Source organism: Lemur catta, chromosome 1 (assembly GCF_020740605.2).
Source record: "Lemur catta isolate mLemCat1 chromosome 1, mLemCat1.pri, whole genome shotgun sequence".
NCBI lineage: Eukaryota > Metazoa > Chordata > Mammalia > Primates > Lemuridae > Lemur > Lemur catta.
The window spans coordinates 261,555,600-261,627,688 of NC_059128.1; positions in this window are offsets into that span (position 1 = coordinate 261,555,600).

The following is a 72,089-nucleotide window of genomic DNA, read 5'->3' on the forward strand; positions in this document are numbered from 1 at the left end:
CTTTTGCAACAATTTGGATGGAAATTCACTTATTCTAAGTTAAGTATCTAAAGAATTGAAAAACAAACACCACATATACTCACTATTAAATTGGAACCAACCAATAAGCACATATGTGCATAGAGGGAAGTAAAACTCAACATAAATCAAGCACAGGGGAGGGACAAACAGGGGATGGGTTATAACCTACTTAATGGGTACAATGAAGACCATCAGGGTGACATACACACTTTAACCAGGACTTAAGTATTATAAAAGTCATCCATGTAACCAAAAATATTTGTACCCCTGGAATTCTTTGAAATTAAAAAAGAACTAAAAGTAGACCTACCATTGTTAGGCACAGATCAAATCTGCAGGCAGCAGATACAGGCCAGGAGAGCAGTTCCTAGGGCCAGAGAAGCTGGGGAAGCGACTGTAGAAAAATGCAGCTAACAACCCCAAAGAGCAGGAACTTGAGGTTTTGAGGCATACACACCTGTGGAGCTGCAACTTTAACGTAGGAACACCTGTTAATCATGTATGTCAATCATTTGATAATGTCCCACACTTCCCATAATCCCTCCCCACTACCAAGCCAATAAGAGGAAACCACCTGGGAGTCCTTAACACCTCTCTCCACTTGTGGAGACTGACCCATTCCTTTCTGGAAAGTACTCTAGTTTTGTATAGCTCCCTTATTTTCTACAATAAAAGCTATTTCGTGTGGAGTTGCTTCCTGTCTGTGGTCACTCCATCACACCAGCCCTGCTTGTAAATTTTCCAAGCAGGCAGCCAAACAACTGGGAGAACAGTCTGCCAAGAGGCTGGACTTGACACCATTTGATCCAGTAATCCCACTACTGGGTACTAACTCAAAGTAAAAGAAGTCATTTTATCAAAAAGACACCTGCACTTGAATGTTTCTTGCAGCACAATTCACAATTGCAAAGATGTGGAATCAACCCAAGTGCCCATCAATTCATGAGTGGATTAACAAAATATGGTATATGTATACCATGGAGTACTACTTAGCCATGAAGAAGTATGACTTAATGCCTTTTGCAACAATTTGGATGGAACTGGAGATGATTATCCAAGTGAAGTATCTAAAGAATGGAAAAACAAATACCACATGTACTCACTATTAAATTGGAACTAACTGAGGAGCACACATGTGCATAGAGGGAAGTAAAACTCACTGGAAATCAAGTTGGGGGAGAGGAGAGGAGGGGATGGGTGAAAACCTACCTAATGTGTACAATGAACAATATCTCTGGGTGACAGGCACACTTTAGCCCTGACTCAAGCATTATAAAAGTGATCTACATAACCAAAAACATTTGTACACTCATAATACTTTGAAATAAAAAATAAAATAAAAAGTAAAGTCAAAGTAAAGATCTTTTTCAGACATACAAAAGTCATAAGAATTTGTCACCAACATACCCACAAAAAATTAAATTGAAAAAATCCAATTGGATCAAGATGGCTGACCTACACAGATAGTATGTGCATCCTGTGCAGAGAGGAACCAGAATAGAAAGCAGATTTTCACATTTTGAACAGATCACCTAGAAGATAACATGAGGATTCACCAGCAAGGAAATGGGAAGCGCCAAAAAGTAAGGAGAGGGTTCAAGGAAACTTGTCCTGCCAAGAACTGGTTAACAGCTGGGAGAAGCTCCTAAATGTGGGAAAACAGTAAGAGAGAAACCTCCAGGGCTCCACCCTCCAAGACAAGCTTTTATGATCTTGGCTGCAAGAGAATACCCCAACCCATGCAGGTCTCAAGCTTAACATGGGGAGCTTCTTGGAGATTTTATAGAGATGTTGCTCCAGAAAGGAAACCTACATGGAATACCACAGGCATCTGAGCCTAGAGCAGCTTGAGTTGGGTCCCATTCTGAAAGCCTAGATACCAAGGAGGCACAGGTGCACTTGTACCCACTGCACAGCTCTGGGGAAGGATAGAGGAGCCGAGGCACCCCCATTCACCCCTAGGAAGGTCTCCACCACCCTGCTGTGGGCTGCTGTTAAGACTGAGACATGAGCAGTGTTTTCCAAAGGTTCTTACCAATGCTGCCTATCTGGGTGGGGCTCCAGCCTTTCTGGTCATAAGACAAAGGCATCATTTTCAGAGATTAAAGCAGTGGTCCCCAACCTTTTAGGCACCAGGGACTCTTCATTGGAGACAATTTTTCCACAGATCGGGAGTGGGGGTGGTGAGGAAGCCGAGCTGAAGTGGTGATGTGTGGCCCAGTTCCTAACAGGCCACAGACTGATATCAGGCTATAGCTTGGGGCTTGGGGATTGCAATTATAAAGGACATTGGAAACTAAGAAGGCAGGAGAATGTGAGGAGGGTGAAAGATACAAACATACCTATCAGATGCATTGTACACTACTCTGGTGATGGGCACACTAAAAGCCCTGACCTCAGCATTACACAATTAATCCACATAACAAAAACATTTATTTATACCCCCTTAGTATTTTGGAATTAAAAAAAAACAGTATTTATGGGGAAATTTAAAGCAATTAATATTTATACTGGAAAATAATAATGATTGCAAGTCAATGACACCAGTTTCCAAAGCAGGAAGAAGAAAGGGGAAAAAATAACAAAGCAGAAATCAATTATCCAGAAATCAGAACACAATGAAACAAATCAATGAAACCCAAAACTGATTCTTTGAGAATATAATAAAATTGATGCACTTCTAGCCAAACTGATCCAAAAAAAAGAGAGAGAAAACATAAGTTAACAATATAAAGAATGAGAGAAGTAAAATCACAGTACATTCTGTCATTATTTAAAGGGTAATAAGAGAATATCAGAAACATATTTATAGCAATAAAATTAGTAATTCAGATGAAATGGACAAATTTCTTAAAAGATGCAAACTATTAAATCCCACTCAGGAAGAAATGGAAATTTTATCTTTGAAAAATGTTTAATTATAGTTAACTGTACCACAAAGAAAAGGCTAGGGCCAAATAGCTCTACAGATCATTTTCTTGAAACATTTAAACAATATATAATGGCAATTCTACACATAGCTTCCAAAAAATAAAAGAGGAAAAATCCTTCCCAAATCTTTCTATGATGCCAGAATTATCCTGACACCAAAACCAAAGAGACATTGTAAGAAATAAAACTGACCAATATCCTCATTAATATATAGAAAAAAAATTTAATCAAATTTTAGGATAAAGAAATCTATCAACATATAAAAAGGATAATACACCATAACCAAGTAGAGTTCATCCAGGAAAGGAAAGGTCAGTTTAACATTTAAAAATCAATCATCTGGAACCAAAGAAAACCCCAAAGTAACCTTAAGCAAAAAGAACAAATTAGGAGGTATCAATTTACCAGACTTCAATCTATACTACAAGGCTATAGTAACTAAAACAGCATGGTCCTGGCACAAGAACAGAGACATGACCAATGGATCAGAACAGAGAACCCAGGTAGAAAACCATCCTCATATTACCATATGATCTTTGACAAAGCAGACAAAAACATACACTGGGGAAAAACATCCTTATTCAGTAAATGGTGCTGGGAAAATTGGATAGTCACATGTAGAAGACTGAAACAGTATGCCCACCTCTCACCACTCACAAAAATCAACTCACGATGGATAATAGACTTAAACCTAAAGCAGGAAAGCATAATTCTAGAAGAGAGTGTTGGAAAAATTCTTGAAGAGATCAGCTTAGGCAAAAAATTTATGAAGACCCCCAAAGCAATCACAGCAACAACAAAAATAAATAATGGGACATGATCAAATTAAAAAGCTTCTGCACAGCCAAGGAAACAATCGTTAGAGCAAATAGACAACCTACAGAATGGGAAAAAATATTTGCATACTATACATCCAATAAAGAGCTGATAACTACAATCTATAAAAAACACAAGCAAATCAGCAAGACAAAACCAAACAAACCCATTATAATGTGTGCAAAAGACATGAAAAGACACTTATCAAAGAAGATAGACTAATGGCCAAAAAACATATAAAAAAATTCTCAACATCTCTAATCATAAGGAAAATGTAAATCAAAACCACAGTGCAATATCACTTAACTCCAGTGAGAATGGCTTTTATCAAAACGTCCCAAAACAACAAATGTTGGTGTGGATGCAGAGAGATGGAAACACTCATACACTGTTGATGGGACTGCAAACTTGTACAACCTCTACGGAAAGTAGTATGGAGATACATCAAAGAACTAAAAGTAGAACTGCCATTTGATCCAGCAATCCCACTGCCAGGTATTTACCCAAAGGAAAAAAAAAAAGATATTCTATAATAAAGACATCTGCACTCAAATATTTATAGCAGCACAATTCACAATTGCAAAGATGTAGAAACAACCCAAGTACCCATCAATACATGAGTGGATTAATAAAATATGGTATATGGAATACTACTCAGCCATAAAAAATGGTGAACTAATACTTCTTGTATTAAACTGGATGGAATTGGAAACTATTATTCTAAGTGAAGTATCACAAGAATGGAAAAACAAGCACCACATGTACTCACCATCAAATTGGTATTAACTGATCAACACTTAGTGCACATATGGTAGTAACATTCATTGGGTGTCTGGCAGGTGGAGGGGGAGGAGGGGATAGATATATTCACAACTAATGGATGCAGTGTGCACTGTCTGAGCAGTGGACACACTTGAAGCTCTGACTCAGGTGGGGCAAAGACAATATGTGTAACCTAAATATTGGTATCCCCACAATATTCTGAAATAAATAAATAAATACATATATATCCTTGAAATAAAAGACCAAAGTAGGATGATTAACACTACACATGGTATGACTTATTATAAAGCTACATTAATCAAGATGATGTTATATTGGCATCAAGATAGAAATATACATCAATAAAACAAATTAAAAGAGTCCAGGAATAAGACCCCATATATATGGATAATGAGTTTCAACAAAGATGCAACAGCAAAATTAGTGGAGAAAGGGAAGTCTTTTCAAAAATGGTACTAGAAAAATTAAATATCCATGTAAAAAAAATGAACTTCGATCCATATCTTACACTTCATACAAAAATTAACTTAAAATGGATTATTATAGACTTAAATGTAAAATCTATCACTGTAAAAACTTCTAGAATAAAGCACAAAAGAAAATTTAGGCAACTTTGAGTTAAGCTAACTTTTCTTATATACAATATAAAAAGCACAGTTCATAAAAGAGCAAATTCATAACTTTTACTTCATCAAAATTAAAACTTCTTCATTTCAAAAGACAAAGAAAGAAAATACTATTAAAAGAATGAAAAGACAATCCACATAATGAAAGAACATATTTACAAATCATGCATCTGATACAGGAATTGTACTCAGAATATATAGATAACTCTAAAAGCTCAATAATAAGAAAAAATATTAAAGAGACATAGACAAAAGATTTGAGTAGACACTTAATGAAAGAAGATAAATGGATGTCAAATAAGAACATTAAAAAGATGCTAATAACATTAGTCATTAGGGTAACGCAACTTAAAGCCACAATGATATACAAATGCACATCTATTAGAATGGCCAAAATTTAAAAGACTGACTGGACTAGATGCTGGAAAAGACATAAAGGAGGTGGAACTCTCATTTGCTGCTAGTGAGAATATAAAGTGGTAGGATAACCCTGGAAAGCATCTTTGGCAGTTTCTTAGATAGTTAAAAGTATATCCATCATATGATCCAGCAATTCTACTCCTAGATACTTACTGAAGAGAAAAAAATACATCTATACAAAGACTTATACATAAATGTTCATAGCAGCTTTATGTATAATAGCCAAAATCAAGAAAGAACCAAAAATGTTCACTGTCAGTTATATGGATAAACGAACTCTGGCATACCCAAATAACAGAATACTAAGCAATAAAAAGGAATAATCTATTGATACATACTACATGAATAAATCTCAAAATATGCTGAGTAAAATCATCCAGATTTTTTAAAATACATACTACATGATTTTGTTAATATAAATTCTAGGAAATGCAAAGTCATGTATAGTAACAGAAAGAAGATCAGTAGTTGCTTGGGCAGGGTAGTCAGTTATACCTCAACAAAGCTGTTAAGATGATTGAGACACAAATTGAGGATAATTTAAGTACCACAATAAATACTGATAGTAATGTATTATACTTTTTGAAATACATGATTTCACCTATGAAAGAGAAAGAGACGAAAATAAGAAAAGGGGGAAGGTTCTCCTTCAGAGATAATAAATTCAAAATAAATGTGATAATTATAAAAATATTATTTTGCAAACTTCAGTATAATGAATTGAATCAGGGAAATAAGTAATCAGTGTGAAACATGATTTACACACTTCCATATATTTTATGTATTTCATACTTTTTAAGTTACTGGTCTTCTTAGTCTAATAATTTTATGTGTGTTGATATTTCTTACTCATGCATAGCTTGCTCACAATTTCTTTGCATAAACTCAACCTGGTACATTTCTCTTGTAATGGGTGGCAGTTCTGATAAAAGTATGTTAAACTGTAAAAACAGGGCAGCATTTTCTAAGGAAGACTTTCTTTGATATAAGTGAATAATTCTGGCATCAGTAAACAAGTTATTTATAAGTCCTTTCCTGATCTGGAAAACACATCAGATCTCTGTTTCAAACCATTTTTACAAATAGAGACACATATTCACAAGCGTCAATAAAGAAAAATGCTTTTATACTATGTTTTCTGAGATTTTCATGACAATAACAAGGATAAGTATATGATGTTCTTTAATTTCTATACATTTTCTAAGATGAGATTGAAGCAAAGAGATTGGTTATGTTTATCTTCTATTCTTTTTGCTATCTGTGATAGTTGGAATTTCTCTTTTCTAAAGAAATAAAAGTAAAATAGAAAAAAAATCTCAAATGTCACTGTTATGTTTTCAGTAGCTAAGTATGCAAGTTAAATATTTCACCTCTAGCAATTTCAGTGTTATTTTATTTCAATTATCTAGGGAACTACTGTTTTATATAGCTCCAGCTATATAAAGGAGTAAAATTCCTCCAGTGATTGAAGCTGTTGCCAGTATTCTGCTAGGAATTTTGAATATACATCTCTTCCTCTCTCCTTTCAGCAGCAAAATAACTGGGGAAATTATGCCAATTATGAATTGTTTTGTTATACTTAAAATGTATTTTTAGTTTTAAAAATGTTAAAGCTTTACACTACTAGAAAGTTCTATTAGTCATTATTAAAAGACAAAACCACAAAAAAATGAGATCATGATATGAATTAAAATAGTGTTATAACTCTTAAAGAAATAAGGTAAACTTTAATGATATTTTTATTTTAAAAAGAAATTATAAGAAGAGAAGAATTTAGATTTCTCTTTCTCTTTCCTTTATTTTTTCTGTCTTTACTAGGAATATATTTCTCAGTGCTGCTTCCTATGTCTGCCCAACAAAGGCAGCAGAAAATTCCTGACACTTTAGTCTATGGAAATGACTTATTTACACAGTGGTAGGCTCCTCTGTTTCTACCCCAAATTGTTTAACACCAATTGGGTATAACGCAAGTCAGTTATGACACTAAGTTAACATCAGACTCCATAGGCTTAAGGGCTTAATCTTCCACAAGACACTCTCACTTCAGATGCCAGCTGCAAGTTTTGTGGGTTCCCCAAGCTACCTGCACTTCTGACCAACCGACTACTAATTCAGGAGTCCCCCACAAACTCCCTTAGGTTCAATACTGCACTAGAACAAATTATAGAATTCAGGAAAATGCTATACTCATGATTACAATTTTATTATAAAGGATACACATAAGAGGACCAAACAAATAGATTCAACTGGTGAGTTCTGGAAGGAGATCCAGAGTTTCTGTGCTGTCTTTCATGGAGTCAGCCCACATCACCCTCACAGCACATCTATGTAATCAACAACCAGAAAGCACCATTGAGTTTCAGTGTCTGGAAGTGCTTCACTTACATAGGCAAGGTTGATTAAATCATTGGCCACATGATTAAGCCTGATTGCCAATCCCCCTGTCTTCTCTAGAGGTCAGGCTGGCTTCTCTGGTGGCCAACCCCCATTCTGAAGCTATCTAGGGGCTTATCATGAGTCACCACTCACTTTATTTTATTTAAAAATAAAAAAATCATTAAAGTCTACCTTATTTCTGTAAGAGTTATCGCACTATTTTTAATTAGCATAAAAAAGACAGTCCTATCACTCAAGAAATTTCAAGGGTTTTAGGAGCTCCATGACAGGTACTCAGGACAAAAACTAGATAAATTCTTTATTATGCCACATATGCTAGCTGGTCCTGGTGCCTTTGATTTTCTATTCAAGCTACTTCCACTACTGTCTGATTTCTAGTATCTAATTAATAGGATCAAGAGCATTACTTTAAGTATTGCAGGAAATTCTTGCCTAGTAAGATAAAGTGGCAAGAATCTTGAAAATCCATTTATCCAAATAATGAACTATTCCACTAGCTCCCTCTCAAAACAATAGGCTGCTCATCAGAGTAAACAACTTCTCCTGTGTACAATACATACGTTGAAAGGGCAAATTACTTGCTTATCAAATGACTGTTTAATTAGACTTACTTCAAAACTCCCACCTTGCTTTGTACACCTATCCCAAACTATTATATCATGCATATTGTCCAATCCCAACTAACCACCTATCATTAAAAGACTCACCTAAAATTAGATTCCAAAGTCATATAACTATATGTTCTTGACCTTCGTTTTTCCAAGACACAACTAAAATTTTTTCAAAATAGTGGTCTCCCTTCTTGCAGAATAAAACTTTGCTTTGCTTAACCAATTTATTATTTCAGTGGTCTTTTCAAGAAGTTGACCATCATTAACAGCCACTGAAATTTTTCTTCCTGTAAAATTCTGACAAGGGTAGCCCTTCCCATCTCAACTAGTTTTACCTAGATTTACAGAAATTATTCTGATCTGTGATACTGCTGATACTCTAACCACTATTATTTCTGAGAGCAATAAACTGGTTTTTGTCTCTGACTCAGCAGTCTTCTGACAGCATCCACAAAACTGTAACAGACTAAGTTCTTAGCTTTCAAGTAGGGTAAAATCTTAGACCCTTCACAGTTCTTGACAACCTGTTATATTAGAAAATAGAAGTAAATGATTTCTGGATAATAACATATGAATAATACTCTTAGGTGGCTCTTTTATGTGAAAGGACAAAATAGAAAACAGATCTGATGAAAATCCATTAGCTGTAACTTCTAGTAAAGTCAGACATTTTATCTTTTTGTATGATTCCATTTATATGAGATATTCAGAATAGACAAATCCATAGGGACAAATGTGGCCAGAGGTGGCAAGTAATGAGGAAGAGACTGGTGTTGAGTAAGGGGTTTCTTTTGTGGGTGATGAAAATATTATTTTATGTTTAAGCTGGTACATGGAATGACTGAGTTTTCTAAAACAACAACTAGAGCATAACTGAACAACACAATTTACACTTTTGTAACCATCATTTTAAGTCCTCTCTTTGAAACCAACATTTTGTGCATATCACTAACCTGGTTCTTTGGTTTTTGATCTTTGCTTATGGGCTGCAGCAGCTTCACTGGTTCATTCCTTTCTTCATTGACATTGTCAGAGGACATGTAGGAATCAGGTTTTCAGGTTGAGCACTGGACTTAGTGTTATGCTGCAGCTTCTCCTCCTTCATTTGAGAATTATTGCATTTACCTTCTAGTGCATTAGAGCCATCTAAGTGTCTTGGTTGATTCTCCTTTAACTAAACCATCTAGTTCATTGAATCCTTCCTTATCTTGGAAGAGAAGGATCATGAAGAAGAAAGAGACAAACTAGAAGACAACCCTAACAGTAACATATTATAGCAAGGAATTCGCAAGACTTAGTCAAATTTTGGCAGAAGCTATAGAGATTATAGAATTTGTGTTTGAAACATGAATAACGAAAAGTGAAGAAAGTCAGATAATGGGCATAAAGTAGACCTTTTAATCAGAATTTGTAAGAGTAAAAGGAAATTTTTTTAAAATAACTAAAGGCAATTCTATGGTCTGAGTATGTCTCCAGAAATTCATATGATGAAACTTAATTATGAATTAAGAGGTGGGGACTTTAGGAAGTGATTAAGTCATAGAAGCAGAACCTTCATGGATGGGATCAGGACAATTATAAAACAGTTTGAGGGAATAGGTTCTCTCTTTCCTTTCTCCCACCATGTGAGGATACTGTATTCAAGGAATCATCTTGGAAACACAAACTGGAGCCCTTACCAGACACCAAATCTGCAGACACCTTGATCTTGGATGCAGGGAGTTAGCTACGCTCCCCACAAAGAGGTTTTTTTCTTCCGATCAGGTCTCTTAGGCAGGGGTCATCGCAAAGGATGAAAAAATAGTAGGAAACAGAAATAAAAGAATAATAACAACAATACACAGAGCCAAAGATATAGTTTATAAAGTAAAGGTTTATGAAGATAGATATAAGGAGGGTGTCCGGATGGATATATTTCTTCCTGCCAAAAATATATCAAAGACTGAAACTCCACACAGGTACTATATAGGGTAGATACAAGTTCCCGTTGCCAAGGGCAATGGGATTTACATACTAACAGGCAGTTTGGTTTAGGGTCAAAGTCTCCTAAAAGGGTACTACAGATCCTTTAATTAACTCTATCTAGGGGAACAATGAGTTACAATATCTTCTTGGGGCAAACTTCTAAGTTTTCTGATAAGGCTATTACTTTAGCAAAAAACAGAGACATCTTGGCTCTGGTGATTGTGTTCTTGGAGACAGAGATGATCTCAAAGTCAACATGAGCTGTGCTTTGTGTTAACTACTTTAACCTTATGGTTCCATCTGGGCCCGGCTTGGGCATTAGCATATCTATTTGATCAGCTCTCATCTCCAGGGTGTCTTTGTCAGCTCCGGCAACCCATGGCTCTAAGTGAGGCCTGTCTTGTCTTTCAAAACAGGTGAGAACCATAGGCCCAGTTTACAACTGTCTCTTTGAAGTGCAGCGGTTACTGACCAATGAGACGCCCTCCTGAGGTGAGGCAGCTTTTGAACTAACACATTTATTTTTTTCTTTAAGGCAAAGCCTTATTTGACTTCTGAAATCAAATCTTGTCTCCAAAAATACAGGGGGCATTTCTATAACTCAGTATTCTTAGGCTCAACACTTGGAGTTCCCAGTTTTCAGAACCATGAGGGAATAAATTTTGTTCTTTGTAAATGACTCAGTCTCAGATATTTTGTTATAGCAGCACAAATGAGCTAAGACAGGCAATAATTTTGCATCAATATCTTTAAGAAAATAAGGAACACTGTGTAGATGATTGTTTTAAGGTGTTTAAAACATTCAAATCCATTAAAACACTGTTGCTTATTAGAATGTATTTTATATTAATTTTTTTATTTTTTCTAAGAATATGATCTCCACTTTGCATAGCCTAGAACCTCAATTTGCCACAAGGAGTGTGGGGATTGGTAGAATATGAAAGTAGATTTGACATGCTGTAGAAGGAATGGCAATATAAAAACAGAGGTGATACTTAGCTCTAACAACTAAATTAAGATTATGCAGTAAAATCATGGCTTTAAAATCCTTGGTTTCTATGCAGTCAAGAAAGAATCTCAAATCAGATGACAGTCTAGCTGGAGAGACTGTCACAGAGGGTGCCCATAGCCACCAAAGAGGCTCTGAAGTGGGGAGCTTTTGAGTACAGAGTCACATTCAGGGCTCAGAGCTCATCTGTTTATTTCCTTAATTTATTCAATGAGTATACATGCTCTTCCTACTTGTGTTCACTCAGGCAAACTTTTACAGTCTTCAAAATTTGGCAAATTTCACCTCATATGAATGCTTCCACCACACTGATTTAGATGACTCCTGTTTATGGTTTCATGTGTAGCAGTATGTGAAAAAAAAAAATCTAATATATTCCATATTACACCATGTTCTAACTCTTGTTTTAAGCTGTGCAACTTCCCTAATGACTGTAAATTTTTAAGAGAACACACCATTTCTATGTCGGATGTTCATTAAATGTTTGTTGAGTGAATAAATTTAGAATATAGTTCTGGCAAAGTATACTAATGTTTTTAAGACTTCAAATTTCAAGGTTTCAACAATATGGCTGTCATTTTACACTTATGCTGATTTGATTGAGTTTTTATATACTTCAAGTGCTTAAAGTCTCATCATCTCTAGCCAAAAGGAAATGCTTTTTCATGGAATCCTAGCTTTTTTCATGCAAATTCAACCAAATACTTTTAATTTTACACATAAAAAATATTTTGTTTTTCTAAAATGTATCTTCAATATTATGGGGATGATTTTTTTTCTTTTATTGATTTTCTGGTTGGGAAATATGGGCACTGTCTTTTGTCTTGAACTTACTGCCCTTTAATTGGTAGACTTAGCCTAAATTTAGAGTAAATGAATAAAAGAGACATAGGCAATCCATCTGAGAATAAAACAGAAAAGTAATCAATGAACATTCTTTCTCTTGTTCTGTGAATGATATAGCTGAGCAGAAATCAAGACAGTAACAAGCAGAGTGATTTAATGAATCAAAGTAGTTTTCTTATTTTGGCTTAGAATCATAGTGTGTTGAATCCAATGAACCATTACTTTTCAATACAGTTGTAAACTCTCCATTTATGTAAAATTATGTATAACGTGAAAATTCAGAAATAAAATTCCAAAGCTCTACTAAGTTCAGCTTGGCTAGAGTTGCACTAGATTTAAACTATTAAAAAATTCACAAAACTTCTCCCCATTTTGTATATGACACCCAAATTTTGCACTTGTCAAATTTTACCTTAAAATTGGGAGGGCAGGAGGCTTTCTTACAACTTGAAACTACAGGTAGACAACTTGATCCAGTTCATAGGATATTCCCATTATTTTAACAGTGAGAAGTAAGTCAGAATAAATCTGAGTGCTCCTTCAAGATGGAGGAGTAAGCAAAGGCCTCAAAGAAGCCGACTCACTGTAGCAGGGCCAAGACTGGTGGATGACCAAGTGACAGTGAAGCAGGCATTGAAGAGTATCACATTCCTTGTCCCTTTCCTATCCTACTAATGTATCCATTCATGTGTCAGTCCCAGTAGCAGAAAATCCAGCAGTGCACAGAGAAATATAGTGCCAATGATTCAAAGTCAGGTGAGCAGCAGTCATTGTCAGACATATCCAAGTTAAGCAGGACCAGTTAGCTTCCTAGGAGAGGTGGGAAGAATTGGCCCTGAGGCAGAGATCTGAAAAATCTAAGTAGGTTTCCAGCCAATAGAGCCAACAGCAATTCAGTTAGAGCCCCTATTGTAAATCAGACCAAGGGAATTACTGAATTCTCTCTAATAGGACGTTTATATTAGAGATTCTGAAAAAGAGCCAAGGCTGATTTATGTCAAGAAAGTCTACCGACTGGATTCTAGTGGAGAATGTTTTATGCTGCCCCGATCTGACTATCAGCATTGAAACACTTATTCTCCCAGCTTTTGGAGTGTTGATTGTTGACAGTTTGCAGATGAATCCCTCTCCAAGAATTGCCCTTTGCCAAAGGAAGCCATTTAATCCAATGTCAAGTCCACACCTCAGGGGCACCCTACAATCAATGAATAATAATGCGGTGGAATAAAGACCCAGCCCCTTTGACTCAATTAGAAATTCTCTGATGGATCACAATTCCCGACTTCCCGATTCAATAGCTGAGATCTCTGTTGCAACTACATCACAGTTCAACTTCTCCCTCTCCCAATTCCCAACTTCTCCATTTTGTGTTGAGATAAACTTTGGCCTCTTAAGATTTCATATTCAATAGGTGCTCTATAGTAAATTTTAGCAAATAAAAACTGGATTATTTCAGCAAATCAACTATTACTTATAGATAGATTGATAATTTAGAGTAGATTAAATTAGATGGATAAATGTAACATATTCATGAGAAAAAAAATTGGTAGATTCAGATAGTAAAAGCTACTGAGTAGACAAATTCAGACTTGCAGATAAAAACTCAATCCTTTATAAAATAATATAATACAGCCATTTGTGGTAATAAAATTTAGATGCTAATAGCACAAAGGAAGGTTTATAAATGAAATAGGCAGAGTTAAAATTATTCTGACACCTTTGACCACAACTCTTGTTATTGTAAAAAACAACACAATTGAACACGATGTTGAACGAGAAATTTCGTAGCTTGACATTCATCTTCCAAAATAAATTGATTAATGGCCATTTACATGGTGATGTGAAAGAAGAAAGAAATCTATTATCAGTGCAGTTATAATTCATGTTTATTATAAAGGCTGTCTATATAGGCAAAACAATGTGTACTGTTGAGTAATTGTCTGATGGATTGTATCAATATAGGGAAAGTATTGAGTTTTTTAAGATTTCACTTAAACCTTATGAAATTCATTAGTGGTAATTTAACTAAAATTACCTCTATAATTAGTTTTTCAATTATTAAATTAAAACCAATACAATATAGTGCCAAAATAACAATTTAGTTCAACTAGTAGGATAGAAAAAGCTGTCAACTAGGTGTGTTTGGAGATATGATCAATCATTTTCAGTGATTTGGCCAATATGGCTACATAGCTAGAACATTTCTGACTCTTTTTGATCACTCCAAGAATTTTTTGTTAATAGTTGTCAGTATTTGATCCAAGCACATAGGGAAAGTGATATTTTGTCCTGAAGATAATCAGCAAAATATGTAACAAATTATAGAGACAAATGTAAATCTATACATGTGGTAATACATCCAGAATATACCAAAATAGGGCACATATTTGCCTTTTTATAACTTCTTTAAAAGAGAGAAAACTTAATGTGGTTTACAGCACACAACTGAAGTAAAAAGGTGTGAGTTTTATCTTTAAGCACAGCAAAGTAATGAGAGATTTAGACCAGTGTTTGGATCCCTACTGGGTGAATTATTTGCTGTATGTTATTAAGCAAGCTGTTAAGCTCCTTGAAAATCCATTATTTCCTTTGTGCAATAAGAAAGTTAACATTTACCTCGAAGAGTTGTGAAAATTTGAAAGAATGTATAGAGAATGACTAGGACAATATCAGGCACATAGAATGTGTTCTCTATACCAATTTCCTTCCCTCCTCTACTCCCAGTCCTATCATTAGGGCACTGAGATTTCAAGCAAGTCACTCTTTGGGTTTTAGTTTTACCCTCTGTAAAGGGGCAAAGCCAAGCAAGTTCAACAATTCATAACACCAATGTCATGACACATCAACACTCCATAAGCAAGTAGGCAATGTATCACAAGTAGTCCAATCTAAAAGTAGTTAAGTGACCAAGATTTACAAGTAATTTTCTTTTACAAATGTACAATTATTCTAAGGTTACCCCCATTAAAACATGAAAATCAGCCAGCGGTACTTCCACGTGCTTTTGGAAGTGGAAGCAGAGTTTCAGTCAACAAAGATGGAATTGCTCATAATGCACAGGCTACTTTATCTCATGTGGTAGCCTTGATGTAGCCTTAATAGTTTGATGATTATGAATTATTATAGGTCTCAAAAATTATTCTTTTCTTAACTGAACATTATGCAAATGTCTCTAAAAGGACAAAATAAAGCTAGTTGGAGTAAAAGGAAAAAAAAAAATCTGTAGACTATATACTTTACTTCCCTGCAAAACTCCTTGACATTTCTCCTATCAGCATTCTCAGAAGAAAAGATCCTCAGAGGTGATGTAATTCAGTGGTTCTCAACATTTTCTCCACTGGGACAAACACCAAGAATGATCATGGTCATACTTCAGACAGTCTTTCAGGCCCACCCTAAATCCAGAATGATCTCATCCTCAGGTCCTTAATTATATCTGCAAAGACCCCATTTCTAAATAAGGTCATATTCACAGGTGTTAGGGGTTAGAACTTGGAAAAATTTTTTTGAAGAAACACTATACAACCACTGCAGGCTGGTTTCTAGCCCCCCAAAATTAACATCTATCCCACTTGAAAAATACATTCACTCCATCCCAGCATCACTCAGAGTCACATCCCAGCATTTATTTTCCTTTTATGGCATCATTAACCCAAAATCTCATCTAAACATCATCATCTCAAAAGGCCCCAAATCTCACCTTCTAAATTGTCTAAATGATTGGATGGTGGGAGTTTCCATTTTGGGGGAAAATTCCTCTCCATCTGTGGACCTGTGAAACTAGAAAATAAGTTATCTGCTTCTAAAATACAGTGGTGGGACAGGCATAGGATAAACATTCCTATGCAAAAGGGAGAAAATGGAAGGAATAAAAGGGTTACTAGTCTCCAGCAAGTTTTAACCCCAACAGGAAAAATTTTGTTAGATTTCAAGACATGAGAATATTGTCTATTGCTCAAAGCTCTGACCTCTGGGCTCATGAATTTTCTCCTTCTGGACCCACAGAAGACCCATCTTGTGCACCCACAGAGGCTCTGTTGGCCTCTGCCTCTTCATTCACAGGACTTCCCTCAGAATCATTCTTTTTTTCCTTGAAAAGTGGCACTTACCTGCAGCCAAATTAATCTATCAGTTTTTTTCCTGCTTGTAGAATTTTGGGAGTCCAACAATATTTTTTCATTTTATCCAGTTCCTTTCAGTCAAAGCATGCAGTGTATCTACTAGTATAACATCCTCAAAAAACCTTACCAGTCTCCTGTGTAATTCATATGGGTCCACACAATTAAACAAAAGCATTCTCAACAGATCCTTCCTTCATAACTCTATCTTTATTCCTGGCTCCTACTAAGATGGTTGATTGGTTCAGTAAGTCACACACATAATCTCTTCAGCAAAATGTTGTCCAGCCACACTTTTGGTCCTGTCTCCAGAAAATGTTTTCTTAACAGTGAATTTCCTACTTTATCATCCTTTGTAATGTGGATAGACCAAGAACCATCCAAATCATCAAGTGATGGTTGCTTTTATGTATGAATTCTTTCCTCAATTTATCTCTTTACTCTGCAATCATACTACAAACTGCACTTTCACCACTTTGCTTGGAAATCTCTTCCCCTAAATATCCAAGTTTATTGTTTACAAATTCTACTTTCCCCCAATAGTATCTCACAATTCAGCCAAGTTTTCTGTCATTTTATAACAAGGATAACCTTTCTTCCAGTTTCCAATAAAATGTTTCTCATTTCTTTCTGAGACCTCACCAGAAATGCCTCTAATATTCATATTTCTATTAACAGTCTTCAAGGAAATCCAGGCTTCTTGTACTATGTACCTCAAAATTCTTCCAATCTCTACCCTCTACCTAATTCCAAAGCCACTTCCACATTTTTAGGTATTTGTTATAACAGATTCCACTCTCAGTATCAAAATCTGTATCAGTCAGGGTTCTACCAGAAAAATGAAACAGTGGGATATATGTATGTACACACTGAGAGATTTATTTCAAGTAATTGGCTTCTGTGATTGTGGAGTCTGGCTGGGCAAGTCCAAAATCTGTAGGGCATGCCCATTGGCTGGAAACCCAGGCAGAAATTGAGGCTGCAGTCCACAGGTAGAATTTCTTTTTCCTTAGGGAAACTTTAGTTTTGCTCTTAAAGCCTTTCAGTTGACTAGATGAAGCCCATCCACATTATCAAATATAATCTCTTTTACTTAAAGTCCATCAGTTATAGCTATTAACCTCATCTACAGATACATTCACAGAAACACCTAAATTAGTGTTTGCTTGAATAACTGGGTACTATAGCCTAGACAAGTTGGCACACATAACTAACCATTGCATGCATCCTATATTATAAAATCATAGTAAAATACTTAAAGTATTAGATTTATTTTCCAGGTTTTAAGACAGAAAAGCATAACACAAAAAAATAGAAAAAACTCACGAGGGTGTTCTTGGGGAAATATGGTTTCCCAAGGCATTAAAGATATTGCTTTTTTTTTGCTGGAATGTAAAAAGCAATACAAATATATCTCAGGAATATTTTTTTTTCCACATAAAAAGTTTCTCAGGGCAGAAATCTCAAATGAAAATGAGTTTCCAGGTAGTATTTCTTCCAAAGCAAAGGATAGGAAGAAAATTTAAAAAAGGAAGAAAGAGAGGAAGGAAAGGAGAAATAAAATAAGGAAGGAGGAGTTGTCCTACATCTCATAATTTAGATGATTAGCTATGAAAAGGTATTCTTGGGCATAGAGACCTAATCCAAGGTCAAAGGATAGCAAACATAATAGATTTATTCTTCACTTGCAGAAAAAAATATACAGAAAATGGTATATATTAAGAATTTATGAAAACAACAAATGCTGGCGAGGATGTGGAGAGACGGGAACACTCTTACACTGCTGGTGGGACTGCAAATTAGTGCAACCTCTGTGGAAAAGAATTTGGAGATACCTCCAAGAGCTAAAAATAGAAATACCATTTGATCCAGCAATAGTACTATTAGGCATCTACCCAAAAAAGCAAAAGACATTCTATAATAAAGACATCTGCACCCAAATGTTTATGGCAGCACAATTCACTATTGCAAGGATGTGGAAACAACCCAACTGCCCGTCAATTCACGAGTGGATTATTAAAATTTGGTATATGTATACAATGGAACATTACTCAATTATAAGAAATGGCAGTGATCTAGCACCTCTTATATTTTCCTGGATAGAGCTTGAGCCCATTATCCAAAGTGAGGTATCACAAGATGGGAAAAATAGACTCCACATGTACTCGCCATCAAATTGGCACTGACTGATCAACACTATGGTGCTCACACAGTAATACTATTCTCCAGGGATTAGGGGATTGGGGGGGGGTAACCAAAATGTTTGTACCTTCATAATATTCTGAAATAAAAATTTAAAAAAAGATTTTATGGACTCATAGAGGCAGAGAGTAGAATGGTGGTTACCATAAGCTGGGGTTGGGGGAGAGAAATTGAGATGATGTTGGTCAAAGGATACAAAATTTCAGTTAGACTGGAGAAATAAGTTCCACAGAACTATTTTACAACATGGTGACTATAGCTAATAACAATGTATTGTATACTTGAAAATTGGTAAAAGAGTAGGCTTTAAGTGTTTTTACCATAAGTGAGTGATAAATATGTGAGGCAATGCACATATTTATCAGCTTGATTTACCCATTCCACAATGTATGAATATTTCAAAACATCATGTTATACACCATAAATACATATAATTTTTGTCAATTAAGTGATTAAATAAACAATTTTCTTAAATAGCCATGGAAAGATGGGCCATAAAAAAAGAGTTTACTATACACTGGACACTACCCTAAGTTCTAGATATTTTAAAAATGGCATATTGTACGAGACTAATATAACAAATGAAATTTAAAATAGTTAAAAAGAAGAGGATGATCTAATAGATATGTTGGGTAGATAGCAAGGGACCTCCGAGACTCTCCTAAGGACAAAAAGTGGGTGCCTTGCCTTGGTGCTGCCTCAAGCAATTGCCCCCCCACCTGGGAATAAGGAAAAGGGTAGCCCCATCTTGGTGCTGCCCTGTCTTAATCCCACCCCGAGCAATTGCTACATATGGGGGAGGATGGAATGCCCTACAATTCTGCCAATCAGAACTTAGCACACCAACTGCAAAAGAATGCAGAAGTACAATAAGGTCTGGAAGGTGACCTAGGACAACCTAAGGCTAATTATCATGTCATTAACTTAAATTTACATTGCAGTTCACCCCCCATGGGTTTTCACAGAGACTCATGGAAGATCTGCCTGCGCAGTGAGACTCAGGTCATATAACTCCCAACTGTCCACCAAAGTGGTTCATGGTGATGTCTGAACCACAAGGAGGGCCCCAGCCGGCCACTATGAAATGAGACCCAGACCATAACCAAGGCCTTTTTTGGTATAAGAGACCCATTCGTCTTTCTGTGGCAAATGTATCTTGCTCTGTAAACCTATATCTTGCTCTTGCTCTATGATCCTATCTTTCTCTCCTCAATAAACCTTCTTTCATGCTTATCTTGCTTTTGGTGTGTCTGGTCATTCTTCTGCCAAGAGCATACCAAGCACCAACATTTCGGACTGCTGACCCAACAGATAGACACTATAACAACAGTCACTGTGCTAGATACTTCCCTCATAGTAATCCAGAAGGCAAGAATTATTCCCATTTTACAGATGAGGAAGCCACGGTTCAGCTATATTAACTTACTCACTGCTAATAAGAGTCAGTATTTAAACATGTCCTACTTGAAATCTACTTGATTCCAAAGTCCACACATTCTCTACTGCTCCCGGTGGTCTCTTTTAGAAATGTTCACAGCGTTTACAGCAATGGACATCCAGTATATACAGAAGGCAATCTTTTCCTGATACTGAGTTCAACAACAACATCAAATTGACTTTGTCATGGCCTAGTTTTACAAAATAAAAACTCCATAGAACATGTTAGGTAAATAGCAAGGGATTCCGGGTCTCCTTAGTGATGACAGTGGATGCTATAGCCCCCATCTTGGTCCTGCCCCACCCTAATCTCCTGAGTGACTGCCATACCTAGGGAGGAGGGAATACCCTATAAATCTGCCAATCGTCACTTAGAGTGGCAGCTGCAAAAGAATGCAGAGGACTCTCTAGCTCACAGGCCAAGCTGTGTAGGTACCATAGAGTCTGGAAATTGATCTGGAACAACCCTTATGCCTAGTAATGCAACTCTCAACTGTCCAATCACAGTGGTTCCATGGTAAAGTCTAAGCCACTAGTGAGGTCCCAATCCAGGCATCATAAAACAAGACACAGGCCATAACTGCGTCCCTTCCCCAAAGGAAGGAAGTGTCCTTCCTTTGGTTCTTCTTTTGCTAGGACAATGAGTCTGGTCATCATCTGTGGTGTATCATGCTGTGTAAACCTATATCTTGCTCTTGCCCTATAATCCTATTTTTCTCCCTTCAATAAACCTCATTTTTGTGCTTGCCTTACTTTGGTGTGTGTGGGCATTCTTCAACCATGAGCGTGTCAAGAACTGACATTTCAGACTAAAACCCGACACACACACTCACACACACACACACATACCATATAAAAAGGTTTTACACTGAAAAGTAGGTTTATTTCCAAGCCAGACATCAAGTCTCACTCTTCTTGGGTAAGGGTCAACATTAAATATCTTTTCAAAAATTTCCCAGGCCTGTAAATTCTTCTATATCTTTTTAAAGACAAAAATGAGTAACATGTTTGACACTTTGCTCAGTTCCTTGCTTTCTTTTCTTCTTTTTTTTTTTTTTTTTTACCTAATAAATAGGATATTTTTCCTCAGCATATAGAAGTCTACCTCATTTATTTTAATGAGTAGAGTATTTTATGTCTACACATTTATACATTTAACCAGTTCCTTCTCAATGGGCTTTTAGGGGTTTTTTTTTTTTTCAGTTTTTGATATTCCAACAAAGATGAATACAACTTTTTCACACATGTGAGTTTTGGTTTCTTTTGCTCAGCTTCTTCTCCAGCTGAGCTACTCATCTTTCAGTGTCACAGAGAGCTGGGTGTTTGCTGTCTACCATTCTTGTGTGGATCTGCAACTTCTTTGCCAAAAAAAAGAAAGAAAGAAAGAGAGAGAGAGAGGAAGGAAGGAAGGAAGGAAGGAAGGAAGGAAGGAAGGAAGGAAGGAAGGAAGGAAGGAAGGAAGGAAGGAAGGAAGGAAGGAAGGAAGGAAGGAGAAAGAAAGAAAGAAAGAAAGAAAGAAAGAAAGAAAGAAAGAAAGAAAGAAAGAAAGAAAGAAAGAAAGAAAGAAAAGAAAAGAAAAGAAAAGAAAAGAAAAGAAAAGAAAAGAAAAGAAAAGAAAAGAAAAGAAAAGAAAAGAAAAGAAAAGAAAAGAAAAGGAAAGAAAGAAATCTCTAGGGAGATTCTTGCATTTGTTCTCTAAAAAGCTTTAAGAGTAAGCAAGTCTCTTGTAATTTAGATGTTGCTCTTATTGAAAACAGACCTTAATAATTTAACTCCGAGCCCCAATCACTTTATACAATGTTGTAACAAGCAACATGGCAAAGAAACTAAAAAGTGCTTGCCAAAGTTAAAAGAAACCAACCACTTTTTACTATTCTTCCTAAAAATTCATTTAGCACTATTTGAAAGCCCCTACCAGTCCAAAGATTCACACACTATTTTCTTAGTGATTCACTTGCCCTTATGCACATTTTCATTTGGCAGGCAGAGACCTAATTTTCATTTTATTGAATGGATACTCAAAAATACTCAATAATACCTATCTTTTTTATTTGTATTTTTTGAATACTGATCATCTGATAACTTGCTTTCTAATAGCAGTGGAGCACAATTAATCATTATTGTAACAATATTGTGTGATCTTAGCAAAAACCTTTCATTTGGTTTTATTTGTAACAGACAGGACTGTTATTTCAAAAACAAATATTCAACTCAACTTCTTCAATAAAAAGTCAATTCAGTGGTAGAATGAACTGGTAGAATGTTCAATAAGATTTGCTAATAGCAGCAGCAGAAGAAAGAATTTACAAAGGGCTATTGTTTGAGCCAGGATAGCCCAAATATCCCCTGGATGACCACAACTTTTCACTTTTCAGTACACAGATCAGCACCTTATAAACTGTTGTTCCACAAAACACTGTTTCACAAATGGTAATAGTTATAATAGCAAAAGTGAGGGGAAAGGGGTCATTTAATATGTAAATGTGCATTATGAAACTAAAACTATATGCAGAATGAGTCACTTCACTTTTGTTCCCCCTTGGCCCACTAGTTAGCATTTGCTGGTATTCTAGAAATAACCAGAAAGACTGGTATTCAATCTTAATTACAGCTATGAAATAATGATTCTCCTTATTTCTCATAATGGTGTGGATAGAATGAACTATCGCCAGCATTATGAGAAATACTTTTTTTTAACTTTACCAACTTTAATGGATATAACAAAGTAGAAAAATGTTTCTACACACATAAATCTCTTGCTAAAATTCTCTTTTAAAAAATAAATATATTTTCAGCCTACCTTTCTCTTTTTTTTTTTTTTTTTTTTTTTGAGACAGAGTCTCACTTTGTTACCCGGGCTAGAGTGAGTGCCGTGGCATCAGCCTAGCTCACAGCAACCTCAAACTCCTGGGCTTAAGCGATCCTACTGCCTCAGCCTCCCGAGTAGCTGGGACTACAGGCATGAGCCACCATGCCCGGCTAATAGCCTACCTTTCTCAACATTCTATTTTTTAGTTTTCACTCAGCAAAGCCATAATTTTTCTTTTTTCTTTTCTTTTTTTTTTTTTTTTTGAGATCTAAGCAAGAAGGTAAGCACTGAATCCTCAGGTGTCACCCACCCTCTCTTTCGTGTTCCCAGGCTCTCTGGAAACCTGCCACTTCATTGCATTTACCATTTATTACTATAATTGGATATCTATTTTTCTGTCTGTTTTACTAAACCCAAAGAACTTGGGGATCAGAGACAAATTCTGAGTATTAGTATTAGTGTTAGTACTTATATAAGTATTTAGAGGCACAGCACCTAGAATATGTCATGCATTCAATAAATGTGTGTTAAATAAATAAATAAGCAAATATGTCAATAGAACTTCCATGCTAATGATGCTTTTGTCAGTGATTTAAGTTGGGGAAAGAATCAGGCCTGTAGACAATGTTTAAATTGTTTTTGCCAAAGATGCATTTTAATTTTCAAGTTAAATTTTAACACCTTTAGATGAAGCATGCACTCCTCTTTCTACAGTCCTGATAACATTCTATTTTCTCATATTTGGCAGCTTCATACATACTATTACCTGGACCCTCACAGGAATTGAATTTGCTACTTCTGATCTAGATATTACATGAGAAATGATATTCATTAAGTTTATGGGTATAAAATAAGTTGTAGGCTGGGCACAGTGGCTCACGTCTGTAATCCTAGCACTCTGGGAGGCCGAGGCAAGTGGATCGTTTGATCTCAGGAGTTCAAGACCAGCCTGAGCAAGAGCGAGACCCCGTCTCTACTAAAAATAGAAAGAAATTATCTGGCCAACTAAAAATATATATAGAAAAAATTAGCCAGGCATGGTGGCACATGCCTGTAGTCCCATCTACTCGGGAGGCTGAGGCAGGAGGATTGCTTGAGCCCAGGAATTTGAGGTTGCTGTGAGCTAGGCTGACACCACGGCACTCTAGCTTGGGCAACAGAGCGAAACTCTGTCTCATAAAAAAAAAAAAATTAAAATAAGTTGTAGATACAGATTGGAATAAGGTATATTTTAATACAAATAGAAAAAAACCTGTACACTTAAGTAGGGAAAGAAGCAAGAAAATGTGTAAGCAATAACATAACATGCTCAATTTTTAAAGCAAGTTCTATAATATAATAGCTACATGGTAGGCATTAGAGTGTGTGCTTATGTCACATCTTTTGTGCCCATCTAGGCAACAATCAGAGGCTGACATAGAAAATAGGGAGAGGTTTCCCAGGATGGCCACCAAGATGATTGGAGGTTAAAAGAGAAAGCCTGATCGTGGAGAGTCTGTCCAAGGAAGACTAGAGAATCACATCATGCAGCTGTGTCTAAGGATGGAATAGGATGAGCAGAAGCAGTATCTCCATTCATTTAAGCAATATCTCCATTCATTTCAGACAATCAGCTGAAGCTCTGGACACAGCGGGGGAGGGAATTTTTAAAAGGAAAAAACCACAAAGTTTTAAGAGAAGAGCTGTTAATAGACAAATTCCACTAAAGAAAGAACAAAGAACAAACACCACATGTACTCACTAATAATTGGGAGCTAAACAATGGGCACACACGGGCATAGAGAGATGTAAGGGGCAATGCAAACCAAGAAGAAGGGGAAGGAGAGGGATGAGGGGTAAGAACTATTGGGTACAATAAACACTATTATGGTGACAAGCACACCCTGACTTAAATATTATACAAGTTATACATATAACAAAAATATTTGTACCCCTTTAATATTTTGAAATAAGAAAGAACAACGAAGAGGCAAGTTTTAGGCAGCATACTGAAGACTTTCTTCTTTTCCAGTTAAATAAGTAATCAGATTCTTTTAGCAAGTATAAACACTGCAGAGAGGAGAATAGCCATAGCCATAGCCATTAGCCATTAGCCCAATTTGGAGCTCATATTCAACTAAGTAAACTGTGCAAACATATCCTGAGTTTGAGTTTGTTTCCCCAGTACAAAAATAGAACCAAGTAACAAATAAATACTAATGAAATATGTCCTCTGCCCTAGGTACCACAATTAGTGCTGAGGGAAAAGAATTACAAAGGGCAAGCTAGAGACTCTTTTAAGTCACGTGATCCTGTGTAATGGTGTCACGTGATCCTGTGAATGGTCTCAGCCTTTTCTTCTTACAGCATACAAGTGCGTATAAGACCACCGTTTCAACGGTAATAAGTCTCTTTTCAGTCGGTGATTTCTGAGAGTCTTCCCCTACTCCCCAAGGGTGCATATCAGAATCTTTGAGAAATCATGGTATTGGGGTATTTTCAAAGCCTCCACTTGAGATTCTGATATGTACCCCTTCCCCAGGGATATGCTATCCCCAGTTAAGAATCACAGGATTAGCGGGGCTTGGAAACTAGAGAACGAAGTGGAAACCGACACAGCAACTTGTATCCCAGATTTAATTGTAAAGTCATAACATAAGGCAAAAAATTATGTATAAAAAAGTCACCCATAAAAATCCCTTAAATTCACTGTGAAATATACAGTATAAATGGTTTTATATGCACAACTTTATTCTGTAACATGTATATGTAAATGTGCTATGTATTCAATAATATAAAGTATCTATTTCCTTAGAGAGATCATAGAAATTATAGCACCTTTTAACAACTTCAAAATGCTTTAGCAAATTTATGAATATATCAACTCACTAGCTCTTCCTATTTCTTATAATCATTCTCATTTTATGGAGAAAATTTTTATCTTTTTCTATAACTCTTCTAATCAATATTTTGTATATTTATCAGTACAATATTTATTCCTAGACTACTTTCAGAAAGCCATCATCATCTACCTGTCTAGCAGCATAAATGCTACATTTCTCATCTTTGCCAAAGATAGAAAAAAGAAAATCCTCAATATAATTCATAACTCTCTTTCTCTAGGTATGCATAGACTATTTTAGACTTCAGTGCATCCACAGCCTGAACAATTTTGCCCCATCTTTTAAATTATTCTTCTCATTGGCAAGTAGCTATAATTGAATTTATGTAACTTAAATGCCTATCTGATGCTGCTTCACTATAATAACAAGACAAATTAGTGGTGTCTACAGCAAAAGCATGTAGAACATGCTACCAATGCCCAGAGGACAAATCCACTAGATCTTTCAAGGAGAGATTGGGAAAAGCACCGCCAATGAGTTAATATTTGGAATGTTGAAGAAACTAATAATTAAAGATGAAAGTGGAGGTAGGTCAGACATTCTGACAAAAATATAAATGAATAAAAGAGGCATAAAAGAATACAGTATGTCTTGGAAATGATGATAAGTCTGAATCATTAAAGAAAAGTATGTTGATGAGCACATACATAGAGAGAAGTGTCAACAACAACAACAAAAAACCCCAAATTCTGTAAAATAATTCAAAGAGGTTTATTCTGAGCTGAATGTGTGCAACACAGCCTGGGGAATATGGTCTCAAGAGATCTTGAGAAAAGGTGCCCAAGGCAGCCAGGTTACAGTTTGGTTTTACACATTCATAGAGATAGGAATTACAGGTAAAATCATAAGTCAATATATGGCAGGTATATATTGGTTTGGCCCAAAAAGGAAGGACATCTTGAAGCTGGAGCTTACAAGTCTTAGCTGGGTTTTAGGGATTCTTTAGTTGGCAATTAGTTGAAAGAGTTAAGTTTTGTCTAATGACCTGGAGTCAGTGGAAAGGAGTGCTTGAGTTAAGATAAGTGGATCTTCTATCTGGCATGTGATGCTATATTGGAATCAAGTTAGAAAGTAAGCCATATTATACCGGATTGATGAAAACCTGTTTAGTGAGATTTCATTGTCTGTAGGCGTTACATACCAGAAATGTGAGCAAGAGAAAAAAGGTCAGAGGTCAGTCCTCAGAAGATTCAGCAAAAAAAAAAAAAAGAAGAACTAATAAAGTACACATGGAACCAATAAAATTAACTGCTCCTAGATCATGGCAAGTTTCACATGCCTTGAGAAAGCACATAGACTTTATCCTATTATCAAAGGGTAACTAACAAGAAGAGTTAAGCAAAGAGAAGTATAAGGAGCTATGGATTAGAGATAGAAAAAGAGTAGAAATCTGTACAATCATTAGGAAGGCTTTGCTTAAGCCCAGAAGGGAATGAAGAGAGGGTGACAAAGCCAACATTTGAACTTGGCAGTTTGGTTGATTGCAATACACTGTGGAGGCTAATAATGTAGGCTTTAAACTAGACTTCCAGGGTCTGCATCTAGTTCCACCATTATAAAACTGTGAGGAGAGTAGTTCCTCTAATTCTCAGTTGCCTATCAGTTAAATAGTAATTCCTGGACAAAATTATACCCAAAGGAAAAGAAGTCATTCTATAAAAAAAAAAAAAAAAGGGAAAACACCTGCACTCAAATGTTTATTGCAGCACAATTCACAATTGCAAAGATGTAAAATCAACCAGATAAAGAGAATGTGGTGTGTATACACACACACACACACACACACACACACATGCACACACACACACACCATAGAATGCTACTCAGCCACAAAAAGGAATGAAAAAATGTCTTTTGCAGCAACTTGAGTGGAATGGGAGACCATTATGCTAAGTGAAGTTTCTCAGGAATGGAAAACCAGACACCGTATGTTCTCAGTAACAAGTGAGAGCTAGACAATGAATACACATGGGCACAAAGAGACACAAAGGACATTAGAAACCAAGAAGTGGGGAGGGTGGGATGGGGGGCAAGGGATAAAAACTTACCTGTTGAGCACAATGAACACCATTGTGGTGACAGGCACACCAAATGCCCTGACTTAAGCAGTGTACGAGGTATCCTGTAACAAAAACATTTGTACCCCCTTAATATTTCGAAATTTTAAAAAGGATTATACTTGACATAATGCATGTAAAAGTACGCAGCACCATCTCTGGCACATAGTAAGAATTCACTACTGTTAAGTATTGTTGCTACCTATGGTGATGAAATAAAAAGAGGGAGAAATCAGGGACGATTCTCAGGTTTCCTACCTGTATAATGAAGTATCTAGATACTATTGAGAGAAAAAAAAGGTTTGGAAAAAATGTAGTAATTTTTTCCTCTCTCTCAGAATTATTATCTGCTTCCTTTCTCAGCCCTCATGTGTTTAACACTAGTCCAGAAATCTGAGTTTGCTGGGCATCTTCCACTTGCCCCTTCAAATCCATTTTCTACCCACTCCAAAAGCCAGGAAACTGACTGGATTGCATCAACAGATGGCATGCATTAGGGGCTCCCTTTCCTCTCATTTCATATTAGATTCAGCCCATGAGGAGCACCTAGAAAAGATAAGAAAGGTGAGAGGTATCAGGGTATTTACTTTGACTCTCTTTGTAGATTGCCATTGGCTGGAGGCATCCACCAAGCAAAGACCCCAATTTCTACCAAGCAATCCTACTGTTTCTACACTGAGTCCTATGCTGCTTTTGTGGTTTCCTCACCCCTTAGTAAAGACTCTCTCCATCAAACTCTCCTGAAACTATCCAACTAAAATGCGCCATCTCTGGTTCTGCCAAAACCCTTACTGACATGGAAACTGACATCCTGAAATCAAGATTCCTGGAAGGACTGGGAGTGACAGAAACATGCCTTGAAGCTGGGCCTACCCTAGGGAGATTTCAGCAAATTAAAGAAACCCGAGAAAGAGGGGAGTGGAGCATCAATCATGGCAAAGTTGCTAAGAAGTAGCAATTACTGGGGAAGCTCCTAGACAGGAGGGCCTGAGGGCAGCCATACAAGTTAAGTATGGCTCTGCCAGACAGGTGCAGAAGGGATGGTTTATAAAGAGGCCAGGAATTTTGCAAGTCCAGCCACGTAATTAGAGGCAGTGGTGAGGAAAGAAACCGTCAAGAGTAGGTGCAGCAGAACACACCCCAAGAATCTGATGAGACAACTCACATCTCAATGGAGATCAGCTCAGGATACTGACAGACCACGTGGGTCAGGCTACCCTGCAGAAGACAGAGACTGGTGCTAAAGACCAGCTGAGATGGCTGGAGGCCAGTGAGTGTGACTAGAGAAGAGCCATGGCCCCAGGTGCCCCTCCCCCAGTGTCATAAGGACATAAAAGCTTCCTTCTGCACCCAAATTCTACATTGGGAAGAAGTGGGAGAAGAGAACCCTTGAGAGTGGGAGGAAAATTTGAGAGACTGTGCAATTACCAGAAAAAGTAAAACTAATATTCAGAACAGACTGATACATATTTAAATGGCAATATCATATGATATCTACCCTCAATAGGACTGGGTGCCTAAGAACAAAATGAGATGTTATAGGATACAAACATCTCGTTTATATTTCATTTACATTACATTTCTGCTTCCCTAGTTGTGATTACTCAAACTGAACTTCACCATATATAGTCATGCAATTTGCAGTGAAATGTGAGAAGCCTATATAACATCCATGTGAAGCTGGCCCGCTATGTCTAAAGAGATAGATTTGGAAGTCATTGGTATATACGTCGTGTCGGAGTCATGGAAGTGGATGAAGCAGCAGTGAAGAAAGTAGAAAAAGAAAAAAAGGCACTTTTGGGTAGCATCAATATTTAAAGGATAGAGAGAGAGAAATTATTAGAAGGAATAAACAGAAATTGGAAGGCAATCCAGACACCATGGGTGCAGAAAACCCATGAGGAGAAAAAATAATTCTAAAGATGGAAGAATAAATACTTCCAAATCCTTCAGAGAAAAAAAAGATAGGATAAAAACAGAAAAGAGGCCAGTAGAGTACGTTCCCTGAAGCCAGAGAGTGGAGAGGGAGAGAGAGAAGGAAAAAAACTCCATGTCTGAGTCTTTTGTGCCGTCAATGACTTGAGATCTTTTCTGATACCGGCTAGCAGAGATATTGTGTCTAGGGAAACACTTTAGAAAGTTAATACAGAGGTTACTTCTCCTTATGCATATTTGAATAACATCAAATACATTCTCATATCTATTAAAAACTGAGACATCTAGGCCGGGAGTGGTGGCTCACGCCTGTAATCCTAGCACCCTGGGAGGCCGAGGCGGGTGGATTGCTCGAGGTCAGGAGTTCAAGACCAGCCTCAGCAAGAGCGAGACCCTGTCTCTACTAAAAATAGAAAGAAATTATCTGGCCAACTAAAATATATATATAGAAAAAATTAGCTGGGCATGGTGGCGCATGCCTGTAAGTCCCAGCTACTCGGGAGGCTGAGGCAGTAGGATCGCTTAAGCCCAGGAGTTTGAAGTTACTGTGAGCTAGGCTGACGCTACGGCACTCACTCTAGCCCGGGCAACACAGTGAGACTCTGTCTCAAAAAAAAAAAAAAAAACTGAGACATCTATATAGTAAATTAACATTAGCATTTTATGAGTAGAAATATCACCAACCAGATTTCATTTCTTCACTTTCATCAAAAAGTTACAAGTAGGACAGTGTCCATTTGTGTTACAGTTCATTGTACTCTTGTCCATATTCTCTACTAGTTACTTGCGCTCAATAAATGAGGCAAGAAGAAAGGACAGAAGAAACTAAGGAGAAAACAAAGATCACTTTGGTACTAAGATTTTATGTCAAATAATTACTTGTAATGCTCAAATTTTTCACTGTCAGCAAAACTTCATCAGAAAATTTGGAATGTGATGATTGACATGGCTGAGTGCCCAAAAGAAACTGTGCTTCAGTTATTTAAATGACTAAAGAGTGTGCCAAGATTTTTTGATCTATTGGCCCATGATCTAATTTTTCTTTGAATTTAAGCAGTCAAAAGATACTAGTCCAGAGAGATATTATGTTTACAGGGTAGTCAACTGGGCATTCTATGTATCTATTTTTCTAAAGACACTATGCTGTGCCTTGATTAAGTCATTTATATGCAACTATTATACTGAATGGGCTGCCTGGTTCTGAAGACTTCTTTCTGTGTCCTTCCCCCCAACCCCACGGATTTTGCACACATATTTAAATACTTAGTCTCCACTGAGATAGTTTCACCATCAATTGACAGAAATATATCAATGATTGCCCACTTGCTCAGCCTGAACTATGCCAGCCTTTAAATAGTTTAACGGGATAGGGCCTTCAGGTCATGAAAGTGCAAATTTGCAGAAACATAATTGCCCCTGTGATTTGAAGAGAATTTGAGTAATCTTTAGGGAATTTCACCCTCAACATCCAGGTTGAGGGACACAGTCCAGGGACAAAAAGTCTAGGATTCAACTTTCCAGATGTCACCTCCTGAATGAGTTTTCTGCCCCCTGCCTTGAGAAAAAAGACTATTTTCCTGTGCATTCTAATGTTATACATATAAATGTTTTATGTAAAAGCTGATCATTCTATACCCGGAATCTAATGGAGTGGATACGGGGTATACTACCCACAAGTATCCTTCTGGACAAAGGCACCAACTTCTAGGAGCACTGGAGGCTAATAGCTTGCCGCTGAGTTCCTCTCCTAGCATCTGGGAGCCACCTAACTCAAGGTTATGCCCCTCCCCTGGGGCAGTTCACAATTAATGGCTGGTTAACTAGCAGGGTTGGGGGTATGGGAAAGAGGACCAGTCCCCCATGTCTTAATTAGAGACAATTCTGAAGAACCATATAAACTCTAGAGCTTCTTTGTTATAACTACGAGGCAATTTTCAATCTCTCCTTCTGCCTAATCTGATTCTTTCAATCCCTTCAAGTATAATTTTAGAAAACATTCACCAATAAAATTCCCTCGTGCAAATCTCATCTCAGAGTCTGTTTCCAGGAATACTGACCTAAGCCAGTTGAAGTCAGGAGTGATCTTAAAAAGCAGATTTTAAAATGAGACTTTGGAGCTGAGTCCTCTGATGATGGTTAGCAGTGAGGGCCCCATCACTGTTGATAGGTGGAGTGTTACTAGTCTCTGGCATATCAGAACAGAGCAATTGTTAAGGCTTTCACCGTGCTGAATGGGATGGGAAGGAAAAACACTGTTAGTGGGCAGCAACACAAGCATTTGAGAGATTTGGAGAAAATCGTAATTATACAGACTATGGAAGAAATGGCTGCTGCTGAGGGCTGTCAATTTGTTGGAGAAATACCATGAAAAACTGGAGATAATTAATCACCAATTTATGGTACAGTATAAAATCCAGAGGGATAGTTAGGTAGCATATGATATAAAGAATCTCTGCTCTACTGTAGCTGAAGAGCATAGAAAGCTGAATGGAATTACAAAGCTAGCAAAATTTAGAGAAAGTTAAAGTCTAAAATAGGCAAGTCTGCAACACCAAGACCAAAAACTGGATGACTAAACCTGGAATAAAAATGCCCGGGTCTTTGCACTCAAGGGTCTTTAATATTCAGATTCTGGGCCCACTAGAAATGGTTCATTTCTCCTTGTTCAAGACTAGCAGTGCTCCTCTTATACTTGAAGTTGATGCAGAGACTTCTGCCTTTCAAGACAACACACGTCCCTCTTAAGATCTAGCCCAATCTTTGCTAGGAGCCTCTAGAGACTGAAGAAGAGGTCAACAATCCATGAGTAATCACCATGCAATGCCAGGCAGCATTACACAGTGATGATTCAACCAGTCCAGCTCTTCACAGGAACTGATGATCATTTACTCAGATAAAGAAAATGCCCAGAAATTTTAAGCTCACATTGACCATCCAGGAACTCAAAGCCATTCAGGAGTCCATGTCAGAGCTGAGATACACGGTAATAAATAGATTCTCTAGGTCCAGTTTGTAGTGGGTGCAGAGGGGCATGGAATACCCCAGTAACCATTTCCTCTGTCCTTCAAGTTATATTGGAATAGACATACTTGGTAGTCAGCAGACACTTCCCCCTATCCCAGATTGGTTGTTTGGCCTTTGGAGGTAAAAGGTATCAGTGGGAAATACCAAGTGGATACCTCTGTCCAGACATGACAGTAAGTAGTTAGGCTGCTACATAGTCTGAGAAAGACATAATAACCAGCAGCTCATATCCTTCAGGGGTGAGGGTGAGGATCACCCACTGGACAAGCCACTTAGGCTTGCAAAGATGCTAACCAAGGTCGAGAATGTGAAGAAGAGAAGTAAGACAGTAAGTGTCTATCAGCTGTAGCCTCCAGACCAGCTGCAGCAGCAGGGCTGTTTTCAGTTACATACTTAAATGATAGTGCTCTGGATATAGTGCATTAAAGAAAATATATTATTAAATCAATTTTAACTTTTTTAATGTGGCTACTTGAAACTTTAAAATTACATATGTGGCTCATATTTGTGGCCTGCATTATATTACTATTGGTCAGGTTTGCTCTATAATATTTACATGCAACTGAAATTTCACCTAAGCCCTCTAACCAATAAAAAGCCATCAGCTGCTAAATACATGTGATGTAGCTGATAGATTAAGAGCTATTCAGTAAGAGCCGTGGTCTGCAGGGGAATAGAATGCATAATGCAAGCTAACGAGAATCTGAAAAAGGAAAACATCCTTCCAGCTGATTTCTTTCTTCCTCTTTAAAGGTATGGCATAAGTACTACCATGAAATAGGACAGGAGGCTGCAGAGATATGATTATATCATAATTTTTTAAAGATCCTGGGAATCTTTTCTAAATGCTTTATCTGAACTCAAAACCTACATCCATATCACCACATCAAACAACTATCTCTGCAGCAGTTGGACCTGTTCGGATTGTAGAGGTTCTTACAGAGCTCTCACACATGGAGAAATATGCACCTTGAAAGTGAAAGCTCAAAATAAGACAAAGTCATTGCATTTTAGAAACAAAGTTTAAAATAATGCCGTGACCACAATAGTCAGTCATGCACCATAAAATTATCTGTTGTAATCTCCACTTTGGGATAGGGATAGCTAAATATCAATATATAAACAAACAACATCAAAGTGCCTTTCTGGCTGACTGCCACCCTGCCACTTCTGAACTGAAGCCAATTATAATGACATCACTCTAGCTTTATGTCCTTTGCTGACCTTCCTACTTATGTTGCCAAAATGTATTAAATTTCTCCTCTACAATTTGTCTTTTTCCCTTTGTCTTTGTTTCTTTAAATAATGACTTGACATCACTTGACCTCAGCCTACAATTTTGGCTGATAATATCACTAAGCAATTCACTTACACAAATGGCTTTGCATAATCATCCGTTGTGTGACAGGAAAAAGTTGTGCAAGCAAAAGTTGAATTTGTATGACATGGAACTGAAGAAAATTATTTTAAATATACTAAAAATCATATTAATATCTCCATTTGGCAGGTAACATGTGATGTTCTAGCAAGCTAGAGAAATACAGTTTCTACGATACTATAATTATAAAAATTTATGGTTAGTAAACCCAATTGCATGTACTGTTTACTTTAGTATTCTTTAACTAAACGTCTCTCTGTCCATTAAATTGAAAATAAAAGTGGTGTCTCATTAGCTGACGTCTTCAAACACCATTGAAGTCTAAGGAATATCCACAAATACTAAGGAAGAAAAATTAAATAATTATCAATTTGATAAAAATTAATCTCTTTGCAATGTTAAAACACAAAGTTACTTTTCTTTAAAAATATGGGCCAGTTAATATAGAATATTTACAGATAGAACAATTAATAAAATATGTGCTAATCTATATTAGGATGTTGACTCATTATCTATGAATTCACATGTACTAATAAAGTAAAAAATCATTTCAGTTGTTCAAGCATGAGGTTTTTTATTGTTTAAAGACAAAAAATTCTTCACCTGTGCAGTTCTTTCCTTATTGTACCCTCAGTGTTTAGCATGTGCTTGGTATATATTTTTCATTAATACATGTGCTCCGAATGGTTTAATAGTGTCAACTTTACACAGTACTAACACAGCAGAGTGGTTGAAAGCAGGAACTATAGAATCGAATAACTTGGATTCAAGTCCTGGGTCTGTGATTTACTGGATATGTGACCTTACAAGTTATGTAATCTCTCCTCCATTTTCTCATCTGAAAAAGGGGTATAGTAATAGCCCTAACCTCATATGAATGTTATGAGGAATAATGAACTGATACATGTGAACCTTTTAGAACAATATCTGTAACACAGAGCTCAAGCAACTAGAGCTGTTATCAAGTAGTATCACTTCTTTGGACTTCACAGTTTACAAATTATTTTCACACATAACATTCAGACTCTCATAAAATCTTGTGACCTAGGTAGAAAAAGTGCCTTTATTAGCCTAATTTAGAGTTAAAGAAACAAAGGCTCAAGGTTACACTATCAGAAAAAAATCAAAGCCAGAACCTTAATTCAAGGTTTCTGAATCTGAATTCCAAATTTTTTCCACTATATACAGCTGGAAAAGATTCTTTGGATTCTTTCCCTAATAGTTTCTGAAATGTGACTGAATAATCACATATGGAATAATCACGGTAGTACTGTTGAGATTTGCTACTTTCAGCGATCAAATCATGGCAGAAAAAATAAACTAGAATGATCACTTTCTTTTTTTCAGTGATTTGCTCATGTGGTCATAGATGATTCTTAAGCATCAGTCTTGCTGAGCAACGTAACACAGGTTGACAAGTACTGCCTGCCCTCAGAGCTTATAATCTAAAAAAAGGAACAATATACACGCATGCATATATAACATGGAGAGGCACCATAGGGAGATGTCAGACAAAAGAGTATGCAGAAATGAAGAGAAGAGAAATGCTGAGAAAACATTGTTGTATGTAACAAATTACCAGACCTTGCCAGATGCATGATGTCCCTTCCTAGGAAAAGAATTTATCTGTCATCTTAGACTAATACATATAAGATCAATGAGCCTTGTTTTCATCCTTTATAAAACTGAAGTGTGGGTTTCTAAAACAATTTCCAGTTTTACATTATTCTTAAATACTCTCATATACCATTGAAGAGTATAAATTACTAAAACCTGTTACAACTTGCGAAATTGAAAAACCACATACACAGCGACCTAGCAACTTCACAGTGTCCACTTCTCTTTTCTTATTTTTTTTTTTCTTTTTAGATAGGATTTCACTCTGTTGTCTGTCCAGGCTAGAGTGCAGTGGCATCATCATAGCTCACAGCAGCCTTGAACTCCTGGGCTCAAGCAATCCTCCTGCCTCAGCCTCTCAAGTAGCTGGAACTACAGGTGCACACCACCACGCCTGGCTCATTTCCACTTATGTCAATCTATACTTTCATAATTGGTCAAAGCCACCATCATGTCTTATCTGGACAACTATAATAGCCTTCTTACTTATCCCCCTGCTTCCACTCCAGCCCTCCTACAATCCAATCTTCAAACTGCAATGGGGGCAATCATCCTAAAAGGCAAATCACATTGTATCACTGCCCTCCTTAAAAGCTCCTAATCACTTCTCATAATACTTGAAAGAAAATACAGATTTCTCCCATGACTTACAAAGCCCTAGAAATCTGTCTTTGTTTCCAATCTCAAGCACACCATTCTCTTGCATATACCACACATTGAGCATTCTAGCCTTTTTTCTGTTTTTGCATTAGGGCTTTGCACAAGCTGTTCCACCTGCCTTAAATACTCTCTCTGCTCATCCATTCAAATTTCAACTTAAATGTCACCTGCTCAAACAGGCTGTATCTGATAACCCAATTTAAAGTCACTACCTAAGCAATCTCCAACACATCACTGTTACTTTAATACTCTGCACAGCTCTATCACAATGTGATGCTTTCTTTACTTACTCAATTTTTTATACATCTATTTTTGAACATATGCATGCATGTTGGTACATATTTAATATTTACTTTTTTTTTTTTTATTTTTCCCCTTTCTCCACCCACTCCTGAGAACTTTGTTTATAAAAACAGTGAGCTTGACTGTTCTGTTCCCCAGTGCATCCCCACCTCCAATAACAATGCCTGGAGCATAACAAGCACTTAATCAATGAATGTTTAATTCTGGTAATGTAACCCCTGAGCATTTTTCCATGCACTATGGTTCTAAGTAGGAACCTAGAGTAAATTTTCAGAAAACTTATGCATTAAGTTCCTTCTACTTCTACTGTTTGAAGAACTGGGAACAAAATGGGTACGGGATGAATATCAGATGAGCTAGAAGAAAATTCAAGTTCACATATGAAAGCTTGAATGGAAAAAAAAGACAAAGAAAAATCTTTTAGGGGGTGGTGGGAAAAAGAAGAAAAATCATTTAATATGAAAAAAATTTAAATGTTGTATAGGATCAATTTTGGACATCCAACATCCAGGTAACTAGGATAATAGAAGAGAGAACAGAGAAAATAAAATGAAAGAAAAACATCAAAGAAACAAATTAGTAGAAAAACACTTTTGAAAGCTGAAGAAAGTCAAGAGTCTCCAAACCAAAAAGGGCCTACTGAGTCCTAAGCAAGAAGAATTAAAGAAGAAAGAAAGAAAAGAAGATTATACATATCTTAATTAAGATTCAGATAAATAGAAGGTCATAAACCTAACTTCTTACACACTCTTCCTGAAAATGACATGAGGATCCACTCTAGCAAGATAAATAAGAAAATATCAAAAAGAAAAAGACATATGGTCCAAAAAATGATGGAACCACATAGGAGCTCAGTATGAAACAAACTCAAAAGCAATGGACACAAATTAGAGAGAAAGTAGGAGAACTCTGCGAAAAATGTCTTTAGGGTAAAGACTGAAATGGGAATCATAATAGATTATATGATTAATAATCTAAAAGATCTTAATTATGTGGTAACGAAGACAATATAGAAGTCAATTTGAAATTCCAAAAAAGCTGTAGAAGTACCTCATGGTTCAAATATGAAATAAACTAAAATTAAGAATCATTTTGAGCAAATGATGGAAAGATAATATAATTAATATTGACATTTGAAATATTATGCCTAGAGGAGAACACTGTTAGTGACATAGGACCATATTTATTGACCATATTAAGCCAATTACACTACCTGATTTTATAGTAAGTAACATTTGCATTTTCAAAGTATTATAAAACTCTTTGCTTCCAGCATTGAGAATCAGTATATAGACAAAGTACATGAAATAATTATATTTGCATAATATAATGCAAAGTTTATGCTTTGACAATAAAGATGTAGTTGACAGGAGGTTAGAAAGTAAAGGCTGGTGGAGAATGGTGCTGGAAAGTATTAATTTCTTCTTTCTACATGGAAAATAACCAGAAATTTATATTTAGTATATACAGTTATAAATAGAGAAAACAAACAATACATCATTGACAAACTAGAGTCTGAACCAGCTAGAATCAAACAAGAATGATTTCATTTTTCTCTAAAAGCTGGCTTCAATCATGCTCCGTGAGATTTCCCTTCCCTTCCATTACCAATATCTGAGCAGATCCCCAGCTCTCTGGTCAATTTCCCTTATAGAAACAAACCTAATTTTTATAATAATGTACTTTCAAGTTGAAAAGGTACAGTTTAGTCTGAATCAAAACTTCAACTCACATCCAGTTCAAAATCTCTCTTCATCTCAAGGTCTTTCCCTGGCAAGCGCTGAGCCTTGGGTCAAACGAGAAGCTTCCATTCAACACCCTGTTACAAACATAATCAACAAAACTTGGGAGGGAGACAAGTAAGAAGTATAAGTGAGATAAATTTCTCATCTCTTATACCATGAAATCAACTGTTACTGTTTAAAGTTAATATATCGATAAATATAGGTATGAGATGATAAGCATACTATTGAAAATTACAATAGAACTACTAGGAGACCTAAAAACAGAAATAAAGTTACTCTAGAGAGTGAGACTGTGAACAAGTGACTTTTCCTGTCCATTTAATACCATTGTAGAGCTTATGACCTTATTCACCCTGTGTGTATATTACATTCATACTAATAACCAAATGATGAAAATAATAATAAAGCACAATATTAGAAGGAGAAAGGAGTGGTTAAGAATGTCAAACTGTCAAATACTGCTGAGAAGTCAAAGCAAAATAAGAATTGAAAAATAATCACTGGATTTAGCACTATGAAGGTCATTGTTCGTATTAACTAAAACAGTTTTACTGGAGTAATGCGAGCAGGTGCTAAATTGAAGCAGGATGAGGAGTAGGTAGTGAGAAATACAAGGCAGTAAATACCAACCCTCTTTCTCAAGATAGTTGGCATCAAGGAGAAGGAGAGAAATAGGGCTATAGTTAGAATGTGGAGTCAATACTATTTTTAGTCCTTGCCATTTCTAGTTTAAGATAAGAGCCACTTAAACACATTTAAATGTAGATGGGAAGGACCAAGTAGAGGAGGCAGGGGAAAGAGAAGGTATGCTAATAAATTTCCTGAGGAGGGTAGAAGGAATATAATTGTAAGCAAGAGGTAGAAGACCGGGCCTTAGCTAGCAAGAACGATAGTTCATTCTTTGTACGGGAGAACTGAAGAGAAAATGAATGCAAATGCATCCATTTATGAGTAAGCACATAGATTTGGTGAAGAAAAGTTGAGAAAATTCACCTATTGGTTTCTACATACTCTGTGAAGAATGTAACAAAGTTGCATCCAGAAGTTTGAGAAGAGTAGAAAATTTTGAAACGTTTTCTACACGGAATATGAGAGAGTTGACCAGTAAAGTGCAGTAGGCTCACAGTGGTAAGGATCCAAGTAAGGAACTCACGAATTTATGTTAAAAAGCAATTTGCTGAGTTCATGATGTTCTTTAGCAGTGTTTGTTTGCTCACGCACATCCTTAGAGAACGTAGATATTTAGGTTGATGCAGGGTTGGTGTTTTGCCAGAGAGATGGAATGAAAGACAGAAAGCAAGGCAATTTCGCCTATTTTTAGAGAGGTATTGAAATTGATATAGATGGGTAATTTGTGGAAAACAATGTAACATTCTATTTTTCTCTGACTGAACTTGATTTCACTTTCAATCATCATTTAGCCCAGAGGCAGAAAATTCTTATTCCTAAAAAAAAAAAAAATTATTAAGACATGTAATCGATGCTGGATAGGAAGGAAAAGGAAGACTGGAGAGGGATAATTATTAGGGAGATGACCCAGAGCGACTGAGCCTGATTCCCACGTATGGACGATTGTGGGGCTCTGAATGTTCTGCCAGCCTGATTCATAATCAGCTCCATAACTGGACAATCAAACTCCAGCACCTTCAGGTCCGGATGATAAATCCAGATGATCTATACAAGGGAAGACAGGGGCTGAAAATAAGCTACTGCCAGATGTAAAAGTGGACCAGAATAATAAGAAGTGCATGTCTTGGCAATTGCAATGCCCAAGGGCCTTTCCAGCCATTTTCGCCATTTCCAGTTTTGTCATGTGATTTTCATTTAGGTAGAGAATGAAGATATTTGGTCATTGTACTAGTTTTATTGGATGCTTTAAAACTAATGCCATTTTCAATTCTTGTTTCCAAGGCAAGTGAAATTATTTCCAACTCCAGAAGCAAGGTGGTATTTAGTAGTCTAAATCTCTCTCCTATATTTAAAATTGGTCTCTGTCTCTAACATTAGTTATACAACCGTCTGCCCTTTGCATTTTAAGTAAATCACAGCCACAAAAGCTTCCTCAGCTGAGTCGTTTCTTAATCCTATCAACTCAAGTCAGAGTCATCTTTTTCCACCCACATACACTTAGCTTTCAAGTCTAAAATCCAAAGAAACATTTAAATTATTAAAGTCAATCTTCTGAGACAGGATTTGTCACACTGTAGGGCAAATAATTTAAAGAAATTCCACTGTAAAGTTGAACTTACATTGGCTAGCCAAGGCTGTTTTCCAAATCAAATCAGTAAAATAGTATTTGTTATGTTTTGATGCTTTAATGACCAAGTTTGAGCATTGTTTGTATGTTTTATTATTTTTATTACTCCCATAACATAGAGTTCATAATAATAAAATAATTAAGTTAACAAATAGCATTTAGTATCTGTTATGCTTAAGACACTATGCTATGTGCCCCAGGCTTAAAAAATAGAAAGTCACAATTTTTACCTTATAAATTCTAAGTCCTCCGATATGGATAAATCAAGTACACAAGTAGACCTCACAATACACTTGAATTAAGTGGCAAAGGAGTATTGAAGTGTGAACTAAAGTAGTGATAGTCAGAATTAAAAAGAAGGGAAGGAAGAAGGAGATATCTAATTAGACAAAGATGAAGAACTCCAACAAAACTCCATATTTTTCAGGCTGAGTCAATGGGAGAAAAGTGTTATATTTGGCAGAAATTGGATATTTAGGAATAATGAGTTGTTTTGTGGAGGAAGGTGATAAATCTGTTTTGAGAAATTTTTAGTTTAAAGAAACTGTGCAACATGCAAATAATGATGTCTAGCAGGCAGTTGGAAATGTGTAGCCAGAGCTTTAAAGCAGAGCTGTAGAACTGGGAGTCATTTGCATGAAGCAATAAAAGCTGCTACAATCTGAAATGGTGAGAATTGGATAAAAACAAATTGTGCATGGGGGGAGTGGTATGAGGATAGAAATCTCGGATATCGTGGGAAGAAGAAAAAGACGCAGCAAAAGGAGACAGAAAAGGACATAAATACAAAATGAGTAGCTGTAGATAGCCAAAGAGCCAAGATATCAAAGAAATCAGAAGAGAAAAAATTTTCATTAAGAGCAATGTGATCAACTCTGTCAAATGCCACAGAGATTTTGGAAATAAATCATTTCCTAAAGCACTCAGTATTGTTAATCTTGGGGATATAGAGTATGTTACTCCTAATAGGAGCTACCAGCATTAATTAGTTTTCAAACTAATAATTATATTTTAGTTCTCTCTTCAAGTTTAAAAAAGGAACATACATATAAAAATAATCACTCTCTGAACGTGTCTGAGTTGAATTTCTCCTCTACTAGAGAAGGATTCACAGATGTCCCAGAGGTGACACCTCCTTTTGTCATCATAATTACACGCCTTTTCTTACCTTTGTCTCCAAGCAGATGTAGTGGTCTCAGAGGAGGCTCCTTCTCCTAATCCAGTGTCAGCTCAAAGTCTTGTCTGTTTATCAGCTTTCCTTACTCGATGCCCCAAAAAAGTTAGAAAAAGGGTTGAGAGCCAGGGGTCATAGCTGCTATGGATCATAGCTGCTAAGGTTCTGAGGAGCATTTGCACTGAAAATTCAAATTAACTAAATCAAAATAATATAAGAATTTATAGAAATGAGTTTCTAAACATCATGGCACTTAGTTGAGCAGATATTTAGGGAAAAGCACTCCTTAAAATAACACCATCTAGGAAAACTCTAATTTAACTAACTTATCCTAAAATGGACACTGTAAGTAGACAAGTTATAGATTAATGTAATCCTGTGAATTTTTTAAAGCCATACCACGATGCTATTATTCCAATCCCAGAATCATCTTTCTCAAGAGGGCTTCAAAGATTTGGCACATGGGGTGGTATCCTCTCACAGTCTTTTCTCTATATTTCAAGGAGTCTTCTATTTGAGATTGGCAAGGAAATTTCTGTTGCCGATATTTCCCAGTAGTCTACTTTCATTGATAATAGCAAAGAGAAATCTTAGTATCATGCACATGGACAAATAACTCATATTTGCAATTTATATGTGCATTGTATTTTCTTCTTTGAAAGTACTTGACCATCTTTTCCCTTTTCAAAGGCTGTTTCTTTTTTCCCAGAATATGGGGATAGTTATTATTTGAGAAAAGTCCAAGGTGATATATAAACAATATTTAATAACTAGTTAAATAACTGGGGCCTACAGGAGAAGCCAAGACAGCCCATAAGGTAGGAAGGGTCTTGGAGAGGCTCGAAAGATGGCCCTTTAACAATGGAGAGAAAGGTATTCCAGTATTTTTTTTTTAACAAATAGTATGTTCTTACAGGTTCCTACTAACTGGATTTCCACCCTGTGCAAACTTTTTATTTAAAAATGATTTCCCTTAAATCCAAACTCTTATTTGTGAAAACCCAAGAGAAGCTTTCCATATGCTCTTCTCCACTTGTCAGGTTAAATCTGCTGAAGATGACGTTTCCATACTCCATGACTCAGCTCTGGCCAGACAGAAAAAGAAAACTGGAGCAAGCATGTGGTGTTACTTTCCAATATGGATTACTTTGCCTTCCTGACACTTTTCTTTCCCCCAAATGTTTACCCTGAAAATTTATCCACACAAAAGAAGCCAGCATGAAAACATGTGCTCAGAGCTCTTGAGTTAGATAACTCAGAAATGTCTCATGAACACAAGTTGAGGGTATAATGATATGGAGTCATAGAGTTATTCTGGAAAGAAAGAACAATTTATTTTTAGTGATGGCAAGCACAAACTTATGTCCTGGATATGATCATTTCAAAAGAGCTTGGGCCATTTTTTAAAATCATGTTCACCACTTTGTGGTTCAGTCATTGTAGTCAGTAACTAGAAAGCATATAGTAATAACATGTTTTATATAAAGCTTAAAAGTACTTATGCTCTGAAAAAGTAAAAGAGCCAACAATAAGAATAAATACATGGTGAGAAGTAGGGAGGTGTAGTACCTACTGGATTAAGTTGCTTTCTTTGTGCTTTTTAAAGTGATTGAGAAAGATTAACTGAAATAAGGGATTTGGAGACCATCTTTAGCTTTAAATAACGAGTCCCTCATGTAGACCATGCAAGAGAATGTATATTTTTCCTGAGATAAGTCAGTTAAGACAAAGTCAACTTATGTGTGGCCATCCTCAAAATTTTGGAGACTTGAGAAACTGAATGCTGTCTCTTGAAAATATAATTTTAATACATTATCACCCAAATTGTTTCTCTTCTCCTGTTGTCTACAAGTTCAACCTAGTGTTTTTTAAACTCAAATATTATATACTTTTTATTAATAATATCTAGACCTATGTTTTATTGTTCAAGGAAAGCACACACCCCCCAATTTATAAAATCACAAAATATAAAGCTGAAAGAGATTTTTGGTTCATACAATAAATATATTTGCATGTGTATTTCAAGCTTAGCCTTTTCTATTCCAAACTTCATATCACAAATGAGAAAACTAAAACCTGGAGATTTTAAATATCTTAACTAAGTTCACAAATCAGGACAAATTTGTTCTAAAAGACAGAAGTAGTCTGAAACTATGAAAACCAAGTCAGTTTAAATCTAGTTATTAGTATAGTTGGTTTTCTTCTTCTGAACCCTTCAGGAACTATTAATGTAGAAAAATCAAATCTGCTATTATAGACACACAGTGTATATTTTGCTGCAGTAAAGAACTTTATTATTATGAGATCACCCCAAGAATCACTGCATTTAGAAAGATGATTTAGGTCATTGTAACTCGAAGTACAGCCCTCAGATTAGCAGCACCTGAAAACTTGTTAAAAATGCAGACTCTCAGGCCCTATTCCAGAGCCCTTGAATTATTTCTGCATTTTAACAATATCCTCTAGTGATTTGTACATGCATTAAAGTTTGAAAAGCACTGTTTTAAGTGATCTTGGATATAACTTCTAATCTTAAAAATACATGAGCCAAAATATGAGTTTAAATGGCATCAAGGGCATATATTATTATTCAAAGTAATTCTGGTGTGAATATTTTCAAAAAGTGAAAAATCCCTTTTAAAACAAATCATCTCCAATTTATCTTAGTTGTCAATAGGGATTTTTTTGTGTATGAACTTCTATTGCATAAGATGAGGCCAATATAGGAATCACAGAAGCAGAAGTGTGAACAAATAAAATGCCCTCAAAAGAACATATTGGACAATCAATATATAAATTGCTCTTATTTGGAAACGTACTGGCTCTGCAGTTTATTAGTTCAAAGCTGATTTATACAGAATTTATTTTAATTCAGTCAGAAGTCGGGTGAAATTACCTTTGCACTATTTATAGACAAGTAACCCTATTTACATTAATTTCAAAGAAAAAACTTTTCTTCTTCAAGAAAAACACTATTTTACAAACTTACAAGTCTCTCTATTTACACACAAGTAATTGCTATATAAGTAAGAGAAACTATTGTTATGTTTGTACCCTTGACTGATTACGAATGATTTTTAGCTAATAAAGTAACCGTAAAAAGACAACATTTGGTTTACTTGGTTTGCCTGGCTGTGCACAGAAAAATAATAAAACTTTTTAAAACCAGAAGACTATCCATGAATTTAGACAAGTCAAAATTAGACTGCATTGCAAAATTTTAACTGATTACTCATTTAATATCTGAATCTTTTCTTCTCCTAAGATCCTTTGAAAGAACTTACAGACAATATTACTATTTCTAGTTTATGAACTTTTAAAAATCTAGACTAAAAAGTATGATATTTCTATCAAATTTAAATCAATATCCTGCATGCAATGCCAGTATTTTGTTTGTAGAACAAAAGTCTTTATAGGTTTAAACATATAATATTACTTTAAGTCCACATTGCCTTATATGAAGTGTCCTCTGATCATCATCCTTCCAAGAATGGCCTTATTTTTAGTTGCTGTTTCCTGTCTGCAATAATAAGTTTTGGTGTATATTTTGAGAACTTTGCCTAAAATAAAAATGTTTCACCCAAAATTGAAACCAGTTCTTATAGTGTAATACAGATCTCTTTTGAGCATTACAATGAAAGTACTGTTTTACAGATGCCTGAAATTTCCATAGTTACCTACAGTATTTCCACTACCCTCCTAAAAAAGACATCAATTTAGAAAATGCATGTGTCTTTATTATTACCACTGGTGGAACACCGTAAAACTGCATTTTGCCAATTTCTATTGGTCTGTGTCATTTTATCATTTTTTAAATCTATAATCAACCATAGTAAATATGATTTCATCTGATTTTTAGACAGTCTCTGAACTTTAAAGTTTTCAAACAGTATGACACACAACTTTACTGGTGCATACAGCACATTTAAGTCTGTGGACTTTTATCTTTATTTCATGTATTTAAAATCTTTCATTAAATCAAAAGTGCTAAGGTCATTAATAACAAATGTCTGCTGCCCATTTTCACTTAGCTAATATATAGTATTTTTTTTTCGTGGTCTTACGCGACATCTCCTTTCTGAGTTTCTGAAAGAAAGTTATGACCAGAATTACACTCTAAAAAGAGTTAAAGAATACATCACTCACTTCTATAAATAAATTTTTTATTATAATCTAAATGAAAATGAGAGCAAAATAAAAATTTTGGTAGCCTTCTCTGGAATGTTATGTAGTGTTGAGGAGTGGGTTAATAAGGAAGACAGTAAAAAGTAAACAGTGCTTGTACATAGTTTAATAGTTGTCTCTTAGGACACTATATTATGAAGATCTTTCGGAAAAGGAATTTTTTTCTGACTGCTTGTGCTGTGTAAATATTACCTCAGATAAATGCCATATTTTGACTAAATAAGTCTGCATAAACATAAAATTGTTTTATGTTTGTGTCCTCAGTTTTTCTGCATTGATTCAAACTTCAAGCCACAGTTCCCCCAAACATGCTCTATAAAATAGAATTCATGACTTCATACAGAGAGGATGATATTTTCCTTTATAAATGCCACATAAAATCTGTGGTAAATTTTTAAATAGAAAAACTGTGAAAATCCCAACATAACCACAGATAGCCCTCCATCCCCTGTCCAATAAATTCTAACTTTAGGTTTTTACTATCTGACAGAAATCCTTTATAGTCTTGAGGAGGGAAAAAGCAGCCTTTTTTTTTTCTTGTACATTTGTCTGTGTGACTTTCTGTTGAGAATACATTGAACATAACATTATAATTTATATCTGCATAGGGAAAGTTTAGAGAGTATATTTTCTCTAGACATAATACTCAGAAAACTTAAAAGAGAATTTCACCATATAAAAGAATATAAAAGAAACAAATGAAAATAAAATTTTGAAATGTACGTTTAGTTACCGAAAATATGCTGGAGCCTAAAGCAGCTAATCTTCTAATAAAAAAACAAATAACAATAAATGATATCTATTTTAAGTTGACTTTGATATTGTAGTCATGAATAAGAGTTTAATCAAGACTAGAAGGTTAAAGCTTGACTTATGTATGTTTTATGTTAAAAGTTTTTCAATTACCAAAATTAGCAATTGTTGCCAAAATGTAGGAATTCATTTAAATTGCTACATAAATATTCCATTTAACTGCATATTAAAGTATTAGAAGTAGTAGATATTCATGCTCTAGACTGATTAAGAAGAGGAAAACCCTGTTGCCATGTATTACACAGTTGACAACAAAATAACAGTGGAAAGTTTTCTGCCCAAAAAAAGACAATGGGAGGCAGCTAGCTAATACCACAATTGTTATCTACGCTAGGTTTATATGGATGGTAGCTCCTTAGGCTGAATGACTTGTACTTAGAAATACATTCATTTAAAAGGGACCAGCCCCTCTGTTGCATATAAAATTGAATTATAGTTTCTCCTTTGTTATCTAAGGTAAGTTAACACATTGGCATCCCACGTTATCCTTTCACCTCAAGTAACGGCTTCTAGATCTTTCCATTCCACATACTCAGTGTTCTCTCTCCCCTTTTCTTATTTTTGCAATTATCCCGGATAAAGATTTTGGGAGGTAAAAATATTTCGTACTCACGCATTATTTACTGCCCAGGTTTAAGACACTATGTCTCCAGTTTTCTTGTTCCCTAGATGATATCTAGAAAAACTAATACAAATTAAATCTATACCCTGCCCCGTAGATTATTAGAAGCTCTTCCTTGCTGCTGTGTCCTACATAAATATCTCATATTCCAGACTGTAAGGTCTGAAAACACAGAATAGCAAAAACTGTGTTCAGCAGTGAAAGGGATAAGATTTGTCACATGGCAGGGATTACCCCATTGACCAATTAAAATAAGAAACCCCATCTTCTCTTCTTTAACTGGATGATAGTTATAACAAAGGATGTTTTGAGTAGGAGATAAAATAGAGAGAAACTGGTGATCATCTTCAAGGCTTCTCAGAGACATTAAACATCCCCCTAACAAAGACCAGTCTGAAGAAACATGCTGGTATGCTTCATGTTCTTTTGGAATATATGCGCATCTTAGGGAGAAACTAGCAATTTTGTCCTGTGAGATCACAGTAAAAAACTATATATTCAAGCATTTCAAACTTACTTCAGAAAAGGAAAAAAAGTATACAAAATGATAGCCCATTAGTGCTGTCATTTTCCTTCTTTTATATATATCACATGACCCAACGTTAAAAATTAATTATAAAAGTAATATTTACAGCTAAAAATAAATATGAATTATATTTTGACTCATGGTTTGGTGTTGTCAAAGCTCATTATATCTCAGTCTAACCCTTTAATTTGCTATTGAGTTGTAGAGTTTATTTGGCTTTTTAAATGCAATTTATGTTTTCTTTATTTGTATATTAATTATTAAAAAACAAAAAACAACATTAAAACCAACACACGTGAAGAAATATTCCACAGCAGAATGCTTTCCTTGGCTCTAATGATTAAAATGCTAATGAAGTGGACAAGCAGCACTTTCAAGAATATGAAGCAATAAATGTGAGGGAAGAAGAAGGTTAAAAAACAGAATGATGTAACCTGTCAATATCAAATACTGCATACCTGTTACCAAAACTAAAGACTATTTACTGTGGGTCTATTGTAGTCCATATTTTAAATAAACACCAATTATCCCCCACCTCTTACCTCAAGATCAATCAAAGGACAAATTAGAAGATGCTCTGTGGCTGCTGCTTCTCTTAAAAAAAATGGTTTCCCTGAATCGACTAATAGTGGACTTGAGCTAGTTAGAAAGTATGTCCACAAAAGTTATCCTCAGACTTTGCCTATTAGAAGTGAAAGTTTATTACTTGGGAGGTTGAGGCAGGAGGATCTCTTGAGCCCAGGAGCTCTAGGCTGCAGCGTGCTATGATTGGACCTATGAATAGCCATAGCACTCCAGCCGGGGCAACAGAGCAAGACCTCGCCTCTGGAAAAAAAAAAAAAAAGTGAAAGTTTATTGACATAATGACAATATTGTTAAAATGGATTAAGTCAGCAGCCATAAAGATGTTTCAAGGTGCCTAATATCTACAATTATAATTTAGTTATCATTTAGTAGTTTTGTTAAATAATTTTCTATACATATATTCCTGTATTCCTTTTCTTTTTTTTTTTACACACTGCAGACAACTTTAAACTCAGAGAATTGGAACTAATAAAATCTGGAAAAAGGAAATCTAAATTACAAACCACTCTTTTACTGATTCCATGAATCATCACCTTTGGCAAAACTAAGCCCATCCTCCCACTACAAGCTACATAAAATTTATTTATAATTTGCAGATATCAATGACTTAATACATCTGTACAGTAAAAGTACAGATGTGTGTTTTAAAAGAAAAATTAAGGATAAAAAGCTTAATGCAAAGTAATAAACAACTAATCATAAAATTCTCTCCTATATTCTTTTAGAATATAATGAGAGGAAATTATTTACTTCTCCTAAAAAACTGATGTAATTTCTTTATGTAGATGAGGAAAGTAACTTACTTTAACTACCAAGAAATACAGATCCAAATTTATAGACCACCTTTATTAATTTTTCCAGATCCAGAGCCTATATTTTTCTCATTTCTGACCTCCTATTATAATTTATATTTTCTCTGGTCCTGATTTTTTATAAGCTGACTTGCTTTGGGGTGATGAAACTGTGTGCATCGTACCAGCACCATCTGTGTCTTCTAAGATTTCATCCCCACCATAGCTACCACCCAATCCCACTTCCCCACAAACAGTTTGGAAGTTTTCTCTTTCCAGCTTTCCTCCTCCCAAACTTCAGCTTCCATATGTACGATACAGCTTTCACCTACTTGAAGAAAGATTAACTCAGAGTGACCTTAATCAAATTGTGAAATAAGATCAATCTGTGGGTTTTCCCTCTGTCCTTCTTAGAGTCCTACTAGTTAGGTTCACAGAACCCCCAACACAAGGGCTTTGTGCTTCTACTCAGCCATTGACATTGAACCAAGCTAAATTTCTCTTCAAATGCAGATGGACATTGTTTTCTAATTTACACAGAGCTTGCACCCTACCTCATTTACTCAAGTGAAAAAATAACAAATTCCCTACAATGTATGTACATGTTTCTCAAAAATACATTATCTATTGAATTCACATTAATTTTATTTATTTTCAATATTTCTGGGAAAGCATTCTTAGGGAACACTGTTAGTTTCATTTGTTGTCAAAAAGGAAATGGAATGAGTTTTACATAGTTTTTCATATAGACCATTAATTGGTCTAAATATCTTGGTAGAGTTTCCACATTTCTAATTAAGTTCCAAACAGCATTCACGTTTTAGAAAAGACACTAATGCCCTAAATCTAAATTAAAACAGATGAAATGCTGTGTCTTGATGGAAGTCAAGCACCATTGACATGCCTTCCTAAATTTTCAGTTAACCCACCTTCAGGTCATATTATCTCAGTTCAGCAGGGGTAGCTGTGGTTCCAAATGCTAAAGATTTTCATTTTGCCCTTTGTATCATTTTAACAATTTATTAGTGTGTTTAGATATCTTCTTACATGATCTTAATTTTCTCTCATTAGCTTTTAGCTGTGTATGCTATTAAACATTCATTCCTCTCTGTATTTAGAAAGTACTTTTAAACAACTTGAAGTTAACGTAGGGCATAAAGAGTTCTATTTGTTTTATGTTTGTATCACATTGAATAATAATTTCTCTAAACTTCTATTTTGGAATGCATGGAATACATACTTGCTTCCTCCCCTAGATATACAAAACAGGTTTAATGAATTTTATTCCCTTATTTAAGGTTTTGGAAAATAATAATTAATCACTATTATTTAGCAGGCAATAATTATGGATGCAATTGTTACAATAAATTAACTCAAATGATTTCACAAAGGAAATGGTTTCCTCAGTTAACATTGTAAAAATTTTACTACCCTAAATTTTCTCCTGGTTATTCTACTGTTAATTATTTAAACAACATATCTCAGTAAAAGTACAGATGTCATTTCACATATGCTCAACTCATTAACTCAATAACCAGATGAGAAAGCAATAGAATGACAAAACATGTCATTTTCTCAATATTCAAATGATACTTTTCATATATATGAAAATTCACTTACCTGATTATACACTCTAATTACTATTATTTTGAAAATTCATAAAAAGAAAAGGAGACTTATAGCAAAAAAGATTTTTTAAACATTATGAAATCTGGTCTGGGTGAGACAATATTTTATAATAACTTAAACTATAACTGTATCTATTAAAAATATATCCATTTAGGTGGAAAACTTTCAGTTCAGCCCCTTAAAAATTGCCATTTTAAAAACAATCATCTATGACTAAATAGTTAATTATCAACTGATTCCCAGCTGTTCAATGGAATATAAACTACCTTTTGCCTACACAAATAAATCATGTCAACAATTTAAGATTAATTTGAGATTGTTTTTTAAGATTAATTTAAATTTAGAGCTGACATTTTAAAAATTTTTGTTCAAATGGTCACTCATCACAATGATTGGTCAATATAATCAAAGTTGTGAGACCAAATTATGTAAGCAGACAAACGGCTGCAGCTAACAATCACATTGGTTTAGAGGTGGGAAAGCACACGTTGTCTTTTTAACTGAAACCACAGTGAGATCAAGAAAAGAAAGGAACTCCAAAGCGCATTCCGCAAGAAATTATGTGACCCAAAGAAGTCATTTGCATATATAAAAGTGCTTTCCAAATAAGGTGGATATGCAGAACCTTCTATGAAGAACCCAGATTTGGTCTACGGGAAAAGTTGACATAGTCTCCCGGAAAATCTTTCCGAGTCTATCATTAAATTACAAGCTATATAGAAGCCTTTTAGCAAGACAGTTAAATTTATGGTTGATAACATTGACTTGTTAAAAAAATATGCTCAGCACTGCAACTAAAAAGAATTAAATTTTCTTTCTACACACAGAAAGGTTTTGTTATATTTCCAGATCTGTGTCACCTCCTGCCTGAAACACTTATTTAGAGCTGTTCTTTTGTGTTAATTGTTTTTCAAATTTCACTGATGATCTCAGGAACCTCTAGGGATTTAACTCATCATGAATAATGACAGTCAGATTGATGTGCTATTAAAGCAAAGATTTGTAATACTTACATTTGTAATACTAGTTATAAATAATAATAGGATATTAAAGAGTTTTATTAGAAGAAAAATTGCCTGAAAAACTTCCATCAGGTTAATCTTCTAGAATTTCTAAGACAAACCACATTATTTCTACAAAATCGAAGCCAGCATCTGAGTCTGTTTATAAATATCACCGATTCACAATGCAACTACTTGTCCTTTTCATTTAACATTTTAAAATGATCTTTTGTCCTCTTTTGTGTTTTAGCTGAATTTGTCCGCACTACATTGTTGTTCCAGCTTAAAAACCTCCTGTGTGGTAAAGGCTTGGTAGCCTTGGGGAAGGCAGTGAACATTGTTAAATTCAGTGCAGTGTGGTAACACAAGGAGAACATGAATAATATTTGGAGATCTAGCACACCTTAGTGGAAAAAATTATAATTACAACTGCTTTGAAGACATTTAAATTTCAAATTCCATTGTTTGTGAAATTCCATTTCAACTAAAGAGAGGGACTATGTTCCGGCTCTTTTTTTCTTAACCTGATGTGTTTCTTCCCCAAACTCTCCTCTGATAAGAAAGTATATTTAATCATGAATTTCTAAAAGTAAAAATCATAATTTATTTTCAAAATTTGCATAAAAATATTATACAATCCCCCAGAAACTATCAAATTAAGGGCAATTCCATTTTATTTGCCATGATATATAGTGTCATAGTTTTCTTATTAAATGATTCTTATACATTTAACCTACAAAAGCTTGTCAAGTCCACTCTTGGGATGTTTCAAAGGCTCTGATTTCAAATAGGTTGTTTATGTTCTGTCATTAGTGGCTGACCTCCTTTACTCCATACTACTAAAATGTCATCAAGAAAAAGAGTGAAAAAGACATCACAAATATCCAATCTACTATCTAGACAATTTCAAGAGCTTTCAATTTTATCTCCTCTTTCATCATCTTCTATTGCAGAGTTGAAATAGATAAATAAATACAAAACACATAGATAAATAAATACATAATAAATAAATACAAAACATTCATTCTGTAACATGAAGAAAATTATCCCTGTTCATGTACACCTCAATAAATAGACATATTTCTAAAAAATCAGAATGTAATATTTATGAAGCCATAAGTAAAATGCACTTGTGTATTAGCTAGGCATCTCAATTGTTTGGCACATGACTGAAAACCAGGAAGGAACTAAATGATGCTTATCAACAATTAAACATTTCTGAGTGGGGGACTTCCAAAATGGTAGAACAAAAAGCTAAGAAAATGCTTTCCCTAAAAAGCTATGACAAAGTTTAAAAAAATTGTCAAAAACAACTATTTCAAGACTAAAAATTGTCCAAAGGCATGCAACAAATTGAGATGCATTTACTCAAGGAAAACCTCCAGAAAGAATGAAAATCTATAGCATTTTATCTGGAGCTGGTCCCTTCCACACTGTCTTCCAGTTTTTTTTAACATGGTCAATATATGAGGGTAGGGCAAGCTGTGAAAAACAATAGCTTTATTGTTGGAGGGGGCTCCGTTTATTTGGTGTGGAGCACTGAACAACTCCATGCCCAGGGGGGTTGTCCAAAGCAATAGCAATCTCTGTGGCAAATAAACAGGAAAAACCAGTGGCACAGCTCTCCTAAGGTTACAGTCCTGATCAGAGCAAGCAACAAAATGGCAGACTAGCTAGAAAAAGAAGACTGAGAAATGAGATGACTATAGCGAGAACTGATAAGTTCCCACAGGTCTCTGGAAATTTTGACAGCTACACAGATGCACATGTGCAGGAGAAGCCAGAAAGGGCCCTAGCCTTTCACTCATTTCTGGCTGAACATGAGGCCTTGCATGTGCACAGAAGAGATGTGAGAGTGCCTGAAAGAAAGCAAACACTGGAACTGATTGTGAACTGCCTGAACTTTGAATATGTTTTAAACCACACAGTCAGATCAATGCAAAGAGGGTGGGAATCTTACTAGGCCAAGCTATTTGAGCACAATTTCTAACAATCATTGGATGACTACTAAGCTATGCTATCACAAGGGTGACCCCTAGAAGGCTACCTTGAAGAATGTAAACAAGAATTTTAAAACAAACTGAGCAAAAGCATCAGAGGATGTATGCTGTGGAAGAAAATAGATTCCATATATTTAGTTCAGAAAAGTTACTAAGCACACACACACACCAGCAATAACAGCAATCTATAAGAAAAATAAATCAGAATCCAGAGTTGCTACAACATATTATCTAAAATATCTAGTTATCAAGAACAACAACAAAAAAAATCCAGACATGTAAAGAAATAAGAGAAGATGCCCTATACAAAGGGAGTAAAAAGGTAGTCAGTAGAAAATGTCTCTGAAAGTGCTAGGATGTTAGTTAGACTTATTAGACAAAGACTTCAAAGTGGTTATTATTAATGCATTTAAAGGACAAAAGAAAACTATGTTTAAAGAATTACAAAAAAGCATGATAAGAATGAATTATCAAACAGCATCTCAGTTTAAACATTAAAAATATAAAAAAGAACCAAATGGAAATTGTGGAGTTGAAAAGTACAATAACTGAAATAGAAAGTTCACTAGCATGAGTAAACAGTAGACTTGAGATGGCAGCAAAAAGAATCAGTAAACTTGAAAATAGATCAATAGAATGATCTAATCTGAAGAGCTAGAGGGGAAAAGACAGAGAAAATGAATAGAGCTTCAGAAACCTGTGAGACAACACTATGGCATATGAGCATATACACAATAGGAGTCTCAGAAGGAGAAGAGAGAAGAATCAAATGTAATATTTAAAGAAATACTAGCCAAAAACTCCAAAATTTTAATAACAAATATTAATATATAGATTAAAAAGTTCAAAAATTTCAAATAGAATAAACAAAAAGTGATTGACATAGACACATTATAGTTAAACTGTTGAATGTCAGAGACAGAAAATTTTGAAATCAGCAAGAGAAACCAGTTTAATTATGTACAAAGGAAAAAAAAACAATAAAATTTACAGCTGACTTTTCAACAGAAATAGAGAAGGACAAAAGGCAGTGGGCTAACATATTTAAAGTAATGAAAGAAAAAAAACTAACAAATGTAGATTCTATATCTAGAAAAACAACTTGCAAAAATGAAGTTGTAATAAAGACATTACTAGATTAAAAGGTGTGGGGGGGGAAGGGGAAAGATTGAGCAAAGGTATTACTAGCAAACCTGAAAAACAAGAAATAAGAAAGGAAGTCCTTCAAGCTGAAATAAAATATTATTTAGTTGAATTCACACACAAAAAAAGAAAAAGTATCAGAGGAGGTAAATGTGTAAAAATTATGGAAGAATGTGTAAGTGTATTTTTCTCATTTCTTCTCTTAACTTATTTTAAAGACATAAAATTGCATAAAACAATCATTATAAAACTGCCCTGCTCAGGATTTTGTGAAGATGAAAGGACAGGAAGTACTAAGAATCTGTTTCCCTACATAGGCATCAATTGTATTGGCAGAACCTGTCTGATGTAACTATTTTGGAACTCTGGAGAATATGTCAACTTCCAGGGGAAGCCTTGGAAGGTAAATTGCAGTAACATCAGTCAATGTTAGCTCTTCAAGTGGTGGCAGCTACCCATCTCCCAACCCCCAGCCATGTAGAAGATTCCTGGAGCAGTCTGCATCTTGTGAGAACCAGGGTGGACAATAAAGACGCTCTCCTCAAAATATCAGAAATCTGAATTTTCTTTGTTAATTGCTACTTTTGGTCATGTGGTTACAGACACAGCAGTGGGCAGCCATTGTCCCATCCCTCATCCATTGTTGTAAGCTTCTCCCTCTCCAGCTAATGCAACTTCCCCTTTTCCCCTTTATTGTTTTCTTTTTTCCCTTTTGGGAGCCTGTCATTTAAGGACTAAGATATTCAAAAGGAACTGCATATATGGAGGAATTTAGAAAGTACCATACATACCCAGGGAAAGGCATGGGCTTAGAAAAAACCTGAGACAACCTTAAGTTTAATGTCAGGCTGATCCCCAGCACAGAGATATCTTATGACAATCAAAAAAGAAAGCCAAAAGAAAACAACAGAAACAACAATAACAACAAACACCAGCAAATCCTGGAAAAATAGAAAAATCTGACTTCCAGAATTATCACATTATTATATTCAAATGTCAAGTTTTCAACAAAAAAATTGTGACAAAAAAAAAAAAAGAAATAGGAAAGTAGGACTCATTGAAAGGAAAAAATAAACCAACAGAAACTATCTTAAAGAAAGACCTGATGGCAGATCTACTAGACAATGGCTTTAAAATATCTGTCTTAAAGATGCTCAAAGAACTAAAGAAAGACATGGAGAAAGTCAGAAAAACAATGAGTGAACAAAATTAAAATATCAATAAAGAGGTAGAAAAAATCTTTGTAAAAAGAACCAAAAAGAAATTCTAGAACTGAAAACATAATAACTGAAATGAAAAATTTACTAGAATAATTCAAAGGCAGACATGAGCAAGCAGAAAAAAGAATCAATGAGCTTAAATATGGAAAAATTGAAATTGTGAAGTCTGAGAAACAAAGAAACAGAAAGGAAAAGCATTGAAGACAAGTGAACAGATGCCTAAGGGACCTGTGGGAAACCATCAAGTCAACCAACATATATATTGTAGGAGTTATAGGAAAAGTGAGAAAGATGCTGAAAGAGTATTTGAAGAAATCATCACTTAAAATTTCTCCAATTTGATAAAAGACATAAGTAAACATAACTAAACATACAAGAAACTCATTAAAAACTCAAAAAAACTTAAAAGCAAACTCAAAAGACCTATATTGAAACATATTAAAATCAAAGTGTAGAAAGACAAAGACAAAGAGGGAATCATGAAAGCCACAAGAGAAAAATGACTCATCACATACAAGAGACCCTTATTAATATTATCAGCAGATTTCTCATCAGAAATTTTGGAGGCCAGAGGAAGTGAGCTGATATATTTAAAGTATTGAAAGAAAAAACTCAACCATGAATTCTATATCCAACAAAACTATACTTCAAAATGGAGGAAGAAAGTAAGACATTAGCAGATAAAGTTGAGTTTGTTGCCACTTAACCTGCTCTGCAAGGAATGCTAAAAAGATTCCTGTAGCTTGAAATAAAAGAACACTAACAGTAACTTCAAGCCATATAAAGAAATAAAGATATAAGAAAAGGTAAATGCATAGTCAACTATAAAAACTAGAATTATTAATATTGTAACTTCATTTTGTAACTCTATATTTGGTGTCTACATGATTTAAGAGACTACGATATTTTTTAATTAATCTAAAAGCCAATATTATTGTAACTTTGATTTGTAACTCCACATTTTGTTTTCTATATAATTTAAAAGATTAATGCATAAAATATACTTATTAGTCTATGTTTTGGGACACTAAATGTATAAAAATGTAACTTTGTGATATCAACAATTGAAAAGAATGGGTACAGAGCTATATGGGAGCAGAGATTTTGTATGTTATTAAAGTTAACCTGGTATAAATTCAAATTAGAGTGCCGTAAGTTTAGGAAGTTAAATGTAATCCTCATGGTAACCATATGGAAAATAGCTATAGAATATGCACAAAAGGAAATAAGAAAAGAATTAAAACTTTAACTATAAAAAAAAATTGGCCTGGCACACAGTAGCTCACGCCTGTAATCCTAGCACTCTGGGAGGACGAGGTGGCTGATCGTTTGAACTCAGGAGTTCGAGACCAGCCTGAGCAAGAGCAAGAGCCCGTCTCTACTAAAAATAGAAAGAAAATTAGCTGGACGGCTAAAAATATATCTAGAAAAAATTAGCCGGGCATGGTGGCGTATGCCTATAGTCCCAGCTATTCGGAAGGCTGAGGCAGGAAGATCTAGAGAAATAATCATTTGTCATGTTAATAACCGTATACCAGTTGCCAGGATATGGGTTGATTTGTTTCAGCAATATATCATATCTGGAACAGTAGCTGCAGTTGAAATCACCACCTGTTTAAGTTTGGGATAACCACAGTCATTCTCCAAGATCTGTCTGTCTTGGAGATCACAGGCAAAATAGTTGAGTTGAATGAGGATATGGGAAGAATTAACACCCTTGCATCTTTCAAGTCTTTCATGAGGGCATTAATCTTTGCAATCTCTCCAGGAATGTGGTATTATTTTTGGTATACTATTGTGATAGGTGGAGGCAGCTCAGGTGATCTAAACTGGGCTTTCCCTACCACAATTCAGGGAACCAATGTGGGAATTCTGAGTATGTCCATGCCAGTTATGTATTCCGTAACTGAGGAATAACCACAAGGTCAGTTCAGAGACCTACTGGATCCTCTGTTTAACGAACACAGTCAAAACCCCATTGATTGCCTGATCTTATTAGGTCCAGATTCTGATTGTTGAGCCATAATGACATTTAGGGTCTCCATGAATTAGCAATATTAGTTCAAAGTCAGTGTCCAAAAGTCCCTAAAAAATATGATTACTTATTTTTCCCCAGTGCACAATCTTCCTGGTGAGTAGTCACAGGCCTCTCTTGAGAAGGCTACAAAAACTATTTAAAGTATACATGTTTTTCTGTGTAGCAAGGCCCTTCCTTTCTCAGTGGGACCCAATGTCCCCCAATTCATACAAGGGGCTCTGGGTCTGTGATCTTGTTCAAGTCTGGGAATTGGTTGCAGGATCACTCCTCTCTTCTCAATCACTAAGCTGCTAATATTTTTGCTAGCATTTCTAGTCTTCTCACTCTACATTCTTAACATAGTAAAATTAATTCACACCTGTGGATGGCTTCCATGACCACGATAATCAAATGACCTACCTTTCTTTCTCCCATTCAGACTACTTCTCTAAGCTGCAGACTGTCTATACAGGTACTTATGAAAACATGCCTCAAATTCAACAAATCCCAAACCAAGCACAACCCCATTCCAGTGCTCCACATCACAGCAAAAGGTCCCACTATCCATCCATCTAAGAGAACCTAAGAATCATCTTTAACACCTGCCTCCAACTCACTAAATCTATCATTGATCCCCATGGATTTTATCTTCTAAATATCTATCAAACCCACTAATTATCTCCATTTCCACTGCTACCATCTAGCCAAAATCTCTCTTTTACAACTGCAATAAATTCCTATTCATTCTCTTCACGTTTTTGGTTTTCTCTAATTTTTCTCCACACCATAGGCAGAGTTTATAAGATTATCAGTCTCAAGGGTAATGTGTTTCTGTATTATTCAGGTACCTAGCACAGTATCCTACCCAATTATTTAGCAGGTATTAATATTTACTGTCTCTTCTGGTATGTCCACAGCTGATGGTTATTACAGTGTGGAAATTTTAAATGAACACAGCTGTGCTTTTTCCAAGGAACCCTGGAGAAACAGTAAAAAACAGTTTGATTCTAGAAAGACAATTCTCAATTGATACTGAGAAATCTTTGTTTATTAACTTAAAGAAATTTGACTGATTTTTTGCATCTTATTTCTTCTTGCCAATATTGACTTATATCCCTTGCATACAAAACATGCTTTTATTGAGTTAAATCAATTTCTGACCAAACTTTTATAACATAACTTTGTCTGACTAGAAATGAGCCCGGTAAACATAGATAGTCTAGTTGTGTGTCCAGGAAGAAAAGAAAAGAAAGAGTGGGAGAAACATAACATTGTTGTTAGTAAAGTGTTAGAAAATTTTGCTCTACTGTTATTTCTTTTATAGTGTATATTTAAAGTGTACAATGTGGTGTTTTGATTATATATGTACATGGTGAAATGATTACTACAGTCAAACAAATTAATATATCCGTCACCTTCCATAGTTATGTTTGTGTGTGTGTGTATGTGTGTGAGATAAGAGCCCCTAAAATCTACTCTCTTAGCCAATTTTCAGTCTGCAATATAATATTATTAACTAAAGTCTTCACACCGTCCATTAGATCTCTAGACTTATTCACCTTACATAACTGCAAATTTATACTCTTTGATCTATTTGTCCCCATTTCCTCACCCTCCCCAACCCTGGTAACTGCATTCTAATCTCTGCTTCTATGTATTCAGCTTTTTATTTTTGAGTCCACATATAAATGAGATCACATTGTATTTTTCATTTTGTATCTGGCTTACGTCACTTAGCATAATATCCTCCAGTCTCTTTCATGTTGTCACAACTGGTATCACCTCCTTTGTAATGCTAAATAATATTCCATTGGGGGGGTAAAGAAGTGACAATTATCATTTCTTTTTTTTTTTTTTTTTTTTTTTTTTGAGACAGAGTGTCACTTTGTTGCCCTGGCTAGAGTGAGTGCCGTGGCGTCAGCCTAGCTCACAGCAACCTCAAACTCCTGGGCTTAAGCGATCCTACTGCCTCAGCCTCCCGAGTAGCTGGGACTACAGGTATGCACCACCATGCCTGGCTAATTTTTTCTGTAGATATTTTAGTTGGCCAGATAATTTCTTTCTATTTTTTTAGTAGAGACGGGGGTCTCACTCTTGCTCAGGCTGGTCTCGAACTCCTGACCTCGAGCGATCCACCCGCCTTGGCCTCCCAGAGTGCTAGGATTACAGGCGTGAGCCACCGCGCCAGGCTAACAAATATCATTTCTTTATCGATTCTTCTGTTAATGAACACTTAGGTTGTTTCCATATCTTGTCTATTGTGAATAATGCTGCAATGAACATGAGAGTACAGAAATCCCTATGAGGTACTGATTTCATTTCCTTTGAGTATATACTCAGCAGAGGAATTGCTGAGTCATACAGTAGTTTTATTTTTAATGTTTGATGGAACCTCTATACTGTTTTCCAAAACAGCTGTACAAATTTACATTCCCACCAACAGTGTATGAGTTTTCTTTCCTCCACACTCTCAACACATTTCTTGTCTTTTTCACAATAGCTGTTCTAACAGGTGTGAGGGGTGAGGTTTTTGACTCTATTTTCCCTGACGGATTAGTGATGTTGAGCACTTTTTCATATACCTGCTGGCCATTTGTATGAATTCTTTGAAAAATATCTATTGAGGATCATTGCCCACTTCTTAATTCAGTTATTTGATTTTTTTTGCCATTGATTTGTGCAAGTCTCTTATATATTTTGGATATTAATCTCTTATGAGATATATGGTTCACAATTTTTTTCCAATTTGTAGGCTGCTTTTTCATTTTATTGATCACTTCCTTTGCTGTGTAAAAGCTTTTTACTTTGATGTAGTCCTGTTTGTTTATTTTTGCTTTTGTTTTTTGAGTTTGTGGTGTGAGATCCAAAATTTCATTGCCAAAACCAATATCAAGGAGTTTTCCCCTGTTTTGTTCTAGGAATTTTACAGCAAAAAGACTTACATTTAGATCTTTAATGCATTTGGATTGATTTTTGTGTCTAGTGTAAGATAAGAGTCCAGCTTTATTATTTTGCAGATAGATATCCAGTTTTCCCAAAATCATGTATTAAAGAGCCTATTCTTTTCTTTCCCCACTATGTCTTTGTAGTGGCCTTATCAAAAATTAGGTGACCATATATGCTTAGGTTTATTTCTGGGCTCTCTATTCTGTTCCATTGTCTGTTTTTATGCCAGTATATTATTATTCTGATTACTATAGCTTTGTAATATAATTTGAAATCAGAAAGCATTATACCTTCAACTTTGCTTTTTTGTCTCAAGATTGTTTTGGCTATTAGGGTCTTTTGTGGTTCCACGCAAATTTTGGAATTACAGTTTCCTATTATACTTCTGTGAAGAAGTATAATACTTCTGATTAGAATTTTTATAGAGACCACATTGAATCTGTATATATATATGTATATATGTTGTGTATATGTGTGTGTGTACTCGAATGTGTGTGTGTGTGCTTGTGTGTAACTTTGGGTAATATGGACATTTTAACAATATTAATTCTTCCAATTAAAAAAAAAAGTACCTTTCCATTTAGTTGTGTTTTCTTCAATTGCTTTCATCAATGCTTTATTGTTTTCAGGGTACATATCTTTCACTTCCCTGGTTAAATTTATTCGTATTTTATTCTTTCTGATGCTATCATAAATGGGATTGTTTTCTGGATTTATTTTTTTTGATAGATTGCTATTGATGTAAAGAAATACAACTAATCAAAAATCTCTCAACAAGTAAAAGCCCAGGACCAGATGGTTTCACAGATGAATCAACCAAACATTCAAAAGAATTAATACCAATTCTTCTTAAACTCTTCCAAAAAAACAGAAGTAGAGAAAATACTTCCAAACCCACTTTATGAGGCCAGAATCATCCTGATATCAAAGCAAGACAAAAATACAAGAAAAGAAACCTAATTCCCTTCTCTTTCTTTGGGATGCCATGCTGTCTCTCTGCTCTATTCCCCCTCCCCCAACTTTCTTTCTCTCTCTCTCTCTCTCTCTCTGTCCTTCTAAAGAATAAGATAAACATTTTTACTTTTATATCTTAAGAAAAAAAAAAGAAACCTACTGACAAATATGTCTAATAAATGTAGGTGCAAAAATCCTCAATAAAATATTAGCAAACCAAATTCAACAACACATCAAAAAGATTATACACCATAATCAAGTGAAATTTATCCCTTGGATGCAAGGTTGGTTTAACATATGCAAATCAATCAATGTGATACACCGCATTAACAGAATGAAAGATAAAAACCACATGATCATCTCAATAGTTGCAGAAAAAGCACATGACAAATTTAACATCTTTTAATGATCAAAACTTCCAACAAAACAGATATAAGCGGAAACTTCCTCAACATAATAATGGCCATTTATGAAAAGCCCACAGCTAACATCATAATCAGTGGGAAACAAGGGAAAGCTTTTCCTCTAAGATCTGGTGCAAGGCAAGGATGCCTACTCAGTAGAGTACTGGAAATACTAGCAAGAGCAATCAGGTAAGGAAAAAATAAATAAAAGGCATCAAAACTGGGCAGAAAAATATAAAATTATCTCCGTTTGCAGATATGATTCTATGGCTAGAAAACCCTAAAGACTCCACAAAAAACCTGTTAGAGCTAATAAATATATTCAGTAAAGTAGCAAGATACAATATCTACTGTTATTTTTGATAAACTTTTAATCAATTCTCCATTTTATTTTTTTCGGTCATCATCATTATGCTACCTTTTTAAAAAACCTTTTCCACTTTATTATAGATGTCTATGATTTTCACTCTAATCCTATCCCCCCTATTAAAGAACAATGCTACATTCACTGTGTTTTCCCTTGGACAACAGAAGCTACAGCAATGGTGTATTAGTTTCTCAGCTCTACTATAACAACCAGAAATTAGGTGGGTTAAAACAACAGAAATTTATTATCTCACAGTTCTGGAGGCTTGAAGTCTGACATCAAAGTGTCAGACGGGCCATGCTCCCTCTGAAGCCTGTAACAGAGAATCCTTCCTTACCTCCTTCTAGTTTCTAGTGTTTGCCGGCAATCCTTAGTGTTTCTTGGCCTACAACTACATCACTTCAATCTCTGCCTCCATGGCATTCTCCTCTCATGTGTCTGTGTCACTCTGTCTCTTCTCTTCTTATAAACACACCAGTCATATAACATTGATCAGAGTCCATCCTACTACAACATGACCTCATCTTAACTAATTAAAGCTGCAGCAAATTTGTTTTTAAATAAGATCACATTCTGAGCAACTGGGAATTCAAATTCCAACATATCTTTGTAGGGGACACAATTCAACTTATAACAAATGAGTAAACACCTGACACAAACCAGCCTGTCTCAGAGTGGCTTCCTCCAAAAAGGAGAATCTATGACAAGAGTTGTGAGCAAGTCATGTATTTGGGAAGCAAAACCAGTGAGCAGGAGTGAGGAAAAGAGAAGAGTGAGACAGGGAAGCAGGGAGGCCCTTATAAATGTACGCTATTGAGATCGCCACTGTGGACACAAGGAATTTCCAGAAAGATGTACAGAATGCATCTTAAAATCACCTCCTGGAAGGATAAAAAGCAGCAGCATATATGCATCTGTTCTCAATCTTTATTGTTGGGGACTCTCGGGGATGTTGACTTCCTCACACTTACAAGCCAATGCCTATGGATCAAGTAAGCCCTCCAGGGGCATCTGTAGCAACAGAGGAGCTCCAGGCAAAAGCAGAGAGTTGTGGCTGTGGTGAGGCGCTGTCAGCCTGAAGTGAGTGGAAGCCTCTGTTTTATATTCCTGGAGCCACCTCTTCCTCAGCATCCTCTGACCCAACCATGTCATCCCTCACGTGAAATTCAGCCCTTTCATTGATTTCCACAAACCAAAATAATATCAATGAGAATTTGTCACAAGGGACAAATACTGTATGATTCCACTTATATGAGGTAAGTAGAGTTGTCAAATTCATAAGAAATAAAAAGTAGAATAGTGGTTGACAATAGCTGGGAGGAGGGGAAAATAAGGATATATTGTTTAATGAGTATGGAGTCTCAGTTCAGAGAGATAAATAATTCTATAAATGGATGGTGGTGATGGTTCCAAAACAATATGACTGTGCTCAATGCCACTGAACTGTGCACTTAAAAAATGGTTAAAATGGTAAATTTTATGCTATGTGTATTTTGCTACAATGGAATTTTTAAAATATTAAAAGTTCGATTAAACAATAATTTGTGAGTTTAACTTGATTAAATATTTTGAGAGGTTTCAAGGAGGACTCACATTGTGCTACTTCAGTTTTTTATTCTCCTTCTTCCTCTTCCCATTCTGTCCCTCACCCACTCTTCTCTCTTTTCCCTGGGCACACCAAGTTCCTCCTCCTCTAATGCAAAGATAATTACTTTCCTAAATAAAGACAGTTGTGTGTAAAAATAATTCTGGTGATTGCTATTTGAAAAATAAAATTATCTCCTTATTATATGCAAGTTTGACTGACTTTCTGAGTTTTAGGAACAAAGATTGTCTCTAACTAAAGCACAAGTATTTATATACATATTTTCTAGAAAGAATGAGATCATCTTTCTTAAGTAAGACAGTCTTCAATCTATACATGTGTGATATTAATCATAATTGTAGTATAGTGAATGAGATATATCATACATAAATATTTCCATAACTCTGAACTATGTTCTAGCAGAGACAGAAAAGATGAAATGGAGGAGAGAGATTAAAACAGAACTGGCTTCTAAACTAGCAGTCTATTAGAAGGCTGTGTCTAGATATCTGAAAATCGCAGAAAGGAGAGCAGCCACTTCTCTAATTTAATGCCGAATTCCCAGGAGTAGTTTACTGTCAGAGTGTTATCCTGTATTATGGAGATGAGCACTGGCAGACTTCCATGAAATCCATATAAGCTTTTAACTCCTAGATCAGGTCATGTGACTGATAACTGGATTCTTGCATAGGCTTTTACCATCGTTTTAGTAATACACTTGGTGATTGAGTTGACTCCCATAAATTTAGTCCTGTTACTGCCCCACTGGGGTTTACATTGTTGATCCCCAACCACCAACCACTCTTGTGCATTAACATTTCATAAAAGCTCTACTTACAGGTCTCCTAAAAGCTTTCTCATATATATACTAGCCATCTTCAAAGGCTTTTTTCTTTCTCAAAAACTGAAAATAGTTGTTATACCTTAAAAATAATTCAAAAACAGAGATGACTAACTTTTTTCCGCACTAAAAATACCACAATATGTTATTCAGGCAGCAACAAGGTTGTGAATAAGTGGGCCTGACTTAAAATACTTAATTTTTATCTATTCCAATATAATCACAAAATGTCAGGATTTGAACATTGATTAAAAATCAGCTAATCCAAGGGTTAGAAACTGCTCATCCAGAGGTTAAATCTGGTTTTCAGAAACGTATCGTTCAGCACACACAGTCTTTTTAAACATTTGGAATCATCTACCACATTTTAAAATGAGGAGATTGCACATCAATATTTAAAGATCTGGCAACACTAGGCTGGTGTTCCTGCATAGTAATGATGGGCCACAGACTGGTAGCAGCTGATATCTGTGTTCTCCACTTTACCACAGTTCTCACCATGGCGTGCTGGTTTTTGCCACATGTTCATCTAAGGATGCTGCCTGAATTCGGTATGTATATGAGAATTTGACTGGTATGATTTTAGAGAGTAGAAAACATGAAACATAGTGTTTACATGACTCTTCTAAGAGTGAATAAACAGTAAGTGACAAAGATACCTGAAGCCAAATCTTGTGTCTACATAAATTGCTTGTGGACTATAGAACTTATTCTTCATGAAATGCTACAGTGTTCCGAGGGACACAGTTTGAAGAAATCTGCACTCTACTACCACACTTCTTCTCTTAAAGTGTCTTTTTTCTAAGATTTTTAATGCTCTATTACTTCAGTCTATTTCCCAACATAGGCTTCAATTTACACTAAATGATTTTTTAAAAGTTAGTTCTGAATATTTAAAATAAAGATTATCTAATTCTTATTCAATATTATAGTCCATCAGTCTTGGGCTTTAGTCATGGTTTTTATTTTCCAGGTGATGACCTATATTAGATTGTTTTTAATCTAATAAACAAAACCAAACAAGAAAATATCAGTGGTCAGATAAATGTACTTTTTCCCCATTATCTTGAATCATTTCAAATAATGACTGTGTTTTTATAATGTAAAGTGTGTCTAAGTATCTATTAAAACAATGTTTTTTCTGTATTTATAGTCAGGATATATACTCTTGTATTGATAGATATTAGTTGTACATATTTTAAGGGCTCATATGTTATTTTAATACCTCTATACAATGTGCTATGATCAAATCACAGTAATTGGGATATACATCACTTCAAACATAACAAAAGATGTAATAGACCTTATAGAAACAAAAAAGTCATTTAGGGAATTTCAAAATACAGCACAAAGTTTTAACAGGCTAGACCAAGAGGAAAATTTTCAGAGCTTGAAGACAAGGCCTTTGAATTAAACAAGTCAGTCAAAAATGTAGGAAAAAAATTACAAAGAATAAAGAATCTCTCTAGGAAATATGGGACTATGTAAAGCAAATGAATATGAGAATCATACGTATCCCTGAGGGAGAAGAAAGAGAAAAAAACATGGAAAACCCATTCCAGGGAATAATTGAGGAAAACTTCCCTAATATCACTATAGATTTAGATATCCAGTTACAAGAAATTCATCCAAAACCTAGAAGATTCATGGCAAATAGGACATCACCAAAGTACATAGTCATCAGTCCAGCCAGTGTTGAGAGCAGCTTAGTTCCTCCTGATATTTTTAGTGAACTGCAAGAAGAGAGAAATTATTTAAACATGGAAATGTTAAGCAAAAAGAAACCAGAACTTAAAGATTTGGAAAATTCGGTTCTATCTGTATTGCAAAAAATGGAAAGCATGTTTGGAAGAGAGTACTAAGAATGTGGCCAAGTGACCATTTGATAAGGAGATTAGTATGAATATGAAGCACAGACTTAATCAACAACCTCAACAAAAGCCAGAAATAGAGATGGGAGTGTACCAGTGGAAAAACTGCCGGCTGCGATTAAGAAAACACAGAAAAAGGCGCCAGGCGCGGTGGCTCACGCCTGTAATCCTAGCACTCCGGGAGGCCAAGGCGGATGGATTGCTTGAGGTCAGGAGTTCGAGACCAGCCTGAGCAAGAGCGAGACCCCGTCTCTACTAAAAAAACAGAAAGAAATTATCTGGACAACTAAAAATATATATTGAAAAAATTAGCCGGGCATGGTGGCGCATGCCTGTAGTCCCAGCTACTCGGGAGGCTGAGGCAGTAGGATTGCTTGAGCCCAGGAGTTTGAGGTTGCTGTGAGCTAGGCTGACGCCACGGCACTCACTCTAGCCCAGGCAACACAGGAAGACTCTGTCCCAAAAAAAAAAAGAAAGAAAGAAAAGAAAACACAGAAAAAGAAACAAAGTGAACTAAGACTGTCAGAATTCTTAGACCCTATAGGGCTAGACCACAGAGCTATTAGCCTGAAAACACATGTTATTCCTCAGGGCAAGGAAAGAACAACCTCAAAGGAGATTCAGAGATCATCAGGCTGCTACTCCCACCACAGACCCAGAATGCATACACATGGGGCCGGGACTGCCTCTGCCTTCATTTCAAAGGATGGGGCCACACACATCTCCAATTTAGGTGGGCCAGGATGCCCCCCACCGGGCCTCAGACACCTTCAGTATGGCCTGCAGCCACCAGAAACATTAAGGTGGCATCCAGAGCATGAGAGCCACAATCACAGCCCAGAAAGAGCCAAGGAGGTACCCTTCCTTAACAATGGGTTCAAAGGGCAAAGCATTGAACCAAAGAGGACTATTCTTGAGCCTCAAGGTTTAACATTGTTTTCCCTGTCAGACTTTGAATGTACTTGGGGACCCATCATTTCTGTCTACTTTCTTATTTCTTCCATTGGGAATGGAACATCTATCTTACACCTGTTCTACCATTGTATTTTGGAAGCACATAAGTTGTTTGGCTTCACAGGCTTACAATTGGAAGAGAATTTTGCCTTGGCATAAATTGTACCTCGAGTCTCACCCATATCTGATTTAGATGATATTTTGATGGAACTCTGGACTATAAATTTTAGAGTTGATGTTGGAATGAATTAGAACTCTGGAGGCCATTGGGATGGAATGAATGTATTCTGCATGTGAAATGGACACAAATTTGGAGAGGCCAGAGGTATTAATAGAATGCAATAGGCTGAATGTTTGTGTCCCCCAGAATCCATATGTTGAAATCCTAATCTGCAGTGTGATAATATTAGGGGGTGGGGCCTTTGGGAGGTGATTAGGTCATGAGAGTAGAGCCCGCATGAATGAGGTAAGTGCCCTTATAAAAGGGTCTCCCAGGGACCTCTCTCACTCTCTTTCCACCATGTTAGGATTCAATGAGAAGACAGCAGTCTGCAACACAGAAGGCCCTCACCAGAACCCAACCATGCTGGCATAACGATCACAAACTTTCAGCCTTTAGAAGTGTAAGATATAAATTTATGTTTTTTATAAGGCATCCCATTGATGGTACTTTGTTATTTACAGCAGCCAAAACTGACTACCACACCATCCCTCGAGATTCCCCTACTTGCACCATTGTAAATGGTCCCTTTGTAGACCATCCTACTTACATTTTCTGTTTTGAATGTACTGTTTTAATTGAGACCTCAACTGATGCAATTTTATTTGCATAATATTTTTAAAATTAAAATAAAGTGAAATACTAGATGAATAAAAATTATGATATGCATAATTACTAGAAGAAGCCAAAAGGCACTTCAACTCTATGCAATTTATCAAGAGTTTTCTAAATAGTTTCCACTCAAAGAATTACAGTGAGTGCTATGAATGTAATTCTTTCACCTCACCAAACATATTTTTGCTACTTCTTCAGCATCTCTTTTAGAGATTTTCTATTTTATTGAATTAATGCATGCACTTATTCTATCTTTTTCCATCTGTAAGTCCATTTCATAGAAACTATTCTACTCATATTATTTTTGCTTGACTGCTACTTCCATATCTTTTAATAATATGCTTTGTATCCTATTTCCCAATTTAGAAAAATTCAGATATAATCTAATTTATTATAATAAATGAGGAATCAGCTGGCTTACTACAAGCCCCCTTCCAAACAGTTATTATATCTCTATTTTGAATTCCTTCTGTAGTTACTTTGTATCTTTAGTAAGATACTAACATTTTTATTCCTTATTTCAACAGCTGTGGAAAATATATTTTATAGCAAGAAACAAAATGCACATTTTGGCCAAATATCAAGCCAAACTCAAAGATATTAGATCCATAATTTTTCCTCTCACTTTTGAAGATGATATCAGTGACCATAGTTTTCATTTCAGCATAATTCTGTTCTTTTCTCTTGCAAATTCTATCATCTGTATAACAATTTTGCAATATTAAAGTTAATGAAATTGACATGTGATTAACTCTTTCATGCTTTATCTGTAGCTTTTTGTAAAAGGTGAAAGTCATTAAGAATACTAAGAATGTAACATGGTTTCCTACAGATTCAAGCAGTGTAAATTGATTATTTTGATATTTTTAAGAGTCCTGTCTTCAATTTTCTAATTGTATCCATTTTTTCTTGGCTTTTTCTGAATCCCAGTAGATGTAAAATAATAATAGGTGTTCTATTGAATTATCATTTCTCCTGATGTCTCAGTTTGGACTGGCTGCCCTCCAGGCCTGCCTCGTGGCTGTAATTCTGAGGTTTCCCTTTGCAGCTCTTCTAGAGACAAATTGACTCCACTATTTGAAGGATGCCAAGATTTTTTCTGTTTTAATTTTCTTTCTCATTTGGATACAGCCCAACCTCAAATAACCTCCTTTACAAGGGTGAAGATGGTATTTTATTAATCTTTTGACATTACTCATTAGAACTTCAAAGCTATTTTTTCACTGTCTTCTAACATTCAACTTTGTTGGTGGAAAATGTGATATTAGACTTGTCATTTTTTTGCAGGTCACATTTTTTTTCCTCAAGAAAAATTTTAGAATCTTCTCTCTATCCTTAGCAATGAATTTTCACAATGATATGTTTAGGAATGTGTCTTCATTCATTGTACTAGAAACTCAGTGCAATCTTTAATTACAAGTCTGAGCACTGAAAAATCACCACAGATCCTTTTGTTTGATTATTTTCTCCATGCCATTTTTTTTGTCTTCTCTTTCTGGGGTCTGGGTAGTTTATCTTTTGCCTCTTAAATTATGCATCTTTTTAGCTTTTTTCTACTCCCTGTTTAATTTCTCATCTTTATCCTCCAAAGTTTCATAAAATTTTCCTAGCAACCTTAGACAGTTCCCTTGGCAGTGATGTCATGAGGGAGAGCAGGGGTACTGGCATGATGAGGTCAGCAGACATCAACCTAGTGTGAGGGAGGAGGAAGAATTGGAGCAGAAAAGAAAAGAACTGTTTGTGAGTTCAGGAGACAATACCATAGATTTCCAAAATAACCTTGTAAGGTATGAAGGTAAATCAGGAATTCACATTTAAGGAGTATCTAGTAAATTATCTACCCAGCACTGTGTTCTTGGATTTCTCCACCAGCATCTCTGCTCCCCTACAGACAAACACACATACACACTCCCTAACATGACTGTGGCTACCATAAATTACCATGTTCCTGGAGCTTGGCTTCATCACCATTAACCTCAGTTGATTAATTCAGGGGTCAATATCTGAGAAAAATGAGTTCGTCAGTCCTTTTTGTCATGATTTTTTAAAAATGTCTTTTTTATTTTAGAATAGTTTTAGATTTATAGGATATCTGTGAAGATAGTATATACCCTATACCCACACCTGGTTTCCCCTATTATTGATATCTTACCTTAGTATCATACACTTCTAGTACTTAGTGAACCAATATTGATAAATTATATTAAGACCGTCCTTGTTTTTGATGATCTTGACAGTTTTGAGGAGTACTGGTCAGGTATTTTGTGAAATATCCCTCAATTGAAATTTATCTGATGTTTTTCACAAGATTAGACAAAGCCTATGGGTTTGGGGAAGAAAGACCATGGAGACAAGCTGTCATTCTTATCACATAATCAAAAGTACTTACTATCAACATGACCTATCACTGTTGATGTGAACCTTGATCACCTGGCTGAAGTAGCGTTTGCAAGTTTTCTCCACTGTAAATTTATTCTTTTCCCCATTTCCGTACTGTACTATTTGGAAGGAAATGATGTGCAGCCCACACGTAAGGAGTGGAGAGTTATGTTCCACTACCTTAAGAACACGGTATCTACATAAATTATTTGGAATTTTTCTACACAGATTTGCCTCTTCTTCCCCATTCATTTCTTCATGCATTCACTTATTTATGTCAGCATAGATTCCTGAATACTCACTTTATACTCTGGATTATAATTCAATAATACTATATTTGGTTGCTCAAATTGTTCTAGCTTTGGCCATTGCCAACTCTTGCCCCAGGAATTTTTGAC